The sequence below is a fragment of the Mustela nigripes genome, chromosome 6 (assembly GCF_022355385.1).
Source record: "Mustela nigripes isolate SB6536 chromosome 6, MUSNIG.SB6536, whole genome shotgun sequence".
NCBI classification, from domain to species: Eukaryota; Metazoa; Chordata; class Mammalia; order Carnivora; family Mustelidae; genus Mustela; species Mustela nigripes.
The window spans coordinates 100,594,643-100,662,443 of record NC_081562.1 but is presented as its reverse complement, the minus strand read 5'-3'; the positions used below and the strand labels follow the sequence as shown (position 1 = coordinate 100,662,443).

The following is a 67,801-nucleotide window of genomic DNA, read 5'->3' as shown; positions in this document are numbered from 1 at the left end:
TGGAAACTTGCCCAGCCTGCCTCGCTCACCCATCCCCTGGCCCTGGTTCTGATTGCTGGCAGAGCCCTGTCTGGGTGAGGATTCACCTTGGAACCCTTGCTGTCTTCCAGAAACATCACAAACAGATTTTACCAATAGCATCTACTCCCCACATTCTTGTCAAAAAGAGAGCTCCCCCTTTTGGGGTTTCTCCCAGGTGCCTTTCCAAGGTGATCTCATTGACCTAACAGCAACCCAACAAGTAGATACTGTGATTCCCCATTTCACAGAGGAGAAAACAGAGGTTCAGAGAGTTAAAGTAACTTGCTAAGTCACATTGCCAAGAAGTGACAGAGCTGAAATTAGTACCCGCCCAGGTTGATTCTGAGAGCCTTTGGGTTTCCCGTGTGAGAAACTTCCCTTTTTGGTGCTATCTCTTCTGGAGAGGATATGGCATGGTGAGGCTACCCTGGCCTCCCTCTGTCTCCAAGTTCTCCTGAAAGAATGAAGAAGGCAGGCCCGTGGTGTGAAATTTAACCTCCCCTTTCCCATTTCCTCCACAGGACCCCCAGGTGGCAACCCAGTAGGGATTTCCCTCAAGCTGGTTCAGGGCTAAGAGAGAAGCATCCTGACCCTTTGGGACCCCCGTACCTTGGCCCTGGTTCTCCTGAATTTGTTTTACTTCAAGACCAATGATTGTTACTCTTCTCCGGGCTACTCACTGTGTGGAGGGACCTCCAGAGGAGGGAACTCTTCCTACAGAAGAGGCAGACTTTGAGGAGAACCAGGGGAGGTCTTCTCTTCAACTTAGTTGGTGGACAAGCAGGAGTGCTGCCTTGGAGATGCTGGGTACTTCCCGGCTAAGGGAGGAGAGTCATGGCCAACTGCACCAAGGCTGAGCCATCCCACCTGGGTGAGCCACAACCTAGCTACTCCATTCTAAGGCTTTGATGGGGTGTGTTTCGGGGCTCAACACAACTGGAACCGTGAGTGAGCTGCGAGGTGCTCTGCACAGGAACCTGGGGCCGGTGGAGGGGGAAGGGGCAGGTGTGTTGGAGCGTGAGAGGGTTAGGAGTATGGAGGAAGTAGTGGAGCAGAGAGGGTGAGAGAAGTAGTTGGGAGAGGCAGCCCGGGTGAGGAGGAGACAGGAAGCCAGGGAGGATGGATGGGACAGAGCCAGGATGAGAAGGTGGGAAGCCCCAGAAAGGGGAGAGACGGTGGAAAGTACTGCAAAGAGTAGGAGTTAGGGAGCCAAATAGCTACCGTGCCTCTTCCCGGTTGTGTGACCTTCAGATTGCAGCTTCCCTAGGATGCTTCATTTGTAAAATAGGGATAATAATTGCCCTTAACTCAGAGGCTTATGATAATCAATAACTAAATAATATATAATCAATAGTGATAAGCACCACATGGAGATCCTGGCATAGGGAGTTATTTCCAAAACTTGTTCACGCTCTTCTCCCTCCATCTAGGATGTTCTCATTTTCCTCATTTGGATTTCCCTAAACTATAAATGGGGTCACCGCAGGACACGGGGTGAGGGCTCTGGATCACCCCCACATCTTGCATCTGTCCTACTGTGCACTCGGTGTTGGAGAATGCTATGAAAACGGCAGTGGCTGGCTCCAGATGCTCTTAAGCTTTCCTAGCCTGTGGCTTGTCAGGTTCTTCTGTTCATTTCCACTCTGCCTGTCCCATCTCCTGAATCTATTCCTGCCTCTTTGTTCTTGTGATAGAAACTCTTTGGATGCACTGATTGCGGGGAAACAGTCCACCAGAGCTTAAACCCCAGAGATTTCACACTGGAGGTGACCCATTTCCATCCACCTCCACACACCATGGTCACACCTCTCCTTGACAATTTTAACAGCAGCCTGACCAGTCTTCCTTTCCCCCTTAGACTCCTCTCCCCACTTCCCTACAGTTTACCCCACACCGTCTGTCAGAGTGAGCAAAACCTCCCTCAGGAACCTTTAGGGGCTTCCCACTGCCCACGGAATTGACTGCCAACACCTCACTCTGCATTCTTGCATCTTCTGTCTGGAATGGTAATTGTTAACTTGTTCTGTGGTCCCCCATGAGACAGTACACTACTCCACACCAAAATTCAACAGTTCATCATTCAACAAATATTTATTAAGCACTTCTTTTGTGCCAGGAGCTGTTCTAGATGCTGAAGATACATCAGAGAATCAAGCAAACAAAAATCCCTGCCCCCAGGGACCTTAGGTTCTACCTGGGGGGGGGGGCGGGAAACAGACAGAAAACTATAAAAATTATAAAAATAAATAATTATGTAGTATGTGAGAAGATACTTTCTCTGTGAGTTTTGAAACTCATTCACATATCAGAATATAAAAATACTCAAGCAATTTAAAAAAAAAACTGTCTTCAATTCAGTCTCAGTTCTGAGACTTTGGACTACCACCACATTTTATGCTCTCACGACATGGGTCTTGAACCTTAAGGACGAGGGAAGATGGAGCAGGTGCTAACCATTGGGCCTCTTCAAGAGCTACAGGAGGGCCTAGCCCAGGGCTCCATCTTCCCAAAAGATGGTGAAAGGTTCTACTTGAAAGTGATCAAGGAGGAATCTGGGTCAGTTCTCCGATTTGGCCACCAGGGGTCATTTTACCTCTGTAAATCACCATCAGGAGCAATCCCTTGAAGACACACAAAAGGCTTACTCCAAACTAAAACACGCAGAGACACACACAGGAAAACCCTCACACACACACACAGACACACACACACACACACACACACGCCATTGAGAGACCTAGCGACAGAAATGCATACAGGACACACGCATGGCTGCAACTTCCTCACTTATGCAGTCTCAACTCCGCAACCCCTCCCAGCCCTACTCCAAGTAAAGAGAGAAGAAGGAAACAGTAGGTGGTCCATTCATCAGTCTTCCATTTCCTTGCCCCCAGTTTGCTAAGAACAGACACCTTATTCCTGTCCTCTGTTGCACTCTTATGTCCCTGGAAACTTCTTTCCTGGCTGTGGCAACAGTTCCCTTTTCCCTTCCCCGGGGAAAGAGAAGCCCCACCCCTCCTCCGAGTGTTTGTGAGACTAGTTCACCCCCACCTCAGAGCTGCCCCACCCGCACCAGGAAGCCAAAGTAATGTTGCACTGGGTGTGCAGCTCCAATCTACCCCTGCAAACCCTCAAGCCTTTGGGACTAGAATTAGCAATTGATTTGTGGAGCATTTCTCTGTTCCTGCAGTAATAAAAAACAATGTATACATATGCCCTGGGAAGACGTTACACATGAACTCTAATACTGATTCTTAGATGTCCACAAGGTCAAAGTTATTTTTGGAATATTACTCCCACCAATGTTGTTTGTCCTTTGCAATCTCCTTGTTCACAGGAGTTTTCCAGAGGCTTCGTGAAGTGTGATGACATTATTGCTCTCAAAGCTAATGGAATGTGTGCTTGTGTGTTACATTGTTAGGACTTAACGAGTTTTAATTTCTAATACGGTTAAATATCAAAAGGTAAGGTATAAGCAAAGGCTTTTTGGAGTCCTCGATTGTTAAGAGTTGTAAAAGGGTCTGAGAGCAAAGTTGGGGAGAACTGTTAATTTCGTACAAAAAATTTTCTCCCTTATTCTAGATGAAGGGCCAGAGGCAGAGAGAGAGAATTTAGGACCTAGAATGGAGGAGGTCTGGAAAGTGGGGCGGAGTGGAAGGAGAAAGGACACCTAGAAAGGCCTACAGAGACCAGCATCTGGGGGGAAAACATCCTCTAACTCACAGTTTTGTCCTGCCCCCAACCACCCCATGCTGGGTGTCAGGTCTAAATTGTTACAAGTTACTAACCAAGAATGAAACAGATTCTGTCAGTGTCTCATGGCTTCACGCTGGGCAGTGCAAGGCCAAGTGGAAATGAGAGTGGGTAGCATTGGAGGCACTGAGACTGCTGTGGTTGGTCTAAATCCAGGACACTCATTTTCTGCTCCATCTACCAGCCTTCCATAATGTTTCATGCCCACACACTAAGGGCATGTCATCCAGTCGTCTGCCTATGCAATGAGGGAGCTCACAGCGTCACTCCCTCCTCACTGGGCCAGGGATTCACCCCACGCTCACCATCACCACCAAAGCAAAGAAGGCATTTCCACCAGCACTCTTCTTCCTTCCCTGTGCCCCAGGCTGGCCACAATTTGTTCTCTTGTGCATTTACGGGCAGGAGTTGCTGCCCAGAAGTCCAAGTGCCCGATCCACTTCCCTCATGTACAATACCCTGCGAGCGTGCGCGTGTGAGCGGAGCGGGGGGGCCTGGGAGGTGGGGGTGACTGCGCAATCGTACGCAGTGCATTCACAGGATCGAGTCCTCGCGGCGCTGGGTCAAGGGCGTCCCGAAGCTGGAAGGCTGGAGCAGCTTTTGGTTGGCGGTAGCCGGACCGGTGATGAGGGTGCCCTCGGTGGACCGTTCGGCGTGCCCTCCCTGAGCCCCGTTGGTGGCCAAGGTCCTGGCGCGGAGCGGAGTGCCCAGGCCGCGCAGGGTGTTGCGGAAACCCTCGGCGCTGAAGTAGTACACGAGCGGGTCCAGTACGCAGTTGGAGCCGGCCAACAGCACCATGACCATGAGCGCCTGGCGCACCCGGTCGCGCACCTCGCTGCCGGCCGCCACCACGTTGCCCCGCAGCAGCCCGTAGACCGCCAGCGTGGCGTTGTAGGGCACGAAGCACAGCAGGAAGATGACGAGGTTGGCCAGCAGGAGGCGCACGGTCTTCTGCCCCCGCCGGCTCCGCGTGCTGTCCGGCCGCGCCAGGGTCCAGAAAACCCGTCCCGACGAGTAGAGCATGGCCGCCAGGGGCAGCAGGAAGCCCAGCGCCTCGGCCAGCAGCAGGAGCCACAGTAGCCTGTTCTGCCACATGTCGCCGAAGCTCTCGAAGCACAGGTGCACCTGGCCGCCATTGTAGCTGCAGGGCGAGGGCCGGTGCACCAGGCCGGCGGGCACGGCGAACACGGCGATGAGCGCCCACACGCCCAGGCACAGCAGCCGCGCCACGCGGGGCCGCCGCAGGTGCCGCAGCCGCAGCGGGTGCACGATGGCCACGTAGCGGTCCACGTTGATGAGAGTCAAGAAGATGCAGCTGCCGTACATGTTCGTCTGGAAGATGGCGCCCGCAGTCTGGCACAGGAGGTTAGAGAAGGGCCAGTAGTGCAGGGCGTAGTAGGAGATGCGCAGGGGCAGCGAGAGGGTGAAGAGCAGGTCGCTGGCTGCCAGGTTGCACATGTATACGCTCACCACCGAGTGCATGCGCAGCACGCGCAGGAAGACCCAGAGGGCCAGCGCGTTGAGGGGAAGCCCTGCGGCCAGCACCAGGCTGTAGACCACCATGTGCAGGTAGTGGGTGTTCCGGTAGTCAGGGCACTGGGAAGCAAGGCTGGAGTTGTTGGCGGAGTTGTGCTGCATGGTACCAGTGTGAGAGGAGCTAGGCTGGGGACATCATTGGGCACGCTAGGGTCCTGGCCTCGTGTTCGTCCCCAGAGTGGGGCCTGGAGGCTGCGCAGGGACCGTCCTGGGGCAGGCAGGACCTGGGAATGTGGACTATGGCTGCGAGGCAGATGGCTGTCGGGGGGTTGGACACTTTGGGTCACTGCTTCATCAGCAGTGGAGACCTGGAATAGGAAGGCAAGCCAAAATCAAGATTATGCAAGGACAGCGTAGGAGTCCCAAATGTTTATCTAGCTAACCTGGCTGGCCTCTTGAGTCTTTTCTCAGCCTCGGATCTTTCCCCAACTTTCTGTCAGGCCACAATAGCTTTCCACAGTAAGGCTATATAGCACAGTGTTAAAAGCCCAGGCTCTGGGGTCAGACTGCCTGGGTTTAAATCCTGGTTCGGCCAACTTGCCTATCTAGGCCCTCCGAAAATTGACTTAATCTCTCTGAGCCTCATTTTCCTTACCTGGAGAAAAAGGTGGTGGTGGTGGGCATCTCCCACTTCATGAAGTTATTAGATTAAACGAGATATGTGTTAAGTACACAGGTTCTACTAATAATCTCTCTCCCTTTCTTCTTTTCTCTTGCAGATGTTTACTGAGCTTTAGAAGGTTCCAGGCATGTTCACAGCCCTGAACAAAACAAAGGCCTTGACCCCAGCTCCTTTACTTCCACCGAAGGGGGACAGATAATAAAGTGCAAGTAAAGAGGTCCTATGTCAGATAGTAAGAAATATGATGGAGTACTGCCCCTGGAACTCCCCAGGTCTGCTGGCTCCCCGTTATCTAAAGAATAAAGTTCAAATTCCCCAGGACAGTACAAAATCCAGGCCTCATTCATCACATCCATGATTGCTCTTGTGTGGGCTGGATTTGTGGTCAGAACAACCCGGGTTCGACTGGATTGTTTGACCACTCTCTCAGTTTCTTTGTCTGTAAAGTGGGGACAATAACATAATGGGCTCTTATGGGCTGATCACACACCAGCACACTCTTGGTGTGGAGTGAACTTCAGTGGGCTGAACTTTTCCAGGTGCTTCCCTGGAGGATCTGACTAGGGAGCTTCCTGGCTGGGATTCTCTGATGGAGGGAGAAGGGGTTTTTTAAGTGAGGGCTCAGAGGGGACCCTAAGTCCAGAAAGTGTGGCAATGAGGCAAGGAGTTACCAAGGGCACTGCCAAGGCCACTGTAGAGAGCAGCCCACGGCAGCCACAGTGCTCAGGCAAACCCTGGCGGACAAAAGATATGGCCAGGAGGTAGATGAGCCAGAGGATAGGACACGGTCTCAGAATCCCACCCTCCTTAATGCCCTAATGCCACAGAAGCTACTCTTCCATCTTAATCCCCAAATTCCATCTTTTGTGTGTGGTGGTGGGGGGGAATGGGTAAAATATACACAACTTAAAATTTACGGTTTTAACCATCTTTAAGTATATAATTCAGTCACATTAAGTACACTCCCAATGTTGTGACCATCACTACTATTTCCAGAACTTTTTCATCATCCCAAACAACTCTATACGTGCCAAACACTAACTGCCCATTCCCTCCCTGCACTCCCTCCAGCTCCTGGAAAACTCTATTCTACTTTTTGTCTCCAGGAATTTGCCTATTCTATTTGAATTAGTGTTTTTATTTTCTTTGGGTAAATATCCAGTAGTGCAATTACTGGATCATATGGTAATTTTATTTTTAATTACTTGAGGAAACTCCATACTGTTTCCCATAGTGGCAGCACCAATTTACATTCCCACCAATGGTCCACAAGCCTTCCCTGTTCTCCATGTTCTCACCAGTCTTTGTTATTTGTCTTTTCTTTTAGAGGAGGAGAGGGGCAAAGTGAGAGGGAGAGAGAGAACCTTAAGCAAACTCCACACCCAGCGTAGATCCCAACACGGGGCTCCATACCACAACCCAGAGATCATGACCTGAGCCGAAATCAAGAGTCAGAGACTCAACAGACTGAGGCACCCAGGATCAAAATCATCCTGGTTTTGATTTGTGTTTCCCTGATGATGAGTGACGTTGAGCATCTTTGTCTGCTAGGCTATCTGTATGTCTTCTTTGGAGAAATGTCTATTCAGGTCCTCTGCCCATTTTTAAAATTAGATTACTTGTTTTTTTTTCTTACTTGTTTTTTTTTTTTTTAAGATTTTATTTGACAGAGAGAGAGAGAGATCACAAGCTAGCAAAGAGGCAGGCATAGAGAGAGGGGGAAGTAGGCTCCCCACCAAGCAGAGAGCCTGATGTGGGACTCGATCCCAGGACTCTGAGATCATGACCCGAGCCGAAGGCAGAGACTTAACCCCCTGAGCCACCCAGGCGCCCCAGATTACTTGTATTTTTTTGGTGTTGAGCTGTGCAAGTTGAATTTGCCTATCCCAGACACCTCATCTGAGTGGAACCATATAATATCTGTCCTTTTGTGTCTGGCTTCTTTCACTTAACATAAAATTGTCAAGGTCCATCCATGTTTTAGTATGTATCAGAATTGTAATCATTTTTAATAGCTGAATTATATATATATATATATATATATATATATATATACACACACACACACACATATATATTTTTTAAATATTTTGACAGAAAGATAGACGAGAGAGAATATACAAGCAGAGGGAGTGGGAGAGGGAGAAGCAGGTGAACGGGAAGCCTGACGTGGGGCTCGATCCCAGGACCCAGGTGCCCCTGAATAATGTATGTATGTGTGTGTATATATATATATATATATATATATATAAATATATATTTATATATAAATATATATATATATATTTTATCCAACTGTCAATGGTTACTTGGGTTTTTCCACCTTTTGCCTATTGTGAATAATGCTATAAATGTGACGTCCAAATGCCATCTGAGGGAACAAAGTTGCTCAGAGACCCTGAGCAATTATCCCGATACTGGATTTATTCCTCTTGAAAGGAATTTTTTTTTTAAGACTTTATTTATTTATTTGACAGAGATCAAAGTAGGCAGAGAGAGAGAGAGAGAGAAAGAGAGAGGAGGAAGCAGGCTCCCCGCAGAGCAGAGAGCCCGATGCAGGGCTCGATCCCAGGACCCTGGAATCATGACCTGAGCCGAAGGCAGAGGCTTTAACCCACTGAGCCACCCAGGCGCCCTGAAAGGAATTTTTTAAAAAGATTGTTTTTTAAGATTGCTTTATTTACGTGAGAGAGAGAGCATGCGTGTGTGAGCATGAGTGGGGAGTGGGGCGAGGGAGAGGATCCCCAGCAGACTCCCACTGAGCACAGAGCCAGAAGTGGGGCTCATCGCAGGGCTTGATTCCAGGACCTGCAATATCATGACCTGAGCCAAAATCATGAGCCAGAACCAGATGCTTAACCAACTGAGCCAAAATCATGAGCCAGAACCAGATGCTTAACCAACTGAGCCACCCAGGGACCCCTTAAGATTTTATTTTTAAGTAGTCGCTACACTGAACGTGGAGCTTGAACTCATATAACTCCAAGATCCAGAGTTGCACGCCTCACCGACAGCCCACCAGGTGCCCAGGAACTGCTTAAAATCTTACCAAGCTGTAAACCTGACTCTAAAGTCTTCCTGTGGGTTTTTTTGTTGTTGTTCATTTGTTCTCCCTCAAACCATGACTACCAGCAGTTTAAGCCTTGTAAGAGGTTTAGGAGAACAGTTAGAGAAGATAAACACTTCTTTTGCAAAATACCAATTTTACCAACAAAAATCATTTTAAATGGGGCTGAAACCCACTGAAAAGCGAATAAAACCAGACTCTTTCCCTGACACATGCCCCACCTCCCAAGCTTCTTTGCTCCAGCCACGCCACACTAAAAACAGTTTTGCACAGGTCTTAATGTTTTCAGGACTCTGCTCTTGCATGTGCAGTGCAGGCTTTTTTTTTTCCTTAAGATTTTATTGATTTATTTGACAGAGATACAGAGAGCACAAGTAGGCACAGTGGCATGCAGAGGGAGAGGAGGGAACAGGCTTTCCCACTGAGCAGAGTGTCCTGTGAGGGACTCGATCCCAGGACCCTGGGATCATGACCTGAGCTGAAGGCAGCCGCTTAACTGACTGAGCCACCCAGATGCCCCAGTGTGGGCTCTTCTGCTTAGAATGCCCTGCCTCCCCCTCACCAACAGACAAAGTCAATCATTTCTTAGGACTCTGTGAAGCCTCACCTGCCTCCCTCCTTCCCTCCCGGCAAGGCAGATGTCATTCCCCTTTGTACACTGTTCACCAGGAGTGTCCCACCTGTCTTGTAATTAGCTGTGCTTAGCCTGCCCCTCCCCTTAGACTGTGAGCTCCTCGAGGGAGGGTCTGTGGACCGTGACTGAGTCATCTTGGTCTCCCCAGCCACTATGTCCATAAATGTTGAGGGAAAAATATTAGTGATGATTTACTGGCCACTCATCCTGTCCCAGGCTATTTTTACATGCGTGGTCTTTAACCTTCCAGAAGGCCTTTGAGATAGGTGTTCAGCCTCGTTTTTGCAGGAAACAGCAGCTCTAGAGTTCCATCAGCATTCACACTCTGAATTCACACCCAGCTCCCAGCTGCCCCAGGGCTGTTTGCATCAAGAGTGGATGGTGGGATATGAGGGTGCATGCGGCCCAGAGCACCTGGTCCCTTACAGCTGCCTGTAAGAAATCTCAGCCCACAGATAAAGTTACATCTTTATTTGCCCAGTTGAAATAGACACTTTTTTTTTTTTTTTAAAGATTTATCCATTCATTTGACAGACAGAGATCACAAGTAGGCAGAGAGTCAGGCAGAGAGATAGAGGAGGAAGCAGGCTCCCCGCTGAGCAGAGAGCCCTACGCGGAGCTAGATCCCAGGACCCTGAGACCTCGACCGAAGGCAGAGGCCCTAACCCACCGAGCCACCCAAGCGCCCCAAAATAGACACTTTTTAACAGCCCACCATTTCTCATTGGTAACACAGACTCCTCTTGCTGTCTCACACTCTCTCTCTCACACACACACACACACAGGAGTGCCCCTCCTTACCATGTCTGCTTACCTACTTAAGCACATTATTGGTTCACAGCTTTGAACTTCTCAGATTGTTTCCTGGGTGTTTATTTGCTTCCATCATCCCCCGCTAGATGGTAAGCTCATGGGTTGGGACCCCCCTCATCCATGGCTTTCCTCCCAAGCTCACACTTGGGACTCACACTTCAGTCTCTGTACTTAGCAGGCCCATGTGACATTCACTGACTACCTGGAAGGAAATCTGTCCCCTCCCTGCCATGTTCACACACCCTGTAATCTTGCTATTTAATCTCTCTTGTGTTGGTCCGCCAGCCGCTTCTTATCTCACTCCTATATTGCCCAAGTATATAACTCATCTAGTAGAAGACTCCGCCTCCTAAAAGGCCTGTTTGGAAACAGCCTGCATTATATTTTCAAAAACAATTTACACTGTCACTACAGTCACACTTGATCATTCTTAACCATTACCTGGAGAATCAATGGCTTCTTACACACACTAGACAATGAATGAGTGAATGAATAATTGTTTACCAAGAATCCCAAGTATTTCTGACAACAAAGTTACAATGTTCAAGAGACCGAAAAGTATTAGATGAGCTTCTAGTTAAAGGGAAAGGCCTTTTGTAAAGCAGATGGTGATGCTTTTGTTACTGGACTCCAAAGTGGAGAAGTCCTTTTTGTGGAAAAGTCATTGTTTTCTGATAGATACACAAGGGCCTGAACTGGGCATCAAGGACTGCCAGGGCCCTGCCCTGGTCCCCACCCCATCTGCCTGCTTCCCTGGGGCTCCTGTCAGTGGAGCTGCGTGGGCACGGTGCCAGGCCAGATGGCAAAGATGGGGAAAACTGCCCAAAAGGAGGCAAACAGGAAGTGGAAGGAGGGCTCTAGCTGGGGGGGGCGGGCAGCCCAGGATCTCACCCCAATCCTGCCTTGAGAAAGAGGTCAGGTTGTAGAAGAGATGGAGGAACCAAAGAAACAGCAACTGTCCCAGAAAGGATCAAACACTGGGGCTTTGTGTCCCCAGCGAGGAGGGGGGACCTGGAGGCCCACATCATCTTAATAACCTCCAGGCGCACAGATGTGGTTACGAGCACAGCACCACATGCAGATGTGCGTGCGAAGTCACATAGACATGCACACAAGATCCCCGGTATGTGCACTCACCCGCTAACACACAAGTAGGTGCATGCACAGAGGCACGGACAACTAGGCCAGAGGAGGAAGAGTGGACACAGCCCTTGCCTTAGGGACAGTATTCTTACCCAGAGAGACAGAGCACATCAGGCAGCCTCAGGAGCCATCCCCATAACAGATCCCCGCGCCAAGACACTGAAGGGCTGAGGAAACACCCTGGGGACTGCCCAGGGCACACCACCCACCCTCCACACCACTCACACACCAGAGCCAGGACAGCCACCTTCCTCCTCCCCTGGTCTCTTTCAGGTCTCTTTCAGCTTCCTGGGTGCACATCAGAGGGCCAGGTTCCTGATGACCTCAGGCCTCTTGAACCTGTCCCACTGCCCTCTGAGCTGGGCTGGGCGCTGCTCTTTGCTGAGATAAGCCAGAGGGGCAGAGCTATTTTCTGCCAGGCAGGAAGTGAGAATTGAGTAAAAATGTGCAGGAGGCTAGGTCATGGTCATCCCTCCCTCTCCTCCACACAACCTGCCTGTGCTATCCACCCTTCTGGCGGCTGACCAGCCATGGGGCTGAAGAGAAGGGAATAGGTGATTCCGGACAACGGTGGAGGCAGGGTGGGGAAAGAAATAACTCTTCTCTGTCCAGCTCCCTCCTGTTCACCACACTCTCCATGTGCACCCGCCGCCCCCCGCCCCTCCTGCACACCCGCCAAATGCCTTGCTCTGTCTCCTCTCTTTAGTCATTCATGTCCTCTAGGAGTTTGAAAAGGAACCTCAGATCTCATCCTCCTTGCCCAGGAAGATGCATTCTAGAATAGCCCCAAACCTCATTTTATTTTTTTTTAGTAAAGATTTTTATTTGAGAGAGAGAGATCACAAGTAGGCAATAGGCAGACAGAGAGTGAGGAGGAAGCAGGCTCCCTACTAAGCAGAGAGCCCAATGCAGGACTGGATCCCAGGACCCTGAGATCATGACCTGAGCAGAAGGCAGAGGCTCAACCCACTGAGCCACCCAGATGCCTCCCAAACCTCATTTTAGATTCCAGAGGCCACAGCTGAGAGTCCCTGTGCGCTCTACCCACCCCCCTTTAGCTAAGCCCACCTCCACAGCTGTGAGCTGGCAATACTGGCAGGATGTCCCCTTTACCCACAGACAGGCTTAATTCTAAATTATACTTTTTTTTAAAAAAAGATTTATTTGTGAGAGCAAGAGCGTGAGCACACATGCATGAGCAGGCACAATGGCTGAAGGAGAGGGAGAAGCAGGCTCCCCGTGAGCAGGGAGCCCCATGTGGGGCTTGGTTCCAGGACCCTGAGATCATGACTTGAGCCAAAGGCAGACACTTGACTGAGTCACCCAGGCGCCCCTAATTTATACGTCTGTTATATGTGTATGTTCAGACTCCCCAAACAGATCCCAGCCAGGCTGAAGCCTCCAGCAGAAGCTTACCAAAGTTTGAAGGCTTTGTGAACAGCTCTGTCCTAGAGCTGTTCTGAGGACACAGATGAACCCCGCTCGTTTGAGGGGCCTATGGCGTGGAGATAGTACAATGACACCAAGGTGAGTGGATGGCCTCTTCCTTCCCCCGGGGATGGGGGTGTGTGGCCACAGTCTTCCCAAGGAGAGAAGCCTCTGGCACAGGCTCCCCAGGGCTGTTGTGTTCTCTCTCCATGGCCCCTCTTCCTGTTCCAGGCCTGCTCTGCTGTCTCCAGCCAAAATTCCTGCTCTGGCCTTTCCCCACCTGGCCCCACCTCAGCCTGTCACTTCCTGCACCATCCAGTATCCTCCTCAGCCACGTCTTCTCCCTCTGGATATTCTGACCTCACCTCTCTCATTTTTTTCTGGGCCAAAGCAGAAAGCAAAGGTGGCCTACATCCCATGTCTGTGGATGTCACCGCACCACCCGCACATCTCCCTCCACCCTGCTTTCAAGACCTGGAAAAACAGGAAATAAAGTCACCATCCAGAGAAGTCGCTGGGACCAGATCAGCCCGCTGCCACGGCCCTGTGCCCTGAGTTGTCCCTGTGCATCTTACCCTTGGCTCTGGGGCCTGGTTGGGTCCTGGCCCCCCCAACAGAAAGCCTGAGCCTTTTGACCTCTTTGACCTTGTCCTGAACTTGGGCGGCACTTTTCTGGAGCTTCTGGCTTTGCCCTCCACTTTTCCGCTGCCTCCTTCCCATGGCACACCCCCCCGCCCCGCCCCTGGCCACAAACACACACACAAGGTGTCTATTTTGCTGGGGTGTACTCTGCAGGGAGCAAGCTGGGGAGGGCCAACATCATCAGGCAGAGACATGAGGAGCTGGGCTCTAGAGTCTCTGAGTGGCCAGGAGGGAAGTCTCACAAGTGCAGGCAAGTTCCTATTTTTCCCTCAATCCTTGCCTCCATCTCCCCCTGGGGCTACAACTTTCTCACCCTAAAAGGAGCCGAAGATACAACCTGGTGGGAGTGATCCTTCTTGTCATGGGGGCTCCCCTAAATAGAGGTAACAGGTAAGCAGCTGCCCTCAGTAGTGGGATCCAGTTATTATAAGGCCTTGTTGACCCTCACCTGTGCTCAGTATCTGAAATTCCCCTTCGTGCCACTCATGAGCCATATTCTATCAGAGTCATAGGGACATTAGAGAGCATCTTGTCTAATCTCGTACAGAAGATGGACGCACTGGGTTGAAGTGGTGTTTCTCAAAAATCCCATTAAGATACACCTTGGTTGGGGCGCCTGGGTGGCTCAGTGACCTCTGCCTTCGGCTCAGGTCATGATCCTGGGGTCCTGGGATCAAGCCCTGCATTGGGCTCTCTGCTCAGCAGGGAACCTGCTTCCCTTCCTCTCTCTCTGCCTGCCTCTCTACTTGTGATCTCTGTTTGTCAAATAAATAATCTTTTTAAAAAAAGAGTTTAAGATAAACCTTGGTTAGCTGGGAAGGATAGCTACTAGAACACATCTGTGCCAGTAATACCATTAGTGGAGTTTAATAAGATGAGTTCATTGTCATCTAGCAGAGGGTTTGACCTGGGGGGAGGGGGAAAGGGTCTGGGAGAGTGGGACAGGGCTAGACACCACCCCCAGAGAGCCCTCCTCAGTGGGCTGTGGGAAGCCCAGGGTTCAGCATAACAGTGGGGGCCTTGGGGGGGGAGGGGAAGACATATCTGCCCAAGATTCTCCAGTGTGGGGGCCTCGGGCTTCAGAGGGGCACTCCTCGATGTGCCTAGTGTGGTGGCCGACTCCCCGGGCTCGCTCTGGAAAAGACTGCAGGAGGCAGCCCCATTTACCTTTTCACTCTATTCAGAAAAATTTGCCAGGTCCCATGGTCCTCCTCATCTCTAGCCCCATGCATGAACCCCACTCTGAGGGACTTGTGCCCCCTGCAAAGTTCAGCCCCACCGGTGACACCCCCATACCTGTGTTCCCTGTGGCTTCCGCTGCCTGCTCTGGGCTGGGCTGGCAGGACCTGCTCCTGAGATGGGTGGGGACACATTCTCCCGGCAGATCTCCAGGTTTCCCAGCTCCCTGTACTCAGTCAACCCCACACAGGCAGGGAGAGAGAGAGGAAGCAGTGCCCTCCATGGCCTTTGCAGCCCGTCAGCGAAGAAACCCCGGCAGAGAGTGGCACTTAGTCCAGCCCCAACTCTTGCCTACTAATGGCTCCCCCCACCCATTGCTCACACACTCCCTAGCTTCCGGGAAGCCCAACTGGCACACCCACCCACGGGGATGGATGACTAACCACCCACTCTGAGCTGTACTTACACCAGTTCCCCCTGGTGCCTCTTTCTTTTTTGGGTTCCAGCAGGTGGTTTCGCTCTTGCCATTCATGGTCACCCAGGGCCATTCCTCCCTGCTTCTGTCCGGCTCCCCTAAGGAGTTCCTTCTTCTGGGGAATGGGAGACTTGGATGGCAGCGACTTTTTCTGCGCCCTCTGGCTGAGCCCCTGACCTCCTGTATCAACAAGGCTAGGCATGTTGGCCATGCCCAGTACACAAAAACAACTTAAAAGGTTTTGACTGTATGTGAAAAAGGATATTGTGGTCGAGTCAGTCTGAGAAACTCTAAGCTGAACAGGTTTCTCTATGACAGGGCTTCTCATGGTCTTTACCATGCCATGAGAAGACTGATGAGGTGTTCATAACTGAAGCTGGGTGAAGGGTTCATGGGGTATGTTATTCTATTTTTGTGCATATTTGAACTTTTCCATAAAAAAAGTTTGTTTTTTTAAAGATTTTATTTATTTATTTGACAGAGAGAAATCACAAGTAGATGGAGAGGCAGGAGAGAGAGAGGGAGGGAAGCAGGCTCTCTGCCGAGCAGAGAGCCCGATGCGGGACCCGATCCCAGGACCCTGAGATCATGACCTGAGCCGAAGGCAGCGGCTTAAACCACTGAGCCACCCAGGCGCCCCTGTTTGTTTTTTTTTAATGCTGTTAAACACCATGCACCTGTAGGAGGAGAGACTGTAGAGTTTCCCAAACACGTGCATCCTTGAACACATTTTGGGAGGTCCCAAGTTCTTAAAGGTCAATGCTGGAGTCACACCTCAATGTATTGTCACCTCAATGTTCAGATCATCTGGCCCATCAATGGAGGTCAAATCAAGGGTTTTCTGAGCTCCAGGTCCCAGCTCTCTCCTCCCTCCTGATGAAGGGCAAGTTCCACCTTACTTCCCTGGGCTTATTCCCCACACCTCTGGAACAGGACCTCAGTCAGGCTCCGGCCTTTACCCTCCAGAAGGACCATCTTATATTCCTCTGAGGTCACGGGCTTCACAAATAAAGACATGTGCCCTCATGGCCCACACAATCCCTAAGACCCCAGCCATGGCCTTCTTCAGTCTAACTTCCTGATTCTTTAGGTCTTCTCCTGGCTCCTTCCCTGAGCACCATCCCTGAGGCCCTTTCATCTGCAGAAGGATCCGTAAATCTCAGGGGTTGGTGTTGGTTCCCATGGGGCAGGACCACAGTGCTGAGGATGGGATCGGAACCAAAGTAGGCCACACAGGTTGAAAATAAACACTTTATGTAAAGACATCCTTTAAGGCGGGTGGAGTTCCCATCATGGGTCTCTCTGGGACTGCTGCCCCAACCCAAGGAAAATGTGAGTAAGAGACCCATAAGGGTAAGAGACCTGTAAGGGGCAGCCAGGAAGCAAACTGACAGATGGGGTCTAAAAGCAACGGAATGTGGAAAGGTCAGGCTGGGGTGGAGATAGGACGGACCCCAGCTCATCCGGCTTGGCCTAGAGTCAAGGTGCTAAATTCCTGGCTCCATCGCAGCACAAGGTCCTCACTTTTGGCCTGGCTCAACACACTGTAAGTCTCGTTCTGCAGACATCTCATGCGGGACACCTACCCGGGGATCAGGGACACATAGTCTGTGTCACAGAGCCCAGGAGGCAGAGGCGCCGAGGTGGGGAAGTGGCATTGGTCCCACAAGCACCAGAGACAAGTGGGGATGGGCACAGGGCAGTGGAAGCAGAGAGGAAACAGATGTGGGTTTTTAAGGCTGCAAGAGACACCAAGTAGCCCAGCCTCTCCTTTAAGAAGCGAGGAGGCTAGGAAGGAAGAGGAAGTAACTTATTCCAGACTCTTGGTGAGTAAGAGCCAGAGGCAAGCCCGAGACCTCAATATACAATGCCCAGCCCAGCTAGGGATTCTCGCTGCGCTGCGGTGCCCTCTCCTTTTGTTTGCAGCATCCCTCCTGGACCGCCCCCCCCCTTTACCTGGCTGCCATCTCTGCCTGGAAGGGCTTCACTTACTCCAAGACAGGAGGGAGATGGAGAGGGGGCTTTGGTGGAGGCCTCAGCCCAGGGATGCAAGCAAGGAACTATTCTCCTGCTGCTCAGAGCAGAGTGGGGTGTGTGTGTGTGTGTGTGTGTGTGTGTGTGTGTGTGTGTTCATGCACTTGCATGCTCAGAATAGACCCCCCTGTGGTGGCCGTTGAAGGGGATGAGAGGAGGAGGGGGCGGGGTGAGGGACTCACCTTCCGGTCACGGCTTCTCATGAGGCACTGTTGGCTTTTGAAGGCACAGTAGTTTGGATATTGTACATAGTCTGTGTCACAAATCTAAGCCAGGAGCCAGGAATGGAGAGGTGGGGAGACATCAGAAGCCTGCTAACACACCAGTCCTCCAGACAGAGCCCATAATGGCTGAACCAGGGCCAGGGGCAGAGCCTTTGAGAACCAGACCTTCCACACCTGCGGTGCTCCTCTCTGAGGACTAGGTCTCTGGCCCCTTTGTCTTTCCTGCCCCACCCTCAAGTCACAGTTCGGTGCTGAAAAGAAGCCAGGAGCTGGAGAATTAAGTGGCTGCCCTGCTCGTCAGTTTGCTGGGGAAGCAGCTGAGGACCAGGGCATGGGAACAGGGCTCCACCAGGGGTCCAGTCTCAGGGATCCTTCTAGTGATGGCCAAGTGAGGGAGAGGGGGGAAGAATCTCTCATGAGTGAACTTGGGTGAATCACTTCCCTCTGTGGACCTCGCCTCCCCATCTGTAAATCCAGGGGAGGAGGAGGGATGATCTCTGAGACCCTTTCTAGATCCAGAGGCTCCTCCAGGACCTCTCCTCAGCCCCAGGGATAAGGGCTGTGCAGGGGCCCCTCATCTCAGCTACCAACCCTTTCTTAAGCTGCCCGGCTTTTCCTGGCCTTGATTTTTCCTCCTAAACCATAGGAGAGAGGGACCTGGCTATCAGTCAATAGTCCCCTGGAGCTACAGGGGAGGACACTCTGGGGAGAGGGGGAGCAAAGTTGATTCTACTGAGCAGGGAAAGTGCTGGAACCTAGGTCAAGGAGCCTGTCATACTGGAGCATGGGGTCACAGGTCCTTGACACCTCAGGCATCCCCTCATCTTTGGTTGTAGAGGTGAGTCTCACTTTGGGCCAGTGTGGGAAGTGGCTTGACCCAAGGCCCTCAGCAGGGACCCTGCAGAGCTGGGATCAGAAGCTCTGTCTCCTGCCTCCCCGTCCCATGCTCTCCCACTCCTCTGATTCCTACTCCTTTAACAAACACAAACCTTTTTTTTCCCTTTTCTTTTTGAGAGGAGGAAGGGGGGATGGAAGCCTCCTCCTGGAAAGAGGCAGGAGGCTCAGTGAGGACTGGTTTCCCAGAAGCCAGAGGCCTAGCCTCCCCTTGCACATCTTAGGGCTACTTGGAGCAAATCACTGGAAGGAATGGGGACAGTTGGGTAGGGTTGAGCCTCGGGGAAAGGCGCTGACCTTGGTGGGGAAATCCCCGTCCTGGAAGCTAAGGAACTCAGTCTGGAGCCAGCCGGACACTCGGATATCTTCACAGCCCTTGGTGGCCAGCCGGGCACACCAGAAGTCCATGCGGAGCCCACCATACATATCCAGCCCATAGAAGCGGCCTGATGTTGGGGTCCCTACCTGTAGCACAAGGGACAGGGGAGAGGTGCATGCCCCCAGCTCCCCTGCAGACCTCCCTTCCTGCTGCCCAGTCCTGCCTAGAGCCCGAGGCCTCCCCCACTGCGGGCTGCCCGTCTAGGTACCTGGGTACCGATGGACATGCTCTGGGCTATGAGCAAAGGGCTGATGAAGGGTGTTTTGTGTGAGCTGTCACACAGCTGTCGCTGCAGGACCGCCTCCGAGTGGCACTGTTCCAGCTTCAGGGAGCAGAAGTCACAGAGGGCACAGGTGGCTGTGTGTCGCCGCCCAAGGCTGTCACAGACCTGGGGCAGGAATGTGGTTGACAGACTGAGGCTGAGACACTTGCAGCCCTGCGGAGCTGTCCCCGCAGAATGTCTTTGCATGAAGGCTCTTCAGAAGGCTTCTCTGGCTTTCCTCCCTGCTCCCTCCCCAAAGGCTCCTCTAGGACCTCTCCTCAGCGCTCTAACTCTTCACCCTCTTCCTGGATGATGTGTTTACTCCCAAAGAACCTTCACCTTTCTGCAGGCAACACCCAAATCTTTATCACCTGTTCCCATTTCTTGCCCGAGCTCCAAATCCTCATTGCCAAGTACCCGACAGGTGTCTACCACCAGGTGACCTATAATTACTCCTTTTTCTTTTTTTTTTATTTTTTTTTTAAAGATTTTATTTATTCATTTGACAGAGAGAGATCACAAGTAGGCAGAGAGGCAGGCAGAGAGAGAGAGAGGAGGAAGCAGGCTCCCTGCTGAGCAGAGAGCCCGATGCGGGACTCAATCCCAGGACCCTGAGATCATGACCTGAGCCGAAGGCAGCGGCTTAACCCACTGAGCCACCCAGGCGCCCTCTTTTTTTTTTTTTTTTTTTTAAGATTTTATTTATTTGAGGGGCACCTGGGTGGCTCAGTTGTTATGTGCCTGCCTTCGGCTCCGGTCGTGATCTCAGGGTCCTGGGATCAAGCCCCATGTCAGGCTCCCTGCTCAGCGGGAAGCCTGCTCCTCTCTCTCCCATTCCTGCTGCCTGTGTTCCCTTTCTCACTGTGTCTCTCTCTGTCAAATAAATAAATAAAATCTTTAAAAAATTTATTTGAGAGAGAGAGTGGATGAGTGCGGAAGTGGGGAGGGGCAGAGGCAGAGGGAGAAGCAGACTTCCCGCTGAAAAGGGGGCTCGATCCCAGGACCCTGAGATCATGGCCTGAGCCAAAGACAGACACTTAACCAACTGTGCCACCCAGGTGCCCCCAATTTTTTAAAAAAAGATTTACAATTACTCCTAACTTAGGTTCTGAAAAGGACTCATGACCTTCTCTTTCTCTCCTTCTCTCTGCTAATGATAATGCTAATATCTAAAGTCCACACAGTGCTAGGCACCACGGCCATAAATGCTCTTGCCTCTGTTAGCCTTCACCAGAGCTCTATATTAGCCTGGGTATGAGAAACATCTCCCACTGCCTGATGAGGGAACGGGCTCGGTTGACGCCGAGTACCTGCTCAGAACCACACGTCTAATAGATGGCAGAACTCTGTCCCAGCCAACTCCCAGTTGTCCCTACCCTCTATCCAAGAACATAGGTCCCAAACCTCCCAGTTCTTGGAAGACATTCTTCAGAGCGGAGTTACCCATCTCCTAACTGGGGTCTGCGCCCCTACTGGGCTTCCTCCCCATTCTTGGGCGGGGCTTGCTAACCATCACCTCCCGTCAGTGCTATCCGCCCCTAGTCACGCATGGGTACCCACGTCACAGTGCACAGAATTTCTCATGTCACCTTGCTTACTCATACCAGCACATAAGGGAGCAGCATCAATGTCCCTGATTCAAGATCATTACCAAGTTAGCTTTTCATACCAAGTTCGATACAAATGTCCCAAACTGCTGTTTGAGATTTTTCCCCTTAGGACTCTTCCTAACCTTGGACTCTCATCTCCTGCCACTCTGCTCCAGGTAAAAATGGGCTCCTGACTGGTCCTGTAACGAAACCCTGATATCTAGGGAACTCTCTGTGACTCTTGAACTTCCTACACTCAAAACAAAAAAAACAAAACAAAACAAGTCTCGGGGCCACCTGGGTAGCTCAGTCGTTCAGTGTCTGCCTTCAGCGCAGGTCATGATCCCAGGGTCCCGGGATCAAGCCCCACATCAGGCTCCCTGCTGAGCAGGGAGCCTGCTTCTCCCTCTCCCACTCCTCCTGCTTGTGTTCTCTCTCTCTCAAAATAAAATCTTTAAAAATAAAAAATTAAAACATAATTTTTAAAAAGTCTCTTTCCAACACTACTGCATACTACTTTTATAATGCTACGGAATCCCTCATGATTCTTGGACATCTTAAGGGTGGGAGCAGTATGACGTTCTTGGTGCCCTACTACTCCCTCTGTCAGGAACCTCTACCAAAGCCCCTTCCTTTGCCTATAAAACATCTTTCATTTTCAGGTCTCTGTTTTAAACCTCAGTTCCTCTAAGAATTCTCTACTCCTCCAAACATGGACTGTGGGGACCCCATCTGCTGCCTCTGGACTATGCACTAATCCATGGCTGCCTTTATCCATCACACCATTCTGCCTGTTTCCTCATCTGCCTCTCCCACTAAAGATGACTAGCTCTATTTTACTCATCACCGACACCTCAAGTACCTAGTATGGATTTGGTACGCTGTACTAAAAAATCAATTATCTAACTTGCTCATTGGCCATCCTCTGGGCTTGACACTATGCAATACTGAACAAATGGTTGAAGTTAGCAAAGACAAGTTTGCTAACTTGTTTTATTTGAAAACCTACAGAATTCCTTCCTGGGAATAGGACTTGCTGGGTGCTGAGGGCACACCGAACCTGGGATCCCTCTACCGATCTTGGAATGGGATCTATGACCCCTTTGGAAAGGAGAGCTGCATCCAAAGCGAAGCCAAGTATTGAAGATGGATGACCTAGCTCAGGAGGGAATTCAAGCCTAACAGCTCAGAGAGATGAAGAATGAACTCTGGACAGGTATTGAATTCCAGACTAGGTCTTGGGCCTTCATCTTTGAAGATGAGCTGGAGATGTCCTCCCAAAGAAGGGATTCTCATGCAGAGACTCTCTCCAATGATGCCTTATGCTTTCTGCATCCCTGCCTCTCTCCCACACTCTCAAGGCCCAGCATAGTGCCGGGCTCAGAGGATGGCCAATGAGCATGTATCCATTAAGAAGCATTGCAAACATACCGGCTTCCCAAAACCAAGGATCTCCTCCTCTATGTACTGCCAGGCCCTGGCTGTGGGGGTTATGGTACAGGTGTTCTCCACAATCGAGTAGCACAGTACCAGCAAGGCCTCCACGTGGGGCATCTGCAGGAGGCTGCAAGAAGACGGTGCAGGCTGGTGGGGATGGGCCGGAGGGCTGAGGTTGAAAGCCACATCCATTCTTTGCCCCTCCCCTTGGTGTCTGGTCTCAGTCACACACATTCAGCATGGCCATGAGGCCCTAGAGGCCTTCAGACCAACTGCCTCCTTTTACAAAGGAGGAACTGAGGTCCAGGAAGGGGAAGTAATCTTCCCCAAAGCTGCAATGCTAATCAGGGGCAGAGACAAGACCAGAACCCAGGCCCAGGTCCAGGGTCGGTGGCACTCCATCACGTGGAGAACGGGTGTCTAAGGCAGTGCTAAATGATGGTGACAGAGCAGGTGAGGCAGACAGTTGCTAGGCATGCCTGAAGTCTAAGCATGTCTGAGTGGGTCTTGGAAGCTGGGAAAGGCAGTTTCTCCTCCCCCCCAAAAAAGGCAGCAGTGGGGATAGGGCTGGTGGCTGGGGTCGGCAGGTGGGGTGGGGGGAGGGGTGGTCAGAACTGCCTGTACCTGTCACGGGTTGGTTTTTTCCAGACGGGTTCTTCATCATACAGATCATTCATTTCATCCATTTCCTGGGCTGATCGAATGAGCTCCTGGATGTTCTCCATCATCATGGGAGTGGACTCCACTTCCCGCACCCGGGGAGTGAAGGAGAAAGGGTTGGAAGACACGAATTCAGACTGGAACTTGAGCTCTGGGTCTGTCTGCAGCCCAGCCACTGACTCCAGTCCCTCCTCCGCCCCTTGGCCTTCCTCTTGCTTTCCCTCCTCCTCCAGCTCCTCCTCTTGCTCTTCTTGCTCCTGTCCTTCCTCCTGCTTGTGTTCTTGCCCTTGCTCCTGCTTGCGCTCCTGCCCTTGCTCCTGCTTGCGCTCCTGCCCTTGCTCCTGGCCCCCCAAGGAGAGGGAGGACTGTAGCAGCTCCTCCACGTTGTTGTTAAGCCTCTCCGGCCAGGGCTGGAAGGCCTGTCGTTCTGTGGCTGCAGAAGGGTTTGGGAAGGACCGAGAAAGAAAAATGGAAAGGAACAGTCATGCTTCTGGCCCCCGAGGGTCTTTGTTACAGAGGGACACACACAGAAACACAAAGGCACAAGAAAGCAGCCTAAATGACATTTATTCACACAGTCGAGTCTAAAAGACACGGGGAAGAATACGAATATCAAAATTTAAAAATAATTGCCATGGTGATTATGGCAATCATGGTTCTCCTTTCCATCTCCCTGACAAGGGCTCCTCTTCCCTAACTCCCACCTCAAATCCCACCTTTTGTCCCTCTCACTTAGGAAACTCCAAAGATGCTGAATAGCTAGCAAGGAACGCTTTCTAGGGTGAAGATGGCGGCTTTTGAAAGTCCCAGAGGACGTCCAGATGCAGGAATATTCTGGGGAGCTGAGAAAAGCAAATTTTCCTAGAATTGTAAGCACTGTCAGAAAATACTCTGGGCTGGGGAAAGCCCCACCTCGTACTCATAAAAAAGCAGTCTCCCGCCTTTTGTAACTGGCTGTGTGCTGCCAGTGCCCCCCACCCCCCCAGCCCTGTTCAACATTCTTCCCCATTCCCTCCTGACCCCCAACACCTAAAGTCCTGGGCTCTGGGATTTCTGGAAGGGCTTGGAGGCAGCCTCACCGGTACTGGAAGGGTCTCACCTGTGATGTGAGATGAAAGGGGGGAGGTCATTGTGGTGGGAGGGACATCAGAGGAAGCGTCAATCTCCTTGATAGTGTTGGGAGAGAGGATCGAGACTGGCTGGGAGCAGCGGACCCTCTGTAAGGAGAGAGAGACAGTGGGCATGCCTTTCCCATAGGACAGACTTCTACTCCAGCTTCCGGCTCAGTCCTTTTCCGGCATGTCTCCTCTCTCACAGTTGCTGGGCAGGGATGAAGGGATATGTTCCCTGGTAGAACCCTCTAGACCCGAGAAAGGGTTCCCCTGTGAGATAAGACTCCATGTCTGGGCCACACCTCTGCCTTCACTCTTGTGTTTGACTTGAATGAGATCATTCAAGTGTTAGAAGCAAGGGGGGCTTGTCCCTTTGCCTCTTCCCTTCCCTCTTCCCTACTTCTCTTGCTGGAACGAGATGGTTCCGACCGTCTGAACGCCCAGGGTGAGGCTGTACTCCTATGGAATGTGAGTAAAGGATTGGCAAAGTGGCAGGGAGGAAGGATCTCAGGATGGCTCTGCTGGAGCCCTTCCTCAACGCTTCACCCTTTCCACCTCTCTGTGGTCCTTGACGCCAAAGACAATGTCCGGGGCCTCACCTTAGAGTAGTAGACGTGGTTGGAGCACCGATATTGAGTAAATTGGCAGAAGGACTCAAACCAGGAGGCATAAGGGAGGTCAGAGCAGACAGCGCCTGAGAATGGGCAAGGGTGGAGAAGGTGAACACACAGAAGTGGAGGGGAACTCCCTTCCTGAGGGGGAGGGTCAGTGGGCTCCTTGGGTCTACAGAGTGGAGAATATGGCCTCAGGGTAAGGAGCAGGCCATACCCTTCCTGACTCAAGCGAGCACAGACCCCAGCAAGCACAGGGCTGCCCCACTAGTCTGGCCCTCACCGTCGGGCACCAAGCCATGATTTTCATATTGGTCCAGCTGGACGAGGGTGGGATTCCGGCAGCCGTGCGTTGCGCGGAGACGGCAGGTGGTCTCTGCTTTCCAGGTCGGGGTCAGCAGTGCGAAGAAGCGTTCATATTCGGTGGGAGAGAGAGGGCTGCCTGGAGTGGAGGCCGAAATTGAATCCTGGGCTGGGGCAGGTGGCAGAAGCAGGAGCAGCACTGCGGGGCAGGGAAACAGACCGAACTCCAATACCGGCTTGGGGTTCCTGGACAGACCGACTGGCAAGCGGGCCCCGTGGAAATCAGCAAGCGGGGGGGGGGGGGGTATGTGTGTGTGCGGGGCTGGGGAGGCGTCTCGCCGGAGATCCCAGCGGATCAGGGTGACGAGATTCCTGGGGCAGAGGCTAAGGTCTGACCCCAGAAGCCAAGGAGCAAAGCCAAGACGACCACCCTGAGAAGGCGTTTCGAAACCTTAAAGCATGGGCTCTTGGGAGGTGGAGGACTGAACCCCGGAAGGAAGACACTGCTCGGGCAGACGGGAAGCTCTCACCCTCGAGGAGTAAGAGAAGGAAGCCAGCGGCTAGCTTCCTCATGGCCCCAGTCGATCCGCCCGCGTTTCCCTGACCAAAGCGGCCTCTAACGGGCCAAGCCAGAGAGAGCCGGCGGGCGCGGGCTCGCCGACGGGGGAGTAGAAGGTGCGGCGCTGACGTCACAAAGGGCCGGGGGCGGGGCCGCGGGAACTGCCGCGCGCTCGGGGTTCACTGCGCTGGCATGGGGTGTAAGGGTCCTCACGCGAGTCATATCCCTCCCCCGGGGGGAAGTGACGGCAAAAACTATCACTGACCCAGGACCTTCGACGGAGTAGGCCCCGTGTTGTTCTTTGTATTACCCTGTTTCATTCCCGAGGTAGTCCCAGCAAGTGGGTACGTTATCCCTCTCTTACACAGGACAAAACCTGGGTCTGGAGAACCAATCTGCCCCACGGTTGGTGAGGCCTGGACAGGAATGTAGGCAGGATTCTGGGGCAGGCAGGGATGGAGTGTACGGGAAAGCCAGCGTCCACCTGGGTAGGAACTAGAGGGAGCCTCCACGTAAGAAATGAGCCAAAAGAGGAAACAAGCAGGTTCAGGTGAGGAGGTGCTCAGGATTCCACCTGGTGGTTCAGTCTGAGGAAGTGGTTTCCCAGGGGGACACAAGCAAGACAAGGCATTGGCACAAGGGAAAAATGCTTTTCTGTGTTGTGTTTAAAATAAGAAACCAAGCTAATATAATAGTACATGCATAAAACACAAATACACATTTATTGGAAATTAAGTGAATGATGCTTTATGGAAAAAAGATGCATAATTTTAGAAGTCTGGGAAAGCCCGGGTCTGAGGCAACCCCCCCCAACTCAAACTCTGTCTTTCCCAAGGTGAGATGTGGATTCTTGTGCAGAGGTACCGCTTCTGGTTCCATGTCTTGTTCTACTTCCTCCCACGTCTAATCCAACCCAGACGATGCAAACAAAATGGATAGCACATGTTCTAAAATACAGTCTCTACAATAAACACAGCAGGCCAACATGGATAGCTTTTATTCACCTACTCAAGTTCCTTTACACGTGAGTTACGTGCACTCCGCCTTGCCCCCTCTCTCATTCACAAGGCCAGGATGAATCCTCTTGGCACAGAGGAAGGGGTGCCCCTTCAACTAAGGCCACAGCCCAGATGCTCTGGGGAGCCCCCACCATGTAAAAAGCAGGAAGAGAACAAAGAGAGTTTATCACACCAGAGCCCCCCCTACAGGGGGAGGGAGTCAGGAGGGCTAGGGAGTGCCCCCATGCTACTGCCCCAGTCCTTAAATACAAAGCAAGGGGAGTGAAGAGGACCATCCCTTGGAAATACAGCACCAACCTCAGCACAGAGGCAAAAGGACAGTGGGCAAGACCACTTCCCTCTGAGGGGGGCAGACAATGAGAGCACAGATGTTTAGCGGCTGTGGCACCCCTCCCTACCAGGGTGTGGATGCAGCCTCAGCACCAGGAGTGGGGAGAGGGGAGGAGAAGGGATGACTACACTGTGCCATCCACTCTCCCTGAGCCCCCGAGCCCCAGCACAGGCTTTCCTCTCCCCACTAGCCTGGGTCCAGGGATGTGGAAGAAACCGTGGGAATCCATCGCCCCTATCTATTTCTTCTTGCGTTCCTGGGAGCAGCGTGGGCAGAACCTAGAGAGGAACAATGTGACAGAGAGGCGGAGGGAGAAAGTGAGTGAGAGGGGGTGCCCTCCTCCATGCAGCTCAGGGGCAGCCCAGCGCCTGCCGCAACTCTTTCACTCACCACTTCCCCCGAGGCTTGGTCGTCAGCCCCACACAGGCAAAGTGGAACCACTCGATGGAACACTGAAAAGGAGGAAGATGGAAGAAGCAGAAGTCAGGGGCCCGGGGCAGGGGGCTGAGGAAAGAAAAGAAGTTTCCTCCACAGATTCCTCAGAAGTGTTCCCGTATTCCGTCCCTTTGGAGAAATCTTGGAGGTCCCAAGGCCAACCAACTCCACCTTCCTCTTATTCTGCAGTCCCACTATTCAACCGTTTTTTCCCCTCTTGTACCCGCTCCCTCGTGGCCCCCAGAACCCCATCTGGAGGCAAAACGGTTGGTTCTCACATCAGGGTTGTCACAGCCAATCATCTCTCCATAGGAGACCTGGTGACAAAGGCAATAGGTGGGTTCGTTGGGATCCACAGGCATATCCAACACATCAGAGGGATGGACACTGCCAAAGGTCACTGAGGGCATCCCATACTCAGGACTTCTGCATGCCGAGAGGAAGAGAACGTGTCATCTGCAGAAAGGGAAGCTACAGAGGTGGTAGAAAGACATCCTGGAGGGGCAAGTGACTTGTGGCGTCTCTTCTCTATCCAGCAAATACCACAATGATGAGGAGAAGTTACTGGCACAGAAGATGGAGAGAGTGGCAAGGGGGCAGTGTGGGGTGGGAGTGCAGGACAGGAGAAAAAAACACGCCGCATGGCAAAGTGCCCCCCCTGTACACTCACGTGCGCACAAGTTTCAACTTCTTCTGGGCAGCTTTGGGAGCTTCTTCATCTGAGTTTTTTCCTTTGGAACGAGCACGGGCAGCTTTCTTCTCCTTTTGAGTCCGGCCTTCTAGGAAAGAGGGGGAAAGCCAGAAGGCAGAGAGACAGAAAGATGGGTTAAGTCTTCTTGCTTCCCCCTCCTTCCAAGCTGGTGCCCCTCCCTGGTAGCTCAAGGGTGGCGGCTTCTCCCTCGGAATCCTCACCCCTCCTCAGGCCCCGCCCCCCTCCTCACTCTTTTTGCCTTTGCTAGAAGAGCTGTCATAGTCACTGGACTCAATCTGCTTCTCCTTCAAATCAGCCTCAAAACGGGCCAGGTCTGTGTCCAGTCGCCGAATGTGTTTGTCCACCTAGGTGTGAGGAAGGGAAAGAGAGCTACAAGGCTGGTTCAGGCCAAAGAAAATAAGGCTAAGGCACATTCTATGTATCTCCCGAGACCCAAAACAGATCCCGACACAGCTGAAGGAGGGGTCTAGGACCCCAAGGATTAGATGGGAGGTAGGTAGGGAGCCGTGAACAGGGCCATACCATCTCATAGGTCTGCATGGCAAGCTGCACCTTGTCGTCACCAAATTCCTTGCACTTGCCATAAGCTTCCTGGATCTGTTTGAGGAGGGCCAATTTTTCCTCGGAGCTCAGGCTGCGGGCGCTATTCATATACTCAGTGGCCAACTTGTCAATTTCAGCCTTCAGGTCTACAACAGAGACAGAGGCCTGGTCACAAAGGCCCCTGAGTGGCTAAGTGAAACACACTTCTTCCTCTTGTTTCTTGGGCCTTTTCCATTGACCATCATCATAACCTTTGAACTAAAATGCCCTGAAAGTTCATAGGTACTGCACCGTTTACTCAAGTAATGCAACATAGTGACAGAATTTGTTTTAAAGGTGCCTTCAGGTGCAGAAACATTGCTACCATAGTTGGAACTGAACTTATTAGTGAAAAATGAGGGGGGAGTCTTTGCACACCGTACTAATATGAAGTATATTTTTGTTCCTGTCTGCAGATGCTGCTTTGAAAGGGTTGGTGCTTCTTGAACCATGAATCTTGTCTCACAGGCTTCTGGATTTCTTGTCTCAAAAACATTCCAGCTCTGAGTGCTGCGAAGCCGGCTGGGTCATCTGCTGCGACCGCCTTCCAGGTCTGTACATCTGTGACTCATCGTTTAAAACTAGGCCCTAGTTCATTTATGTAACAGTTCTTCTACCCTACTTTGCTCATCGTCTGCAACCTGCTCGTATTTCTCGTCTCTTTTTCTGTGTTCATCTTAAGACATTGCTCTGAATGTTTTCATACTGGAAGGCTGGCGATGTCCCCAGACACTGAGACTGTAGATGCTTACTGTCGGCTCTCTGGTAGGACTCATAAAAAATGTCGATGAAAAGAGACAAGAGTGACTGTAACGTGGTGCAATGACAGACAACCGGAAGGATCTGTGTACAACTATGTTTGTGCCCCATTTCGTGGGAGGCCTTTGGAGGAAGCTGAAAATGCATGTAGTTTGATAATCTCCCAACTGGTCTTCCTGTGCGTAAACTTAAGAGTAGGGACTATGATACAAAGGAAGCAAGCTGGTTCTCAGGATTTGGCAGGCAGTTCTCAGGGTTGGGGAGAGGGGAGCCTACCTCCAGGATTTTACATGATGTTCACCTTTTCATGAGTAAACTTACCCAGAGTAACTGATATCACAGCTTTAGGTTTTCTAACACCAGCTTGTTACATCCTTGAGCATGGCTACATAAGAATGGAAGGTAAGACTTATATATCCTTCAGCAGGTACGGGGCATGGCTCCAACAGATGACATCTTTGCCCTTGAAGAGACCAATCTGACCACTGCAGTGTAGCCTCAGGCTCCAAGTGAATGCCTCAATACAGCCAGATTTGCTCAACATCCAAGGAAGGCCACAGATAGTATCTAGAGCTTCTGTTAAGGTTGAAGAATACAGTGTAGCGATCCTGTTGTTAATTGCAGCTTTTCCTTTTTTTTTTTTCCCTCTCTCTCTTTTTAAGAACTTCTCTACCACCATGACTAACAATCTAGCAGAGTAGAAACATCCTAGTCTTTCTATAGATTTACTGAATACAGAGAATAGCAACGATTCTCAAGTTGACTTCTTTTTCAATTCTTCTCGCAGATATCAAGAACAGAGCACCTTTGAATTCTTGAGGCCTTGCTGCAGTACTCTATTATGGAAACGCTGATCTAGAAATGCAGAACTTCACTGCTCTCCTTTTAAGAATGGCAAGAGAGTCAGAGAGAAGCCACAGTTTTCCAGATCAGACCAGATGATATGATAACACCAAGCAGAAGAAAGAAAAAATCATACACATTCATTATACACACAAACTCCTTACTCTGTACGTACCCTCTGTTCTTTGATCCAGGTCCCTCATGAGCTGAAAGTTTCTCTGCAGTTCGAAGGGGAGGTTTTCGATACCTAGGGAGAAGAAAAACTGAGAACCACAGCCCTTTATAGGTTTATAGCTGCTTTTAAAGCACAGATCCAAAAGGAGACTCAGGAAAAGAGTCCCTCCTTGGCATGGCTGGATTTATCCAGAACAGTACTCATCATTCCCTTCTCAGTGGAAGCTGTGTCTCTATCTCTCCATGATTCACTGTGTCATCTCTTCACAGCTTTCCCACCATTTGCCCCTTCAGTGACCTTCCTCAATCAATCAGCCCCTCCTTTTCCTTGATTCCCTCCAAACTCCTTGCCCTCAACCCAAATACCCACCTGGTATCCTCCATTCTTCACACACACACTTCCAATCTGCTCTCTGTATCACAGTCAGAAGAGCATCTTAAAAAATGCAAATCTCATTAAGTCATCCTCCTGCTTTATAACCATCTGGTAACTTCCTCTCACACAACTCCTATTCCTACTTTATACTTTTTGGCCCATGTTCGCCTTACTCCAGCCTTGACTCAGGTCATTCCCCGTTTGTGCTCTGTCTGCTCTCATCAGACTGGCCTTCTCTGAGTGCCCCCAACTTGCCAGGGCTTGTCCTGCTGCCCAGCTTTCCACGTGCTGCTTTCTGTCCTGAAGGACTGCTTATTCTTTGTCCCACCTCCACCATACCTCTTGGCCTACTAAACTCCTGTTCATTCCTCAAGTTTCAGTTCAACTCCGAGTTCTCAGAATCCAAGTGCCCTTGATGATGCCATCAAGTTTTTCTGGCTCTACCCTTTTGGGCACTTATCCAACTGCAATTAAATCATGAATTGTGCAACCAGTTATTTGGTATCTATCTCCCTAGCCCTCCAAAAGGACTGGACACATCTGTCTCGCTTATTTTGCTATGACTTGTGTATAGAGGGTGTTCCATAAATACTTGAATGCATGCATATATAACTCAAGTCTCTCCATGAAAGAAAAATCTTTTCCCATGACTCCATTTCAAACTTCTAAAATACCTCCACTGCTTTAACCTATAACATCAGGTCTGCCACCACCAGTTTACTGAGATTACTTTAAGTCACCAGTGACTTACTGATCTTACAAATGATCTGTTATTAGTCCTATCTTATCAAATATGTCTGCAGCAGTTGGCACCATCTTCTTCCCTTCAGCAACTTTCTTCCTCTTAGGATTCCAAATCTCCTTATATACTTTCTGATAATTACAACAGTGATGTTTCTTTAGCCTGTCCCTTTAATGTTAATGTTTTCTTGAGATTATACTTTAATCCTCTCATTTTCCCACCTTCTTTAACATTCTCTGAAAGATCTCCATCTCACTCACTCTCACAATTACCATGCCTATGCTTAAGTTTAAACTGAATTAGGTATATTGTTGTTACTCCTGATTCTCTATCTTGCTGATGGTATCATATCCACCTCACTTCCCTAGCAGGAAATCAAGGGGTCACCTTAGATTCTTCCTTCTCTCTCAACCAGTCAATCAAGCAGTGTTGTCCTTTTAGCTCTTAAAGACTTCTGTCACTCTCTGAGACCTGAACTTATCATACATCAGTTGTTTTCCTTTATTAAAACCTGTTTTTAAAATCTGTTGGTTCTTTATGCTCTCTAAAGTGCAAGCCTCTTAGCTTGACTTAAAAGACCTTGCACAATCTAGCCCCAACCTCTTTCCAGCCTCACTTCCCAATCTCTCACCTTAGAGTCCTATATATCAAGCACTCTGACTTCACTTTTCCTTGACCTGCCACAAACCCACCTTAATACCTTTGCTGGTGCTTTCCCCAATCAGAAATTTCCTTTATTTCTCCACCCTCGCAAATACACACTCAATCTTCAAATCTGTGATAGCCTTACCTACATCCCCAGGGAATTAGCCCCTCTTTCTCCAGTGCTACCAAGTGTCCTTCTGACGTATTTCTATTATTTCACTTGTCAGTTTTATGATTATTTATTAGCAGAATCGGTTTCCTCCTAGACTATGAGCACTTGAGAGCAGGGTCTGTGTCTCACTCATTTTGGTATCCGCAGTACCTGCCATTATGTCTGACACAGAGCAGGGCCTCAATAAATGAATGGATGAATGGATGACTCCCAACACTAAGACAATGTAAGCGCATAAGAGTGACAGGCTTTGTGAAGGGGTGGTTTACACAAATGGCATAAACATAACACCAGATTTCCATATGATAGGAAATGGATCTTTACTCCAAGAAGAGAAGCGTTCCAGTTTACCATCTGCAGTGGTCATTCACAACCCCCGATCCCCATGAGAAACCGCTTCTGAGAAAGAACTGAGCGGAGGAGCTGCGAGCTGGTCTTTGTCGTTGCTCCAAATGGCAGGGGGTGATATACTAAAACGACCGATCCTGAACGATGGGGGGGGGGGGGGGGGGTTGGCGGTGAATAGCCTGAGGCTGGAGACCCTGGAGATGGGCTCGGCAAATATCTTCCCAGCTCTGCCCATTAGCCCTTCAAGAGACATCCCCTCAGCCCTACCGCGCAGCCCCTCCCTCCTCTACACCCAAAAGCCAGGCCTTGACCCTGCTGCCCCGCCCCCTCTTTCTTCACACCCTCCAATATTTTCTCTCACGGAGCCCCTTCGTAATTGTGACTTTCTGACCACCGGGACTTCGGGGCCGTACAGTTCCTCAGCCCCGATCCCCCCCGCCACTCTATGACCCCTGACCCCCTCCTCCAGCCTGCTCTTACTGTCCAGATAATGTTCCAAATACATCCCCGCAGCCATCTTGAAGCAAAACAAAGCAACTTCCGATCCGCCCCGGAAGTGACTGAAACGCAACAGGCACTGAAGCTGTTATCCTTGGGTTGAAGCCTTTCCGCCCTTAAAAGGAGAGCTTCCGCCCTCAGTAAATTATTAGCGGGGACACATCCGCCCGACGTTAAAACTTTCCCTTTTGCGTAGGTAGCCGGGGCGGCCGGTGCCGCGGTGCCTGAGGTGGCTTTAGCCCGCTTCCGCCCTTACTGAAAGCCCGGTACGCGACCGAAGCAGGCATGACGTCACTGCGGGTCGCCATTTTGCATTCCCTATCAAACTTTTTTTTTCCCTCCAAAACCAGGATGTGAGTTATGAGGGGCAAAAAACCCCCCTTGTCTCTTTAGGATAGTATTCCATAAATATACCTTTTTAGCGACTGGCGGCCTTTTCTCCTTTTTGCAGGATATTAATCTAGTAACCACAGCAGGTCCTGGCTGAATCCAGACTTTCTTCAAGGTAGCTACTTTCTTAACGAAGTTGGGGAGGTGTAGCTGGTGTTGCGAGATTTAAACCCTCCGCATTTCTTTTCAGTCGCAAGAACATCAGCTCCCCGGCATTATTTTTTTTTTTAACATGGAAGAAATTCATTATTTATAAACTCTTACAAATACAAAGACTTACACAATAAAGCTGTAATTCTTCACACTTGTCAGGGTTTCTGTCCTTCCACACTCGAATACATTCTCACATATAAAATGACATAGTACTTATGGTCTTGCCCCTTGTTTTGGTACCCACCCCCCCTTTTTGTTTTCCAGTTTTATATGGAGATTCGTATGTTGTTAACTAGCACTATGATTCTGAGAGGACGAGCATGGAGCTCTGTCACAACTGGGCCAGCTGTCATCCTACTCAGCTACAGCACGGTAAGGACTTTTTTCAATCAAGTGCATGACAGGCTGCCCCCACACCAGGGAAACAACGCAAAGCCCATACCTTAATAGTGGTGTTAGTTAAGAGCGTTTTAGAGACTGTTGTCTGCCTGCCCCCCAACTCACACATTTGTGGTATTTATCAATGCCAGAGGGCAGGGTTTTAAAGAAAGATTTTCAGTCACTTACTTTAGACCAAATATGTGAAGAAGGGTAAGATGAAACCTCAGGTTTACTACTAAGTGGTAAGATACTGCAGCTGGATCTAGATAACTTCACTCGAAGTGCCCCTGGATAAGCAATTTAATTTCTGAGTTTATGTCCTTCTCTATCATATGAGACTAGTAGTACCTACCTCATAGAGTTCTTCCTATGATTGAGTGTGAGTGAATCCTTAAAAAGAGTAGATTCTGGTTCTAATACCTGTGGTGAAGATAGTGCGGTCAGGGCATTTTCAGCAATTGGTGGGGGAAAAAGTACTCAGGAAGCTAGCAGACATTGACGGATTTCAACATAGATAACACATTTGTGTCACAGCTCAGACTGAGAGGTCTTGGATGCCCACCCAAGAGACTGGCTGAGCCCAAAACTTAAGTGGGCATTACTTCATGGCCTAGCCACATTCTTCCAGGTCATGAGCATGGTTGTCCAGCAGTACGCAGATAGCCATGTTATTCAATGTTGGAGATTTGTCACATTTTCAGTGCTTAACGGTTTTTAATTCTCAAAAAAGGAATCTCATAGGCGATCTAGTCTCATCCCTTCTAATTAACAGCTGAAGAAGCCTCCCGGTAAACATTGGTTGGCGGTAGAGCCAGAGCTGAAGTCCAGGTTTCCTGACCACGTTCTACTTTTCAAGCACAACTGTCCTGCATTGTTACTTGTTTCTGGTTATGGCACCCGCTGCTGCCAACCCATGGATATGGGTAACAGATAGATGTACGTACACACTCTGCCAAGGAATTAGCCCTGAGCCTGGTGATGCTCAAGCAGGAGTGCAGGCCATTTCAAGAGGCCATGCTCCCATTTCTTTCATGGGGAGCTTACTGGTTTTACGAACACATGACTGAAACCTGGCTCTCATATACTTAGGCATCGCAGGGCCCATGACAGGATTTGTATGTAGAAACCCTCATACACCAGAATCTCACTTTAAGTATTGAAGCTGTGGTCTTCTATGCTTGGGGATACACACACAAGATTCTCATCACACAGCACTCACTCTTCACACATACACATGCTAGTGTAAATTCTTAGTACTGTCCTTGAACTTCTCCCCAGATATCTTCTTCCCATGCTCGCTCATATCAGCAGCTCCACTTGCCTCTGATCCTTTTACACGAATTTATTTCTATACAAGGTTCTAAAAACACCCCTTGGTTTGTACATAAGGTTTTTTTTTTCTTCATTTTAAATTGCTTTATAACAACTGGTTTCCTGATTTTTTTCATTTTCTCTTTTCTCTGAAATCTGCCATGATTTAAAAACAAACAAATAAAAAGGACAAAAGGAAATAAAAATGCCGTTGGCCAGAAGACAGGGTGGGTGGAGAAAAACAAAAAGGACAAAAATAAACATCAAATATGAAAATTCTCAGAGATAATGCATTTATAAACACAGAAATGGTTACAACAAAGATGGCCGTGATGAGTGGGTATATATATATATATTTATATATATATTTATATATAAATCCGTGTCCGGCAACTGACCGTGGCACCTAGGGAGCTAAGTCCAGTCCTTGTGTTTGCCCTGAACTCTCCCTTCTCTGCAACACCCCTTGTTTTGGGCTTTTATAAAGAACACAAAGCTCCCACAGCTCCTCTGGCTTTGGGACTGGGAGACTGAGTATAGGGTCTTGGCTGGCAGAGAAGGGGAGAGGCTCCAAGGAAAACCATAACCCACACTTCTAAGCCACCCTTGACCATTTTGGGGATCTCTGGCCCCTTGGGGACCACATCTCAGCCCTTGCCCCTTTAGAAATAAAGGGGGTCTGACCCCCACCCAGATCTCCCTCTTCCAGCATTAGGTAGGAAGTGAAGTGAGACCACGAGGGGAAGACGGCTCCTGGGGATCGGGGCATGTGAGAAACCTCTGTTCTTTTGCAGGCAAGAATAGAATGGGAGACTGGTTGCCTTTAGGGCTCCCTTCTCTCAGAGATCTGGGAGGACCAGCCTCTAGTCTTCCACCAACCCCAACTTTGAGGATTATGAGGGTAACGAGAGGGTAAGTGCCCACACTGGAAAAGTTTCTATGAGGTCATAGCAAATCCCTCCCTTGAGCACCAACCCCCAATTTTGAAAAGCTATGCTTAGAAGGGGAGGTTGCTGGATTATACTACCAGCGAATTATTCCTTTGCCAATCAGGAGGGCTGATGTTCCTTTTGAAGAGGAGTTGAGAATAAGCATGGTATCCTGTGTAGGAAGGCCGTGCCCGAGGCCCAAGGAGATGGAGCCAAGGCCTGTCAAGGAAGAAGACTTTTCCCACTAAAAGAAGTTGGAGAAAGAAGGGACCAGAACTTCTTTCCCCTCTTCCCAGTGGGTGGCAGCACAGGTCTCTACGAGCTGGCCAGGTGCTCCACCTGGATGGTGCTGGTGGTGACAGTGAGGCAGATGTCCTTATGATGCTCCGCCGTCTTATAAGGGGTCAGGTCAAAGGAACACTGGGGTGGAGGGTTGGGGTTGCTGTCCCCGCCGCCCCCACCCTGGGGGGCTGCCCCAGGGGATTGGAAGTGTGGTGGCTGTGGCTGCTGCTGCTGCTGCTGCTGTGATGCCTGGGAGGCCTGGGCCTGGGCTTGAGCCTGGGCCTGGGCTTGGGCTTGGGCTTGGGCCTGGGCCTGAGCCTGGGCCTGGGCCTGGGCCTGGGCCTGAGCCTGGGCCACTGCTGCTGCCGCCGCCGCCGCCTGCACTTGTTGCTGGAGATCAGGAGGGTTGTGTTTCCGCATATGTTTCATAAGGTACGTTTCCTGAAGGAGATGGTGAAAAAGAGTTGAGGGATGAAAGAGAAGGAGAGAGGTTACTTATAACCAGCATCCTGGGCTCTTATTTTACTTTATAAATAGAGCCATAATTCAACAGAGACATTCTGGAGCTGTGGGCAAGTTCTCCCCAGGAGCCTCTGCCAGTGCTCACTCTTGGGCAGGAAGGAGAGGGGAAACCTTCACTGTCACAGTAGGCATTCAACCTGCCTTGGGAAAAGTGGTCATTTCCCCAAAGATCTTTGAATGGAAGGACTTTGCCACCTTTTCCTGGAGTCTAATGGAAAACATCTAACTGAAATCTTTCTCCCCAAATTGCAAGTTATTTTGCCTTACGTTTAAGTAAAATTAAGAATCATTGCTTAGCAATCTTCCTCTACAGGCTTAAGGAATCAGACACCCCCCAAATTCCTTAGCTACAGATCTATTTAATTTCTCCTCTCTTTATTGATTTTGGTTATCTGGTGCTAGGGAGATTCCGTATAGTCAAGGCAGCACCTCTCCCTCCGGGAAAATGGGGTAGGGCAGACTGGGGTCCTCCTGGCCTGTGGGGAAACGAAGGGCGAGCACGAGCATGAGCACTCACCGACGTGTATGCCCGACTACAGATAGTGCAGGTGTACACCTTGGCGTGTTTCACCGTGTGCGTAGACAGGTGCACCTCGAGGGAGGCTGCGTCCGTGTACGCCCGATGACAATTGTGGCACTTGAAGGGTTTATCTTTGTTGTGCTGCCGTCTGTGGGACTGGGAAAAAGAGGAAAAATCAGGATAAGGGCATCAGACTCATCCTTCCTGCCTCTTTGACCCTTAATGCCAGAGCACTGAGCTGGGTGTCAGCCTGCCAGCTTCTCTCTCCATCTGAAGGTAGTAGGAACTGCTTTCAATAAAACTTGAGGAGTTATAGGCTAAGGAAGAGCTGTAGCTCCTGCGGCATATTCCAGGATCCTGAAAAGTGGGAAGGACACTATGCTGGCCCCACTGGCCCATTGGTTCCCAAGCCAAAGCATGGGGGTGATGCCAGGGAATACCAAGACTTCTCTACAGAGCCTCCAAAGTCAAAACACTTTTCAAAATAATGGTAAGACCACGTTTGCCTTTTCATTCTCCTTCTCTCATGACTGTACAGAGATTTTGTGATGTTTAACGGAGCAAAGACTGAGCATGGCAGGCAGGAGCATCTAGCCAGCTTCTAGTAGGCTAAACATTCAAAACGTGCAGCCAGGGCGCCAGAGTGGTGCAGTCAGTCAAGCATCCGATTCTTAATTTGGGCTCAGGTCATGATCTTAGGGTCGTGAGGCTGACCCCACTTGGGGCTCAACGCTCAATGTGGATTAGGATTCTCTCTCTGCCCCTCCCCGACTCCGCTTATGCACACACACACACTCTCAAAAATATTTTTTGGGGTGTACATGTCTGAAAAGATGTTATATATGTTAACCTGCAATGGGTTTGTTATTTTTATTTTTTTATTTTATTTTATTTTTTTTTTAAAGATTTTATTTATTTATTTGACAGAGAGAGATGACAAGCAGGCAGAGAGGCAGGCAGAGAGAGAGGAGGAAGCAGGCTCCCTGCTGAGCAGAGAGCCCGATGCGGGGCTCAATCCCAGGACTCTGAGATCACGACCTGAGCTGAGGGCAGCGGCTCAACCCACTGAGCCACCCAGGCGCCCCGGGTTTGTTATTTTTAAATGAATTACTAAATATTTTTTCAAGTTTTTCAGTTTCACATTCTCTGTGTAGACATCGACAAAAGCTCTTTGGGTTTCCCAACAATTATTAAGAGCGTAAAGGGGTCCTGAAAACGTTTGAGAACCACTGCACTACTCAAATGGTGCTGTGACCCAAGTCTTAGACGCAAGACCCTGTGTGGAGGGTGGAACATTTACCTGCAGATTGGACAGCTGTGTGAAGGCTTTCTCACAGCCCGGATGTGCACATTTGTATGGTCTGTCACCGGTGTGAATTCTGCATGGGATGAGAAAAGGAGACAGGAAAAGCATGTCAGCAAGGCCACTCAGGGATTGGTTTCTTAACCGACCTCCTCAAGGCCACTCCTGTCCTCCTCTGGGAGTACAGGCTGGGTTTCCAGGAGGTCCCAGCCTCAGCTCCTCTCTCACACTGATCCTGCCACAGTGCCTGATCTCTGCTCACTGCCTCCATCACTCAGCTCAAGCTCCTCTGCTGGGGGAGGAGGGACCAGTGGCTTGGCAGCCAAGAGACAGGCAGTCCATAATTTGGCATATAGGTCAGCTCCTATAGTAGCTGTCCCTGATGAATGTTCAGAAACATAAGGTAAACACACTGGTACGGAAAAAGACATAGAACACTTCTTCCTCGGCCCCCACCATACAACCAAAACCTATTCCCTCAGCCTTGAACACCGCTCCCAGAAAAAGCTTTGGTATCAAAGAAAAGCAGAGAGTTATGCTAATTATGGAGAGTAGCAGTGATATTAATACACATGGCAACTCCTTGGGGCTTTTCCCAGTCTGGCCCCCTAAGGGCAGGAAATGCCTAGTTTAGTACCAATGTGACCTCTTTCCCAAACATTACTGGCCCCTCCACTGAGATGAGCCAAGGACTTGAGGGTCTGTGGACACCTGCTCCTCATCAGGGACTTCAGAGCCAGCTTTGTAACCACGTGCTTTTCTGGACCTCTGAATAAAATCTTGGAAACGTAGCAGGACAGGTTTCTTTGTGAGGAAAGCCCGACTCCTCCTCTTCGCAATGCCAGATGTCCGAGCACTTGGCGGGGGGGGGGGGGGTGTCACTGCATCCGGAAGCAGCCAGATGAGAGGGCTCCTGACCAGGAACTCTGGACTCCATTTCAACTTGAGATCCGCCTAAAGGACATCATCAACTCTCCTGGCTGGCAGGTTCACTTCCTCCAAATTACTCCAGATTCATGGGACAAACAGTGGGCATCCTTATGAAGTAGGAGCTTTTTCATTTTGTTTGCCAGTTCTCTGTGCCTCCGTTTCAGACAGGTTTTGTTTTGTTCTCTATTCCTGGCATCCTTGGAAACTTGCTGGTTGCTGTAGGGCTCACGAGGCTTGTACCCAGCTAAAGTCCGATTATGTCTCCCGTTCATAATTGGTGCCCTAAGGGCTAGTGGTATGGTCTTCTCCAATCACATGCCCTTGCTTTGGCACCAACGAGAAAATCTTGCAAGATGTGCGTATTGGTGTTTGGAGCAAGAGAAATGAAGGCAGAAGCTGTCTCTACCCCGGATGAGTCTCTTTCTCCCATGGGTCAGGGAATGTCACAGTCACTGCATCTTCCCCACGCTGCTTGTGCCCCAGAAAGGTTCTGAGCGTCCGCTTGTGCCTCCAGGGTTGTGGCTTCTTCTTCTCCCAGACGCCGGTCGTATTCTCCTCCAGCCAGGTCTCTCCCCCGCCCCCCGCATGCGGGTTGTTGTGTGTGTCCGGGGCGGGGGGTGGGGAGGGCATGCCAGCGGGGCGGGGGCAGTAGCCCGCCACTCTCCCTTACCGTGTGTGCTGCTGGAGGTGGGAGAGCTGGCGGAAGGCCTTCTGGCAGTAGGAACAGTTGTAGGGCTTGGCCCCCGAGTGGATTCGGAGGTGCTGGGCCAGGTAGGAGGTGTTGGCGAAGGTCTTGGAGCAGTGCGGGCACTTGTGGGGCTTGATGGTCTCCGTGTGCATCTTGGAGTGGATCCTGCCGGAGGAGAGGAGAGGAGGGAAGGGGGGGAGGAGGAAGCAGTTCGACACCATGGGCTCAGCTCTCTGCTGGGTGAAATGATGTTGCTTGACGGATGAGAGCACCCCCTCCTCCCTCCTCCCAAACACACTCCGGCCTGGAGAGGCTAATGACGAGGACACCCAGAGCTAGGTTGCTGCTGATCTTACGTCGGTGGCTAGAATGGCAGTGAGATGATGAAGAGCTGCGACCCCTGGCTCCTGGTCACCTTAACGGTTTCAGGCTTGTCAACCCTCTGCTTCGTTCTAAGGTTATACACTCACCACAGATACCCTGCTTCCAAATAGTAATTTGAATAAAGACCAATAGCGCCTGCTCCCCATGGACCTGAAGTTGAATGCACACCTTGGCTCTGAACTGAAGCATATAGCATAAGCAGGGCCTGCTCTGCAGAAGATTTCCAAACACAGACACAGAGAGAAACCACAAAGACTGTTCCAGACTTGGGGACTGGAGACCACCATTGCCCAGGCCCACACAAACTGCTAAAATACAGAGTTTATTTTTCAGAGACAGTAACGAGAGCAAACAGAGGCTCCCGAAGGGCCATGTTGAAAGGGAAAAGAAACTGTGAGGACAGAAGAGTAGGCTCGACAATGCGGCCTCGGGGGCAGGGGTTCACAGCCAGGCGGCAGGGCAAAACCAAGAGCAGCCTTACCGGGTGTGCTGCTGGAGGTGGGAGAGCTGGCGGAAGGATTTCTCACAGAAGTTACAACTGTAGGGCTTGGCCCCTGAGTGTATACGGATGTGCTGGGCCAGGTAGGAGCTGTTGGCGAAGGTCTTGGAGCAGTGCGGGCACTTGTGGGGCTTGGTCTCGGTGTGTGACTTCGAGTGGATCTGCATCTCCGACTTTGAGTAGAATGTCAGTGAGCACATCCGGCACCTGGGCCAAGCGAGGGCAGTGGTTAGAACTGTCCCACCGGCAGCGCGCTGCACCCTCCCTCCACTTCCACAGAAGCCAGCCTATCTGCTCTTTTACCGCAACTGCGCTCAAAGGCCCCTGAGAGGTGGATCTGCTCTACTTATTTTGGCAGTCTATGCTTTTAATACAGACCCACGCAATACAAATATTCAGTAAATATTCAAATGATCTGACTCCCTAAGTATATAGAGAAACAAAAATTCAACCAGAAAAGACAGGTAAACCTTATTATTGGCTCTAGGCGAATGTGGATTTCATTGGGCCAGGGGTATCGACTAACTTGTTTTCCTTCTGCCTGTAACTTGATTTTGGACTTTGAAAGGGCTCCCTGCCCCAACTTCTTGTGCACAAAGTTCATCCCTTCTCAAGTAGGGGCTGATGAGGACAAACTGACTATACTCCCCAGAAGGACTTCTCTCCTGTCTCTTCACATAATTGCCTTCTCTCAGATTCTCTCCTACTTCCTTTCAGCCAGTGACTCCTAGAAGGATGGGAGTGGAGAGGGATCGGAATTATCTAGAGGGGCTTTTCCAAACCATCTACGTCTAGCCCCCACCTTGGATCCGGTGTTCTACCAGCCACCTCCACCCCTGAGCCCCTGGGCAATCAAGTGAGAACCACTTTTGCAAAGAGCCAAGGAGTGAGCTGTCTCCCCCTCAAATATTTAGGAGGAAAAGATCTGTGAAACACTGAGCTTCCATGCTAACCCTTTCCTCTTCCCTAGCACATGGAGCCGGAGCCAGCACTCTGGGCAGACATGAGCGAATAGCTGATACACTTTCACCCATCACCTGAGTGGGTAATCCTTCCTGTTCTGATGTTGCCCAACCGTATCAAATAAGGAGCCTCTGAGCAAGATAAGCCACACCCGCTCAGACTTTATTGAATAGGAGTTATCTGTGAGCTGGAATGCTCTCATTCCTCAAAACCCTGCAGTGCATAGCATGAGCTGGTAGAGAGGGCAGCACCTGGAAGCCAAGCAAGTGGGGAAAAAGTCCCCTCTGCTCTGGTTCCTCCCCAACTTCTTTCTATCATCTGGCCTCAGGATGGTGTGGGGAGAGGACTTCTGCTTTCTTCTGATCCCAGGAGAATTTTTAGAGAATAAATAAGATCAAGACTAAAAAGAACTCTGTGCTCCTCAAAGGAAAAAATGTGACATTATTTGGGGGTATTATTATTGTTTCTACTAATTATGATTCATGTTTCTACTAAAATTACAATCATTAAGGTCAATTTCTGTTTCTCCAGGCACCTGAAAACTCTGAAGGAAATCGGATTCCCAGTTCGCCAATCCCTGGCTGCTGTCTGGCATGGCCAAATATTATATGGGAGGTGCAGAGGTTCTGTTTATAGCTAGTACAGGCCCAAGGACACAGCCAATGGAAGCCTGGACACTTGGGCTCTAATCAGGGTTCAATTACAGGCTTGCTTATCAATCTAGACCTCAATTTTCTGGTCTGTAAAATGGAGAGATAAACAGCTGCCCCTAGTAGGGCCAGCAAACCCCTGGGCCAGTCAATGGTAAGCCAAGAGTGTTCTTGAATAATAAAACTGCGCTAATGTTAACAGTACCAGTGCTGATGGATGACCTCATACCACTATGCGTTCCACTGAGGTTGGAAACTGGACACCTTGTCACTTGGGGGTGGGGGGAGGTACTAACGTTACAACATAATTTTCCTTGGTTGCTACAATTTCTAGGACAGGTGGAACCACACATTCATTTTTAACTCAAACAAAAGCTCATAGTTTGTGTGTGAGTGTTGAACACACAGCTAAACCCTTAGTATGAAATTAACTACAAGAGAGAAAATAACCCTTTTTATCCAAGTTTTCAACTAGAGAGGAATCTACAAAACTTAAATCCATGGACAATGGACTGGCAACAAAATAAGGAGTCTCAAATGACAATCATAATAATGATAATAATAGTTGCCATTTGTTGTGCCTGATATTACCAGGGCCCTGGTACCAGTTACAGGCACTTGAGACACATTGTTTCCACTCCTCACAACAACCTGGCAAGTATTATCCCTGTTTTACAGAACAGAACGAGAAGGCTCAGGTTAAGTAATTTGCCAAAGGGCAAACAGTTATTCACTACACAAAGCTATGATTCTAACCTATTCTGAGATGCCTCACACTAGAAGTACTCAAGGACAGGCAGACTATATCATCTGTCAGGAATGCTCAGAAGACTAAAACTACAGGGCCGAGGGTGGTGTAGGTGACCATTAACATATTTCTAACTCTGAAATCCTATGAAGCCAGATAAAAGAGCACAAGTCCTTTAATGCAAGGTGTTGGAGGTTGGAAAGCAATCTGATTTAGGAGCTCTGTAGCAGTGGGGAGTCAGCAGGAAACAGCAAAGCCACCACCCCATTTCACTAGGCCAGGGGGCACCAGTCACATCTAACACAAGAATTGGGCCCCTTTGGGGGCACTTAATACAATGACCCTGACAATGACAGTAATAACTTCAAATCACCCCAATTTTCCCCCTAAGATATTTAAAACCAATTTCAGATACTCAAAACATTTCCACATGATAAATGGGGGCCATGACTGCTCTTCCCATTTTACAAGATGGGAACCAAGAGCTAGAAAGAAGGTGACTTGTCCAGACTAACAGAACCAAAGTCCAACAATACCCAGTCAAATGACACTGACCACAGGAATGGATGTGGTTGACCCACACATGCACGGAGACAGGGATTGTGTATGTGTGTGTGCGTGAGATTAAAAAGACTCCTTGGGAACTCCAGAGTTCTGAGTTTCTGAAGAAATTCCATTTACCTAGAATATAATTAGGCGCCCTTGATTTCAGAGTTCTCCTTAGTCACCTGGGTGTGGGGCCAGTCAAGAATTTCAAAAACACTGAGGGTGTAGAAAATGCTACCACGGCTTCCTTCCAATTGTATATTCACATTCTTTCCCATAGTTTGGGAAGTCCAGAGTTAGCTTTAATGAGGGCCCAAAAAATAAACAAGCAAAAGCAAAAACAAAAACAAAAAGAAACCTCTGGCAGAATGAGGGGATCCTAATCCATGTGCAAAGCTCCAAAGGGTCAGAGACCTAGCCCATTATTCTCACAACAACACATTTTCTAGAGGTGTATCTCCATGTCACAATGACCTCACTTTGAGCAAATACATAAAAATCCAGATTTCTACAAAATAAAAGGGACTTCCACTATATGAAATGATATATAAAAGATGCTTTTAAATGAATCAAACTTGTCGGTACCTTTATAAAATGATATGATGTAAACATTTCCAGGAACACTTTTATTATATAAAGTGGGATACACCTGTAATAATAAAGCTACAGTGAACTTTCAGATTAGGAGCTGGAATTCTGCAGTGCTCAGTACTTTCTGCATAGCAACACTCCCCTCACTTTCACTTAAAAGAGGAATTTAAACACTCTGTAGTCATGGCTACTCTCCACGGTAGAAGCGTACAACACAAACACAAATAAATGCTAAATGACAACTATTGCTTCTTTCTTTTGAAGTTCCCAACATTTCAAATCTTAGATGACATATACTCCCAACAAATGGGAGGCATAAACAGAACTCTCCCCATTTTACAGATGAGGAAACTGAGGCCCAGAGAGGGGAAAAGGACTTGCCCAGGGTCACACAGCAAGTTCGTGGTGGAGCCGGGAACTGAATCCATGAGCCCAAGGCTCTGTCCATTTCCTGTGCCGCAGTTCCCTTCGCTCCTAAAATGGGAACAACATTGCCCATCTCGGTACACTAAGGACAGACCCAGTCTCCCAGCCATGCACATCTGCCCCTGTCTGCATCAAAGCTGTGACAGTGGTTATCCCACTCTGTAACCTGGGACCAGACTTCCCAAACCCACTAGGGCCCCTGACAGTTTTCAAGGGGATTAAAAGACATCCAACTTTCAAGGGGCAGGGAGTTTCCTTCTGAAATTCTTTTTGTATATCGCCACATGCAAATATAAGACTATTTGGCAATGGACAACTTAAAGGAAGTAGAGAATCCAAATGACTTTCATGAATTAGAAAGTGAGCAAACAGGCATTTTATAAGCATATAGTCTGGGATGGGGGGTGGCGGGAGAGAAGGGCGATATCCTGTTTCTCCCATCTTTTTATACAGATCCCTCCCATCATCCCAACCATGCAGGGTCAGGTAGTCTCAGAGCTCAGATATGGCCCAAGAACCAGCGGATGGCACGCAGGTTAAGGTTAGGGGCTTATCAGAACAGTTTCTTAGAAAACAGGAATGGAAAGTGTAGAAAGCACAAAGGAGCTGGAGACGGAGTCTGAAACCCAGTCTAAAGCCTGATCATAAGGAAGAAACTCCGTTAGGTCATTCAAAAATTAGTCAATGCTGACAACCCCAAAAAAGAAGGCGTATAGTGGGTCTGCATCCTGGGGAAGAGTCACTAGAGAAGTGCTAGTTGGAAGCTCTACGTTCCTGCCCCACAAGAGAACACCTGACATGCAAGTGGATCTGAGGTGGAAAGCTGTCCGCGTGGAGCCCAATTAAGGGCAAGACACGAAGGGGGTAGGTAAGCTGAGACAGGGATCCTCACCCCTTGCTGCCCTGGCTCTGATCCTTACCTATAGGTCTTGCCGTCTTTCTGATGGTCGTCATCATCCTCGGGGGAGAGGACATAAGGGTCATTCATCTCAGGCAGCCCTGATTCCAGCATCCGCTTCTTCTTCCGGCCCCGAGGGGGCTTAGGAGCCACGCTGCCACCTCCACCACCACCTCCTCCTCCTTCCTCTGTTAGGGTTGATGCTACCTTCTTGGAGAGGTCAGGGACCACCTGCAGGGCTTGTGAGCCAGGGGGAAGAGCTGAGACAATCATGGGAGCCGAAATGGGGAAGGTCTGAGCTGATGAGGCTGTGGTCACAAGGGAGCCTGAGGGGGACGTGATTACCAAACCAGGACCTAGGATTGGGAGAAAAAGGAGATGGTGTCATGTTGTCCAGTCCTGATCCTATTTACTTTCCCCCAGATCATTGTCTAACCAACCCCTCACCACCACCCCCCAGCCCGGAGTATATAGGAAACCCCAAACCCTGTAGAAAAATAATGGTCTCCTAACCCCTGTCCCCACCCCACCCCCGGTAACAGTGAGATTTACCCCTTGATTGACTCCCTTCTCTTCTCCACCTCTGAGAACAGGAGACTCCTTGATTCAGAGAAGGAAAGAATGTCACCTCCTCAAAGGCAGGGACCGCATCTTCTACTTCTTTGTATCCCCCACAATGCCTAGCGCATTGCTAGGCACACAGTAGGCACTTAATAAAAATGTGATTGAGTAATCAAACACATATCCCACTCCCCATGTCCTTGGAGCCCTCCAGCCTGGGGTACTGATCATGAAAGATCAACACCTCAGATTGGAGAAGAGCAGAGTGGCTCACCAGCAGTCATCAGTCCTGTAGACGGCACAGGGACCACGGTGATATTCTGGGTAACAGATGCCTGGCTATGTGGGGTCAGCTGGTCTGACTTGGACTCTGTGTCCATATTGATGCCTGAGGGCAGGGACACTGAGGCAGGCACTGTCAGCAGGGTGGGGTAGTGGGGTGGAGCCAGCCCACAGCCCTTCTCTGGCAGCAGCTGATCCTTCATCTTGTTGATGAACATCGTGTTCTCAATCTAAAACAAAAGGAAAGGGGAGGCGAGCGGGGAGGCAAGCGGCCACCTCTTAAAGGGCCTGATTTGGTCTGCTCCCTAAGCACTTTGCATGATCTGTCCTCCTGGGAGAGCAAGAAGTACAGTATCTTTGTGCTTCCAGAGAGAAGCCAGGACAGAAATGCTGTGATTCTTAGTGGCGAGGGACCTGGTGAAACAGCACGTGATTTATCTTGCTTCAGTCTCCACAATGATAGAACCTATGCTCAGAGTTGAACAAAGAAGGTGAAAGAGAAGGAGCAAGAGGGGCGCCTGGGTGGCTCAGTGGGTTAAAGCCTCTGCCTTCGGCTTGGGTCATGATCCCAGGGTTCTGGGATCGAGCCCTGCATTGGGCTCTGTGCTCGGCAGGGAGCCTGCTTCCTCCTCTCTCTCTGCCTGCCTCTCTGCCTACTTGCGATCTCTCTCTATCTGTCAAATAAATAAATAAAAATCTTAAAAAAAAAAAAAAAAAGGAGAAGGAGCAAGAACCAAACACCACCTACCTGTCCTGAGACTGTGGGGATAGAAGGCCAGAAGTACGGGTTAGAATTGAAGTGAGATTCTTCCATTCTACCTGAAGAGAGAAAGAGAGACCGCGTCACACTCATGACTAACCCAAAGAAATGTAGTAACGGAGAAAGGCAGTTGAGGAATTCCTGGCCTCTTCTTTGGCACCTGACCACAGGGCTGCAAATTTACAGTGAAGATCTCAGGATCTACCATATTCATCCTGGAGAGTCACTCAGCATGAAATCGAACAGAGCCTATCCTACCTCAGATGGCAGTGAAAGAACTTAATACACGTCTCACTTACCCACAGAATGTCACCCATAAGCCAAAGAAATAGACCTGGCTATACTTTCCTTTGGTGACAAAAAGAGAAACTCAAGTCATGAGCAGGGAAAGGAATGTACCCATGGTCACATAAAGTAAATCACTGACCAACTTAGAAACAGCCAGGGTACCTATTCCTGCTCCTCTTTTCCTTTATCCCACAGATCCGTCTTCCTTGAAATAAAACATCTTAAGACTTCCAACTGACATATTTGTAGTTCTGTGCAGCTTGAAAAGGTTCTAGGCCAGAACACAAAATGCCCGAGGGAACTGAAGAGTGAAACTGGCAGGAATCCCAATCAGTACCAGATGATACCTGGGGACCATGCCCCAACAATCCCACCAAGGTCTCTGTAGCCCCGCACTGGGTACCATACATGCTGAATGGAGCAGTGAAAACCTGGAATTACCACTCTAAAAGAGGTGAACCCTCTTTCTGGATGGCACAGAGGTTAAGCCTCTGCCTTCGGCTCAGGTCATGATCCCAGGGTCCTGGGATCGAGCCCCGCATCTGGCTCTCAGCTCAACAGGGAGACTGCTCCTCCCTCTCTCTCTGCCTGCTTCTCTGCCTACTTGTGATCTCTTTCTCTGTCAAATAAATAAATAAAACCTTAAAAAAAAAAAGAAAAAAAAGGTTTGAGCACTAGGAGTAGCAGCAGCACCCCAGATTTCTACTTACAGGATTCAGAAAAAGGACCACAGTGGACCAGAATACATAACACAGTACTAGACGCCTGCCTTGTGATTCTCAAACACGATGCTTCTGAGAGTTCAAGTTCTTCTCTGTAAGTGGATGATAAAGGAGCTTAAAGCTTTGGGAGGAAGGAATAAGCAAAAAGAACAATCCCTCAGAATCATGTTGCAAGTCACAGATGGATACGGAATCTAGGCATCCCACCATTTCCCCATTCCAATCACTTCTCCTAGCAAGGTAGTATGTTAATGGCAATTATTCAAGAGTAACTTCCCCAAATCCTGGACCCAGGAAGTTCCAGTCCAACAGAAGGGAGGTGAAGAGGGAGTATGACACTGCTGGAATGGGGAAATGACCAACAGCTGGAAATAAAACATTAACATCATGCTGCTAGTCTGAACCAGAAGCAACGAAGATTCAGGTCGGGGTCGGGGTCGGGGGTGGGGGGGAGAGGACCTGTGACTTCCAGCCATGAGTGGCTGGAGGATGTGCTGGAGGCAGATACCAGAACCACTAAGTACTAGAGGGTACGTTGGGCATAGAAACCAGGTTTGAGGTAGATTAAGGAAACTAGGAAAATCTGTAACAAAGAAGGAGAAACAGAAGGGACATCACTCTAGATGTAACCCCTCCTTCTCCAGAAATCTTACCACTTTTCCTGCTCTATTAAACAGCATTCTCAATTTTCACAAAACCTATAAAGGGAAGCAGAACTGAATTGCAGCCTACTCTTTCCTAAAAAGTAGCAGAGGAGAAGAGAGGACTGCACCAAATCTGTGAATACAACTTTACACAAATAAGGCTCAGTATTAAGTGATCCCAGAATCAACCACAGGCACGTCCTGCCCCCCAACTTATAAAATATATCCAGGAACAGGGGTTCCTGGATGGCCCAGTGGGTTAAATTCTCTGCCTCTGGCTCAGGTCGTGATCTCAGGGTCCTGGGATCGAGCCCCACATCGGGATCTCTGATCAGCAGGGAGCCTGCTTCCCCTCCCACTGCCTGCCTCTCTGCCTACTTGCGATTGCTCTCTGTCAAATAAATAAATAAAATTAAAAAAAAAAAAGGTTTTAAAAAAAATACATCAGAACAATCTCCAACACAGGTGCCAACCTTTTCCTTCCAGCACTAACTTTACAAAGGGGCCTCGGATCCTTCTTAGGCAACAGAAATCAAGAAATGATCAGATCAGTTTAAAGCGATCCAATCCTGCCAAGCCCTTTGGGAAGCAGGGGTCACATCTTGGATCTTCCCACGATCTCGAACACAGAACTCCTCACCCAGTATGCAAGTCCACATTTAATGGACTGAATGACAGTGGACTCTATACATACAGATTTTGAAAACAATACTAGGGGCTTAAATCATAACTCACAACCCCATCTGTCTAAACTTCTAGCTGAGAGAAACGACACATACAAGAGTAGCGGCATATGATGGCAATGAAGTAGAGAATTAGGCTGGCCAGTAAAGAAAGGAGGGTCTAATTTATAATCTCCCCCGAAGGAAGTAAACACATTAGGGATGTGAAAATTTAGGAGGGAGGAACTGAAAGCCTGAAAATAAGACTATCTTCAAATAGGGTTCTGAGGCATAAGGCCCCTCCCTGACAGTAAAGATTAGATCCATTCATACTGTCCTACTAGTGGCTCAGGTGAAAACACTTTATGAAAGAAACAGCCCCTGTGGGTTCTTTACCAAGGGGGCACACAAAGTGATGTGGCAGGGGGTGGCTGGGTGGCTCAGTGGGTTGGGCCTCTCCCTTCAGCTCAGGTCACGATCTCAGGGTCCTGGGATGGAGCCCCGAATCGGGCTCTCTGCTGAGCAGGGAGCCTGCTTCGCCCTCTCTCTGCCTGCCTCTCTGCCTACTTGTGATCTCTCTCTGTCAAGTAAACAAATAAAATCTTTAAAAAACAAAACAAAACAAAAAAACCAAAGTGATGTGGCAAACAGGACCATGTCACCACTACCATCACAATGAACATCTACTAAGTGCTCATTGTGTTCAGGAACTGTTCTAAGTCCTTCCAAGTACTTCACAACGATTGCATCATTTAATCCCCACAGCAACTCGTTGCAGTAGGCAGTGGGATCCCCACGTTTCAAACGAGGAAAGTGGAGTCACAGAGTCAAACAGTAAATATTAGGGCGGGGATCTGAATGCAGATACCAAAGGGCAAGTTAAGAATGGGGGTTCTAGAAGAGACCAAACCCTACAACTGAAGTACATACTCTCTGACACTGTGACTTGATGCACCAATTAAAATTTACATTTCCAGGAAGGGACTATACATTTTTGAGAGAGTTCTCCATAAATGTTTCCAAATATGAAATTTTGGTAACAGCTAAAAATGCAGTTAAAGAGGATGTTCTCTGTCCACAACCTGGGAGACCTCACTTGGCCACCAAGGTCATTGATTTTAGAATGACAGAATCTGAGTAAAAACACCAGACCATCAGAGGGATGAACCTGAATAAAAGCCCTCTCCACTTCCCTGGATACCTAGGCTATCACTCTGCTTTGGATCTTAACAGAACAAAGTGGGAGACAAGAACCACAGCTGGTCCCCGGACACAATGATAAATGTGACTCATGGGCTGCCGATGAATATGTCTGCCCCAAAGAATGGGGGTACATGGAGGGTTCTGCTCACCCAACTAGGAGCAATGTTTGCTTGCAAAATGACACCTCTATGCTACACTACTGTTCTGAAAAGACTGACTTCTATCCCTATCCCTGAAAGGAGATCAAATGGAGAGGCAAGAAGAAGGCTCTTGGGGAGCCTGGGTGGTTCAGTGGGTTAAAGCCTCTGCCTTTGGCTTGGTCATGATCCCATGGCCCTGGGATCAAGCCCCACATCGGGCTCTCTGCTCAGCGGGAAGCCTGCTTCTCCCTCTCTCTCTGCCTGCCTCTCTGCCTACTTGTGATCTGTCAAATAAATAAAATCTTAAAAAAAGAAGAAGAAGAAGAAGAAGAAGAAGAAGAAGAAGGAAGGCTCTTGCCAGAATATAATGTAAATGGTGCCCCCCTGCAGTTGTGTAACAGGGTGCTCCTGGCGCCAGATCACTCGAGACCTTTTTACTGTCCATTAACCTCTTAACTTTCTATGTTTCATGGAACAATTCTCCTTCCCAAACCATCCCAACATTCAAGCAGGCATATACCAACAGTCTTAAAACCTGGAGAAGTCCAATGATATTATGGGGAAACCCCATCTCCACAGAGTGCCAGTTCTGATGGTTATGCCAATATATCAACGATAATAAAAAGAACTGATTTATCCTAGATTGGGAAGGAAGTAGAAGGCTTTTGTTACAGACCCAAAGAGCAGGAAAGAAAGAAAAACAGTAAGTAGAAAGAATGTTGACAGATTAAAAATCTGGGTTCTAATTTCAACTTTACTACTGCAGCATACCCCAAGCATTCTGTTAATAAAAACGAAGGTTTACTATAGTTAAGTTGAACAGTATTTTTCTTTCAAGAGGGTCAAGGAACTATGCATTTCTTTTCCAATCTCAAAAAAAATCTTCGAAGTACTGAGGAGGTGAAGAAAAAAGACAATTATTAAGTAACACCCACAAAACATTTAGTAAGACCTAAACTCTTACACCAGGGCTTTGTCCGTCAGTCCGTCCTTCCCCAGCATGACCAACCATCCAGGAACAGAGATGCCGCCACCTGCAGCATGTGGTTTTGGTAGACATGGCAAAAGGCCATAGTCTTTTCCCCTGCACTTACTATGTTTTTAAAAAATTGCTGCTTGCTTTTCAAATAAGCCCCTATTTTTCTTCAGGAAAGCAATATTCCCTTAACACAACAAGTCTTGAGAAAATCACAGAAGACTCTGCGGCAACCAAGTGTAGTAGCTGGAAAATGAACCTAGAAATCAAGACTTCTGGAATCTAATTCTAGGTCCCACATCAGTGGTTGACTCTGAATAATTTACTATTCTACTAAGTTTCTATTTGGGTAGAGGATGGAGGAGAATAAACCCCTTAAAACAAATTCATAAGGCATATGGTGATGGGAGGCAGCTCAAAAAAGAAAAAGAAATAAAATGCTTCAAGTGCTCCCAAAAGGAAGAGAGTTAGGGAAATACTTCCATGTGCCAAGGACTACTAGTGACAATTACTGACAATTACATAAAGACCACATAATTACAAAGGCACTACCCAAGAGTATCAGGTCTATAGCCTCCAGCTCAGTAATCATCAACTAGAAGCACTAACAATAGAGATGCAAAGAACAATCAACTCAACTCACCTATAGAAAGAACTTGAACCCAGGGACCTCAGACGATCTATGGAGAAAAACTGCTCCAAAATGCATAATTGCAGAAATGCTGTAATATTAGCTAAAGAACTTGAAATGAAGAAACACAGAGAGCTATTTTTTTCTCAGTAAGGAAACAAAATCTTTTCCCTCAGGTTCTAAGGGCACTCAGCAAGGGCCATCTTGATAGAATTTGGGGCCTTCCTCCATCTGTGAATTCTTCCAAGTACAAAATAACCCAGAACAGGTTTATCCCAATTCTCCTGGGAAAGACCATCACACCATGCCCAAACACACCAAGAAGACCACTATGACCACAAAGTTGGCAATCCGCGCCAGCAACTTCTACCCTGGGTACCGCTGGACCATGGTACTCAGTACTCTGTGGGAAGAAGAGCACAGCCTGTCCTGTCTATTTCACTACAAATGATGATCTGGGAAATATAAGGGGGGAAAAAAAAGTGGGCAGGGAAAAAGGGGTGGGGCAGTTGAAGAGGAAATATGCACTTAATATTTAATTATCAACATGGCCCAGAAACCTATGGGGAATAAATTTTATAAACCAGACTGGAATTAGTCCTCAGAAGAGATCGCTAGGATTATAAGCTCTGAACTCAAATACTTTTGGGTCTCACACTGTCATTTCAGACTAAAACTCTACCACTATCAAACCTTGTATTCTGAATTCTTCCACCAACTTCTGAGGTTCACTCCATACAACTTTACCCACGAATGAGGGTTTTTTTTTTCCCCTGAAAACTTAACCTTGACACACCAAACTCAAATAAACCTGTGTCACAGATTTTAATCACTCAACAAGTCCACTTGAAGCACCCCTCTGTGACATTAATATGAACCCCACTCTAAACTCAGCTCTGCTTGTTCCAAATACAGAAAAGCAATTTCACAAGCTATACCACAAGGACTATACTGGTGACTGGGGCTCATTTGTCCCTGAAGCAGATAAATTTCTCCTTTGGACATAATGCAGCCCTACTTGGTGATTTCACTCAGGCATTTCACAGATCATTTCTGAATACTGGTGGGAACAGAAAGTGATGGGGTAAAGTGCTAACTTTTTACACAAAAATTTCCTGGGCATCTTCAAGAGATAATTTTTCTCTCACATCAAACACAAGTATCACAATTGCTATTACTAGAAGAATTCTGTCACACTGTCCCCAAAAGCCCATTTAATTATGACCCCTTTTCCCCCCAAACCAGAAAAGCCATTAACCCAAAATTGTCTTACCCTCTCTCTCTCTTCCTCCTGTCGTCTTATTCCTTCTCCTTTCCAGGGCTCCTGAACTTTCTGTAAACAAATTGTCTGGGTTACTGGGGCCAGTAAGGGTACAGCTACCAGAGGACCTGCAGAGAACCTCAGGAATACTTTGACACTCAGCAGTCAGTCTGGAAGGAAGACAGACCCCCCAAATCCAAAGATGCAATGGTATAATAAGGAGAGTAGTGCCACCCACTATGCAGATAGGAGAGAAATAAATTCAATTCCCAGGAACTAAGATGAACTCTATCACCAGTGTTTGGGTTCCACTCCTGGGCTCGGACACTGGCTCTTCTTCGTTCCCCAGGGCCACAGGTAAGCAGGGGTCATAAAACAGAGGAGTTAGAGACAGAGATGGGCCCCTGCCCCCAGAGGATTGGCTCAGAAGACAAAACTGAAGACTAGGGGGATGCACAAGCCCTTGTGTCAGGCACAGTGCCAGTTCAGGCCCAGCCACTTCCTCTGGCCTCCCCCCCCACTTCTTCGAGGACTTCGCCCCTGCCTACCCAAGGCCTTGCGCCAAGAAGTACCTCCCTCAGCCTGCACGGGGGTCTATCTATTGGACACCTCAGCTGTCCCCAAAAAACCTTCGCTCCACTGAGACAGCCCCTGGGAGCCTTCTCCTGGTGTCGCCCCCCACCCCTTCCTCAAAGACCCTTCTTTGGGACGTCCCTCCTTCCCCTCCAGGGAGCTGAACTCTGCCACCCACCAGACAGACACCCGCCCCCTAAGCCCCCCCATTCCTCCCCATCGCCCGCTCCTCCACAACCACTTCCGGTTCCGGGACGGACACACATACAGTCACACCGTGGACCCCCCCTTCCACGCCCCCCCAAGGAAAAGGGGAGGGGGGAGGAGCAGAGAGCTTGGCGCGCGCCGGCTGCAGCGTCGCGAGACTCACCCGGCGGCGACGGCTGCGGCGGTGCCAGAGCCTGAGCCAGAGCGCGGGAGGGGCGGCGTTTGCTGGGAAAGGAGGGAGCCGAGTGGGGCGGGAGGACCAGCAGGGGGCGAGGGGAGGGGGGAGAGCGCGAGGCGGAGCGCGCGGGCACGCACTTTCGGCGCGAGACAGACCCACACACACGCACGGAATGCGCGCGAGACACCCGCAGGGCGGGGGCGCGAGGCAGTGGGTGGCCCCCTGTCTCCCTCCCTCCCCTAACACTCACCCGGAAGTGGTGCTGCCGCTCGTGCTCCCGAGAACCCCGATTCCTCCACGCCCCCTCCCTCCCTCCCTCCCTCCCCCCGACAGACTCGGAGTAGAGCTGCGGCGAAGAGAAGGCGGGAGCGCCGGAAACGAAAAGGGGGGGAGGGAGGGAAATGGCAATGCAGGGGGGGCGGTAATGGGGAAAGGGGGGGAATGCAAAGGTCGAGTCACTTCCGGGAGCGGCAGAGCATTTCCGGCGCTGCCAACGCTCCGGAATACTCCGGGCAGAAGTTACGACAAGTAGGGGCGGAAGTGGCTTCCGCCCAGGGACGCGCTAGAGCCCTTTGTGGATGTGACGCCACAACGGAAGCGAAGGCGGGTTCCGCTGAAGGCAGAAGCCGAACCTTCAGAATTACGGTCCCGGGCTTCCGGAGGGGACTTCTGGGGAAGTGGGAGGGTGAAAACCGACAGGTTTATGAATTATACATCAGGTACGGGGCGGGAGTGGGGGGCGGGGGAAGGTAGGGATTTCTAAAAGACTATGGATTCGTTTTCCTTCCTTCAACGCGCAAGACTGATAGAGGAGGTTACCATTATTTTTTGCTATACTCCCAAGACTGTCTCAATGCTTTGAATTGTGGGAAAGGATGAGGATGTGTCAGTCGTTTTCTGAGGTCCCTGCTTAGGCCCCCAAAGTAACTGATAACCTCTCCCGACCACACCTTTGTATTCTTGGCTTAGGGTCTCTGTGTTCTTGTTGCCCTATCCACATCTCTATCTCCTCACCCTGCTCTACTTTTAAATAGAGCACTCATCCCCCCCCCCCCTACTGTATTGTTTGCTGTCCACCTCTTCCTGCTGGAATACCGGCTTCATGAGGGCAAGGGCTTTGATTCGTTCGCTGCCGTATCCTCAGAGCCTGGCATTTAGTGAGTGGTCAGTAAACGTTTGTCGCAGAAATGAACACGGCATGAACTCTTTGAGGAAGCCTTACAGGATTGCTCGAATGCATAACGGTTCTGTTCTCTGAATTTCCACAGCATTTAGTCTGTACCTTTTGTTGCTCTTTTAACTATTTCATATATCTGACTCTTCAGCAACATTGTAAGAAACGGTCTCGTACATGGTATTCTAACCGCTGCTTTTCTGAGTACATAGTAGATGCTGAATATATGCTGTTTGAGTAATGAATGCTGCCTGCACCCCGATCTGGCAAGAATCCCCTTGGACTGAGCTCTAATTTGGCTGAAGCAGAACCGAAGTCCTTCTTACTAACAGTATTAGCCCCTTGCTGAGAAAGCAAAATAATGCAAATAAAAATAACTGTAATTTTCTCTTTAGGGATAATGAAAATAAGATTCTGAAGATTTAAGTAATTTTTTTTTTTCAAAATCACAAGGAAGTAACAAAGGACACCTAAAAATAAACATTTAAGTTAAAGGTTTAAATAGAAGATATGTATCCTAGGTTTGTAATTATAGTTTGTGTCCCTTTGAAAATGTCTACTGTCCTGATCACATTTTTGGGGCTATTCACCCAGTCTGTATTAACTGAGTAGCAACAGTTGGCAGGATAAGATCTTCAGGGCTTGGATGTGACCAGACCTAGTTGCTGCATGGGTTGGAAATTGCTAATTCCAGAAACATTGACTTTGGGGGCTGAGATAGAAAAGTGGGAGCAAATTGTAGTAATCACTCTAATTCCCAGTTCTCCTCTTCCATCCTAGTTCTTTTCCTATTTTCATTAACTGGTACTCCCAGAGCCTCAGTGTCCCCAACTGTCAGCCCTGCTCCTGCCCTTGCTATAAGAAGCCAGTTTAAGTGCTTTGAACTTCTTACAGAAGAGCTTTAGAGATAAATGTGGGGCGTAGGGGGAGGAGGGCTGTTAATTTTAGCCTGGGGTTTTCCAGCTGGCACACTGTTTCCATCTTGAATCACTTCCACACCCTGAGCTCTGCCTGGGAGATCCCTCCTCCTGGGGGCTTCCCCATTTCCTGGTTTGGTCTGAGCCATAATGGTAAGCCTTCCAGAAAAATGCTTAAGAGAAGACTGGCTGAGTCATTTGATGCAGCTTAGGAGGCAAAGAAAGCATAGTGATGAGAGATGCTGGTCCCAGTGGTGCTTGTGATGTGTGGCCTCCAAGAACCAAAAGGGTAGTATGGCCTTTGTTTGTGTTCTTGGTCTGTCACTAACCAGAGACTCTCTGCTCAACCACTTGCAACCTTCAAGGACCTCCTAAGGCCCCATAGTCTGTTTCAGTTTCATGAGAGATAAAGGTTAGGATCTGTTCCCCAGGACCTCCCAACTCTTCATGGTTATCCTGACAATGTGATCTAGTTTGGGACATTTCCTCTAGGAAAATGGGAAGACGAGGATGTCTCCTTTTTCCTCTGTCTCTCCCTGCCATCTGACTTTCCATGGGGAAGAAGGACATTTAGGGAGAAGGAACAGGTGAGGAGTTCGCAGTGTCTTGCTGGTGTATTTTAATTTATTTAAATTTAGAGAAACAGCAGGCTAATCAGGCAATAATTAATTCCCTCTTCATTAGGGGCCTTCATGCGTGCCTTTTGCATATGGATGAGCCTCGGGGTCACACTGTCCCTCAGAAGAACTACAATTGCAGAGAGTGATAGAGCCCTGGCATGCTCTCCAGGCACTTGAGCTCCTTCCCCTTCTAAGCCAGTGCTCCTCCCCTCACAAAGACTACCTTACAAAGACTAGATTCCTGGGGTGGGGGGGGTTGGGAAGAGAAAGGTTAGTGAGGCTTCTTCTCCCATCCACCTTAGATCCCTACCTCACCACCCCCCCCCCAGCTGACCCATGTCCTCAGCACTTCCTGCACCCTCAGGTTCCATCCACCCTTCTCCCTCCTCCAGCTGCTGCTGGGATCACTGAAGGCCCCACTGGGTTGACTCTGAGCCCTCCTCAGCAGATTGTTGGCTCTGCACCTCTGCGTTTAGTTGGCTCATCACTCCTTGCCCCTGCTCTGCCTTTTTACTCTGTAGCACTCTTTTTCTTATGGGGTCTGAGGCCCTAAAGGTACATACTGCTTTGGTCCTGAGAAATAGGCTCCCTTCTCCCCAACTCCCCATTGTGGGCTCTATGGATTCAGCCACTCTTCCTTAAGTGGACAGTAAAGCTCCCCAACATGCCTAACCAACTTATACCCTCCTGATGCTAGCTGCATAGATAAATACATAGAGGCATTCAGAGTCCGGGGCAGCCCAGACTTGCTCACTACAGTCTCCTCTCCTCCCCGGAGCTCCCCATTTCCAGGGAGCAAGTGGGGCACAGATGGGGGTGGGGGAGAAGTGGGACCTGGGTAGTTACCATGGCAACAGAGCCTAGCAACAGCTGAGAGGCTGATGTGTGGGCTTTTGCAGGGCTGTCGCTAGAGCCAAACCCAGAATGGGGGGCTCAGAGGTGACTGATCCCAGCTGGGCAGCCTCTGTTCCCTCCTCCAAACATACCCCTTGATTCCACCCCCGCACCCTAGCAGCACCTCTCTCTCAGAGAGGGCAGAGTGGGGAAAGCTAGTGAGAGTTAACTACAGGGGTTCTAATGCCCAGCTTTTGGGGGGCAGCTGTAGATGGGGACAAGTTAGGGAGCAAGGCTGAAAATAAATCAAGCAGGGCAGACTCTTTCTTGTTTTTCTCTCCTTTTACTCCTCACTCTCCATCTGTCTTAGCAGCTCTCTCCTCCTCTTCTTGCTTGCTTCATTGCCTATCCCTTTTCTCTGTCTCCTTTCTCATGGTCTTTCTGGACCTTCACTGGCAAGTAAGAAGCAAGCCACTCTTTTAGGTTTTCTTGCTCTGGCTGCTCCATTCAGTTTCTCCCTTTATTCTCTCCCAAGTTAAAGCCTGAGGTGCACCTGTGCCTCAGTCAGTTAAGTACCTGACTCTTGATTTTGGCTCAGGTCATGATCTCAGGGTCCTGAGATCAAGCCCCATGTTGGGCTCCCTGCAGGCTGGGAGCCTGCTTAAAATTCTCTTTCTCCCTCTCTCTCTGCTCCTACCACCGCCCCCCCCCCCAAGAAAAAGCCCAGGAACCCTAACTCCAGGTCAGAGCAGGTCAGGTCACACTAAGTCTTAAGGAGTTCCCTCCAACCCCTCATCTTTCTTTTCCTCCTTTCTTGGGTGCCCTTGCCTCCTCACTCTCCTCTCTTCAGGGTTCATAAGCAGAACCAGGGGACTTTGGTATCTTGCAAAGGCTTTATTTGAAAATTTTGAAACTTACATCCCACAAGAATTCAAGATTATCACCACAAGAAGAAAGAGATAATACAAAAATATATATCACAGCATAGGAGCCAGGTAAGAGAGGAAGAAGGGAGGAAGGTGGAAAAATGGTGAGAGATAGGGACAAATATGAGGGGAAGGGTGGTGGGGACAGGCAAAAGGAAGGAGAAATGGAAAAACCAAGGAGGGCAGGGAGGGAGAAGTGTGAGGGAGCCCAGGAAGGGGAGGGATAGATTGGGAGGCAGAGCTCCCCATGGCCTTGAACCAGCTGGCTCCAGTCCCTGGCAGCCCAGGTGGGGTTAGGGAGGCCCTCAGAGAGGCTGGGAAGTGCAGGACTGGCTCAGGGACTCTGAATTCCAGAGAGTGACCCACACACGGACAGACAGGACAAGAGGGACTTAGGAGGAAGGGAAGGGCAAATGGGAGCCCCTTTCTCGTGTAGTGCAGCAGGTGACTCCCCAAAACCCATCTCCCAGACAACAGAATTTAGCAGTTCAGCGGGGAGAAGTTTGGAGCCTCACTACCCCCATTCCCATGGGGGAGCCCTCAGGGTAATGAGCACGTCCTTGGAGTGGGATGGGGGAAACAATGAAACAAATGACATGGAATGAAATGAGGCCATGACAGATGGGAGCATGAGAAGCTCCCAGCTCACCTCCCACCCACCTCTGGGGCAGCATGCAGGGGCCACAGAAACGAGATCAATCGGTGTTCATGAGGGACAGCGTGAGCACAACACACAACACCACAACATGGGGCCAGGAAATGCGAGTGAGAGGTAACTGGAGAGTTGCCCACTGACCACTGAGTGACTGAGCTGAGCCTAGAATGTGGGAGGAAGAGAGAGTGGAGTGTGAAACAAACGGAGAATGGGAGGGGTTGGCAGGGGTGGGGTGAGTGGAGAGAGGGTGCAGAAGACTGGCTGTACAAGAGTGCAAGTATGTGCGATGGCCCGGGAGGGTGGAGGTGAGTGTGCAAGGCTTTCATGTGAGTGTGCAAGGGATGGCTGGGGGACCAGAAGCCACAAATATGTGAGGCCCCCCACCTAAAGGAGGGTGAGCAGGTAGGATCGCCTATGGGGCCAGTGAGGGTTCCGGGGTGGTGTGCAAGGGCCGCAGCCAGGAGCCCCTATGGCCCCCTGCTCCCAAAGCTGCCCCACCCTCAGTGGGATGGGGGCTGTGCCGGCCCCTTGGTCTCCTGCTTGGCGGCACCCCAACATTGGGGGGCATCACAGATTCACCAGGGGAATCCTGAGAGGAAGAGGGAAAGGGCATAGTCAGGAACCACTGGGTAGGCCAGAATCGAAGGGAAGTCCAAGGCAAAGAAAGGGACTCAAGGATAAGACGGCAGAGTTGAGTTAAATGACAGTGTGAGAACAGGACAGAGATCCACAGAGAGCGGGAGAAGGAAGGGTACCCTAGAAAGGACCTGGTACAGTCCTAGGGAGGGCCAGGGGCTGTGCGGGGTGGGGGTGGGGGTAGGTCTACTTCCTCCCCACCCACCCTGGAGGGAACACCCCCAACCAAGGCTCCGGACCAAAGTTGCCTCACCTCCCAACCCTCCCAGCCTTTTGCCCCTGCCCTCACCGGTTCAACTGGAAGGCTGGAGCCCCCTTGGGCTGGGGCATCCCAGGCCGGGGTCCCCCTCGGGGCTCCTCATGGTCAGGGGTGGGGGTAGGCGAGTCCCCGAAGGCCCCCAGCACAGTGACCCCAGCTGGGGACAGGTCTGTCAGTGGCTGCTGGCTCTCTTCCTGCCTCAGGGCACCTTGCTGCCCAGAGGGCCTGCGCCGCTTCTGGCTTCGGTCCCAGCTGGTACACAGGAAGGAAAGAGGTTCTCTCACACATTTAAGAAGCTCCCATCCCGGGCCTGCAGTGCTGGCCACTCCCAGCCTCCCTCAGACACCCCAACATCCTACAGGAGAGAAATTGGCCTCTTAACAGTTCCCTATATCAAATATCTGAGACTGAGAGTCCATAAAGCTACTTTCCCTACCCACCTAGGGGGCTCAGGGATGTAAACCATCCTCTGGACCTGGTCCAGACCTGCGGAATCGGTACCTCCTCCCCACCAACAAGGAGTCCCTTGAGACTGACCCTCCCCCATGCATACCCAGAAGAGCCATTTCTCTCCTCAGCAGGCGCCTGGAAGATTTAGTTCTAGTTCAAAATCAGCTAATGACCTGGACACCTGAGTCTAATGATTCTTGCAGTAAAGTGTGAAGGACTGAGTGACCCACTATTAAATGCATGCAAAGAAAGCTCCAGACTTAATTCCTCCTCCCCAGACTGACCCAAGAAGGGCCTCTGCAGAATGGGTCAGTTTTCTCCATCTTGGAGGAAATGTCCAGGCCCCCAGTGCACATGAATAATTCCCCTGCCTCTTCCATTATCCTTGTATTTCCCTGGGGAAAGGAATTTGTCTGATTTCTCAGTCTCCCCCACCCAAATCCTTACCAACTTTTCCCAAGGGTTTTCTTGCTTAAATCTACCACTTCCTAGCCCACCTCCAGCAAAAATGCTGCCCTTGCTCCTGCCCTCCTGCCCCATCCGCCAGCACCCTCCTCCCCTCAGCTTACCAGAACTTGAAGATGATGCCAGTGGCCACAAGAACAATAATGATGGAGATGGTAATTGTGACATAGAGCTGGGGGTCCACACCTGATTGGGGTGGGGAGAAGGTTTTAGGGAGGCCAGAGGTGGTAGGAGCCAAGAGGGGGTGGGAGTGGGATTAGGCTGCAGGTTCAATAATCTTGCAGAGTGTTGCCATTCGAATCCACAGTGCCCAACTCTTTCTGCTTTCCTGAACTGCTCCCTTCCCCCACCTTCATTCTTAGCATCAGCTTTCCCAGAAGTTTTTAGTCCTTTTCCTCCACATTCCCAAATCTTCTGTATACATGTGGTGAGGAGGAAGCTCCAAGGTCAGAGAGAACAAGCCCCTCCCTCTGCATGGGAACTAGGGGGTGGAAATGTCCATCTCTGCACCAGCCCCACTCCCAAACCACTGTCCCTAGCTTGGCATTCCTTGAGCAGAAATGTCACCCTGAAGGTTCCTTTCATTCCTGGTATTCTGCATGGAATACTCCCACTCCATTTTCAGGGTCCAGCTCCAATGTCAATTCTTAGGTGTCCTGATCCCCAGGCAAAGGTAATTTCTCTCCCTTCTTTCCCTAAAGACATTCTGTGTGTGCTCTATTAGAGCATTTGTTTCATTGACTCGTCCCCAAGTGTTTACACATCTGTCTTCGCTGGTGGACCTGAGTTCCTCCAGGGCTCGGAGCACATTTCATCTCTGCCCCTGTGCCCACACAGTGCCTGACACATTTGTGGGAGGAGCTAACAGACAAGATCTCTGTTACTGCCCTTCGAGCCTCCCATCACCCTCTCTCCCACTTGCACTCACCTTCCCCGTGGGTCCCGAAAAGGAATGGCCGCAGGGTGGCAGGCGCTTCTCCAAGGATGAGCCCATCTCCATCACCCCGCATGGAGTCTGAGTTGGGGTGTGGGGTTGCCAGCCCATGGGGGGCTGCAAAACCATAGTCCAGGGGCAGAAATCCAGGATTGGCCGAGTTGGGGTCCCCCCCATCCTCTCGAGACACTGTAGGGCCCCATACAATGGCCCAGGGGTACTGTGATGAGGGTGGGCCCTCCTCGAAGCCAGAAGGAGTGGCAGGGGGTGCCGTGCCTGGCAGGACCTGCCGACGTGATCTTGGGACCCGAGGGGATCGGCTTGGTGGGGGTGCCCGCTCCCACACGCATACATGGCGTGGGGCAGAGGGGCCTCCCCGGGCACAGGGGGGCCGGGCTGGGGCTGGTGGGGTTCGAGGGGAAGAGGAGGAACCTTGAACAGGAGGTGGGAGGGGCAGCAACAGCAGTGGCCAAAGAGGGAGGAGGTGGGACAGCAGCAGTGCAGGCCTGCAAGAAGGGAGAGAAAGGAGGTGAGACACAAACCCATCTTGGGCTTCTGTATGCGAAGCACCGGCTTATACCAGAGATCCCAGCTGTCTTCCTCCAGCTTTCTCTGGAAAAGCAGGTGGGCCTTGGGAAGACTGGCCCCATTTCCTCCCTTCCTAAGGTCTGGCCCTCAAGAAGGAAGGCCCAGGGCGGACCTAGGAGGGAAGGGGCCCAGACCCCAGGAGAAGTGGCCTCCAGGCTCCCTCTGCTGTACCAAACTTACCACATCTTGGACTTCATGTCCGAGCTCTTCCTCGGCTGTGACCCAGATTTTCAGCCTTTACTAGGGGAGAGAAGGGGTCGTCACATCCCAACCCTGCCCTTAGCACTTCCCCATCTCCTTCAGCCACCAGTTCTACCTGGATCTATCCCTCTAGGCTGCCAGCTGCCACTTAGCATCCTGGGGGGGGGGGCATGGATCTCCCAGAGTGGTTCCTGTCTAGCCCCCAGCCCCTAGCTACTAATCCCCAGAGATCCTTGCAACTTCCCCACCTCGGGGTCTACTCTTACTTCTCTGGCTTCCTTCCTTCTCACTTCCTCTACCCACAGCTCTAAGCTCTTGTTGGAGCTTAATTTAGAGCCAAGAACCTTGTGATTCCTTGAGCACCTACTGCTAGGGAGGGAGTCTGACAGTGGGGGAGGGAAGAGGAAGTCAATCGGAGAGAGTGTGTGAGTGTGTGTGTGTGTGTGTGTGTGTGTGTGTGGGGTGAGCGCATAAGGGGAGCACTCCAGCCTGCCTAGCCTGCTTGGAGTCCCAAGTGTTTCTTTTCCGATGGGCCCCCGGGGAATCTACATCTTCAGGAGGAGGGAAATAATGGAGGGAAGGGTGGAAAGAAAGAAAAGCAGAGAAAGACAGAGGTAGGTGGGAGAGAAACTACAGAATATAATTTTTGCTCAGTGTTAAATCACCCAAATCCATGGTGATCTCTGAAGGGAGGTGGAGCTAGGGAGAGGCCACCCCTCAAATGTAGCTCTCCTGGGCAGAGTCCTGGGAGAAGCTGGATAGTTGGGTTTTGAAAGAGGAAGGACATGTTCTCAGAGCTGGGGGCGGGTGGCTCCAAGGGGGCCAGGTTCCCCAGAGTGAATGAGGATATGACACCTGGGTCCTCTGGATTCTGGGTCTAAACCTGCACACTAAGTGCTCTCAGAGAATAAAAGAATATGATGGGAAAGTCTGGGGAAGTGCAAGCAGAAGTAGGCAGTGAAGGGTGACAGGTAATAAGCTGAGAGAGGGAGGGTTAGTTAGGAGTGAGGAGAGGAGGAAGGTGAAGAAGTGGGCCCAGAGCATGGGAGGAGGGAGAGGAGTCAGCCTGAAAGGATGGACTCGGAAGGACTGGGAAGGGCGTGGGTGCGAAGATTGGAAGCTTGGAGGATGCTGAAGGGAGAATAAGCTAAGAGTGCAAGTGAGAGAGGGAAACAGGGAGGGCGAAGGGTTGGCAGGATCAAGGGAAGAAGGGGAAAGGGCAGGAGGACAGGACGGAAAGGTCTAGGCAGGACGGGAAATGGAGAGAGTGTAAGGGGAAGAGAGAAAAGGGGTGGAAAAGAGGGACGCAGAGAAAGGAAATGGAAAAGGAGAGAACATCACACTGAGGACAAAATGAGAAGAGGTAGGGACGAGGGACTGAAAACGGAGCAGGAAAAATGGAGGAGTTGCTAAGTGTTTCTTCAAATGTAAAAGGATATGGAGCTCTGGAAAGATGCAGGGATGGGAGCCTGGTGGGCTGAAGGGAGAGAGGGACGCGAAGAGAAGGAAGCTGGAGGGAGGGAACGAGGGGGGGAGGCAGGAGGTTAGAGCGAACCAGTGAAGCGGAGAAGGGCTCACGGGGACTTCTGTGGCCAGCTGACTCCAGGACTCACTCGCCCCTCTGCCTTGTGCATCCCCCCCGCCCCAAAACCAATGTCAACTCCAGTCCCGGAGCCCCGCATCCCCTTTAGCCATCCCCTCCAGGAAGCCCGCAGTCCCCAGCCTGGCGCGCCACCCCCACCCTCTCCTCGCTTCTCACCGACCTGTTGTGCGCAGGAGATGAGCTGGGGGTGGGGCGGGAGCTTTAGGGTGGGGGAACCGGCTCCCATCCCCAGCGCTGCCCCGGGCCCACCCCTCCCACGGGCCCGCTCTCCCCGGACAGGCTGGAAAGCGGCGGGAGTAGGGGGGAAAGCGAGGACCAGGAGGGCAGCGAAGGACTGCGAGGGAGGCAGCGCCGAGAGCAGAAAGGGAACCCAACGCAGGAGGATGCACGGAGCCGAGGGCTGAAGCGAAGGCGGGATAGAGGCAGTCGCGAGGACGGTGACCGCTGCGCCAGGAGGGCAGGATGGAGTCGGGACCCGCGGAGGGATGGAGAACACCGCGGGCAAGGCGCGCCTAGGGGCCGACGGCTCGAGCTGGGGCAAGGGACCCCGCCGGCAGGGGCGGGGGGCCGAGGGCAAGGAGTCGGGAAGGGCAGGGCCGGGCTCCCGCGGGCGGGGGCGTGGGGGGTCCCTCTCACTTACCTGCATGCCTGGCGCGGCGGCGCGACAGCTGCGGGCGCTCGCGGCTGCGCGGGGCTGGGGGGTCGCGGGGGCCTGTGGGGCACGGGGCATGGTCGGGGGGTTTGGCCAGCAGCCGGGGCGCTGGAGAGGGTGGGGGGGTGGGCGCCCGGGGCGCGGGGCGGCGGCGGCGGCGGCGGCGGGAGATGCTCGGCTCGGCTCGGCTCGGCTCAGCTCGGGAGGCGCTCGGCTCGGCTGGGCTCGGCGCGGCAGCTCCCAGCGCAAGGTCTCCGCCTCTCCCCCTCCCGCGGTGGGCCGCGCACGGTTTAACCCTCCTGCTGCCGCGCCACAGGAGTTGCGCCCAACTGGGTACCAGGTGGAGTGTTGGAGAGGGCAGCGGAGGGTGACCGGCGGTCTGATTCCCGGAGTTCTGGGAGCGGGCTTCTGCATCCCTTTCACCCAACTCCATGGATACCCATGGTTATGCCAGACCGTTTCTGAGATTCTGAATCACCTAAGGTTCTGCATCCCCAACTCCATTTCGCCAGTGGTGGACGATGCAGAGAGCAGGAGATCTAGGTGGGGCTGGAGGTGGGGGTAAAGATCTCGAACCGTCCTTGGATTGTCCCAAAGGCTTGATCCCCCATGGCAGTCTGGCCCTGTTACAGTGCATTCTCCTACTCAAATGATCTTTAACATGAGTAGATGGAGTCGCATTACTCAGCTTTTCTAGCACTCAGAATATCCAAACTCCTCATTGTGACTTACAAGGCCCTATATGACTGGTCCACTAGGTTGCTTTCTGATTTCCTCTCCTCACACTCTATGGCCCAGTCATACTGGACATGATCCATGTTCCTAGAACTAGAGGATCTTAACCTGCCACTGGGCCTTGGCACTTACTATTCTCTCTGTCTGTTTTCCCCTGGCTTTTCACAATGACACTTTTGTTGTTGTTGTTGTTAAAATTTCACAGAGATCCAATGTCAACTCCTCTGAAAGGCCTTCCCTAACCTCATTATCAAAAGTAGCTTCCCCTATCCCCACTCTCACTCGGCCCTACTCCATCCTTCTCAATCATGTTTTATTTTTATTTTTTAAATATTTTGTTTATTTGTCAGAGCGAGAGAGAGATAGAGAGAGAGCACAATCAAGTGGAGCGGCTGGCAGAGGGAGAAGCAGGCTCCCTAGAGTCTGATGCGGGAACTTGATCCCAAGGCCCTGGGATCATGACCTCAGCTGAAGGCAGACGCTTAACCCATTGAGCCACCCAGGTGTCCCAATCATGTTTTATTCTGATTGCACTTCTAGAACACCACCCTCTCTTAGTTTCCCTTCAACCTCACTGGCTTTCCCTTCTCAGTCTTCGGCTCGACCTCTAAATGTTAGCGCTTGCTAGGGCTCAGTCCTTGGCTCTCTTCTCTTTCCACTTTCTCTGTCCAGTGATGTCATCCAGTCCCAGGACTTAAATACTATGTAAATGTCAGTGAGTCCTAAATTTATATCCAAAGCTCCAGACTCATTTATCCAACAGCCTGCTTGACATCTCCACTTGGATGTCTAATGGCCATGTGAAGCTAATGTGGCTAAAATAAATGGCTTGAATTCTTCCCCCGCCAATCCATTTCTCTCCTTGTGTCCCATCCTGGGACATGACAACTACTTGTTCAGGCTGAAAACCTAGAGAACATCTTTTTCCTTTCCATTT

The 67,801-nt window shown here is 50.4% G+C and overlaps 5 protein-coding genes across 25 annotated transcripts; all 5 read right to left on the bottom strand.

Annotated features, from left to right (window-relative positions):
* Positions 1–2,085: 2,085 nt before the first annotated feature.
* LPAR5 (lysophosphatidic acid receptor 5) lies at positions 2,086–15,489 on the bottom strand. Of its 2 annotated transcripts, none has more exons than XM_059403714.1 (2): positions 15,305–15,489; positions 2,086–5,618 (listed from the first exon to the last, which is right to left on the bottom strand). In XM_059403714.1, the coding sequence occupies exon 2, from the start codon at positions 5,410–5,412 to the stop codon at positions 4,309–4,311; it is 1,104 nt and encodes a 367-aa protein (XP_059259697.1). In that variant the 5' UTR covers positions 5,413–5,618; positions 15,305–15,489; the 3' UTR covers positions 2,086–4,308. The 2 variants fall into 2 exon arrangements, with proteins under 2 accessions (XP_059259697.1, XP_059259696.1); XM_059403713.1 differs by lacking the exon at positions 15,305–15,489 and adding an exon at positions 14,956–15,224.
* Positions 15,490–16,550: 1,061 nt separating this feature from the next.
* ACRBP (acrosin binding protein) lies at positions 16,551–25,856 on the bottom strand. 3 transcript variants are annotated; one of them, XM_059404943.1, is made up of 10 exons: positions 25,349–25,491; positions 24,799–25,017; positions 24,504–24,598; positions 23,892–24,009; positions 22,757–23,225; positions 22,127–22,259; positions 19,053–19,232; positions 18,763–18,930; positions 17,530–17,613; positions 16,551–16,895 (listed from the first exon to the last, which is right to left on the bottom strand). In XM_059404943.1, exons 1-10 carry the CDS (start codon positions 25,389–25,391, stop codon positions 16,773–16,775), a joined length of 1,632 nt encoding a protein of 543 aa, XP_059260926.1. In that variant the 5' UTR covers positions 25,392–25,491; the 3' UTR covers positions 16,551–16,772. The 3 variants fall into 3 exon arrangements, with proteins under 3 accessions (XP_059260926.1, XP_059260925.1, XP_059260924.1); XM_059404942.1 differs by lacking the exons at positions 16,551–16,895; positions 25,349–25,491 and adding exons at positions 16,902–17,101; positions 25,688–25,856; XM_059404941.1 differs by lacking the exon at positions 16,551–16,895 and adding an exon at positions 16,902–17,101.
* Positions 25,857–26,072: 216 nt separating this feature from the next.
* Positions 26,073–33,095, bottom strand: ING4 (inhibitor of growth family member 4). 5 transcript variants are annotated; one of them, XM_059403708.1, is made up of 8 exons: positions 32,996–33,095; positions 30,234–30,305; positions 28,397–28,563; positions 28,104–28,218; positions 27,833–27,941; positions 27,441–27,588; positions 27,118–27,179; positions 26,073–27,005 (listed from the first exon to the last, which is right to left on the bottom strand). In XM_059403708.1, exons 1-8 carry the CDS (start codon positions 33,030–33,032, stop codon positions 26,966–26,968), a joined length of 750 nt encoding a protein of 249 aa, XP_059259691.1. In that variant the 5' UTR covers positions 33,033–33,095; the 3' UTR covers positions 26,073–26,965. The 5 variants fall into 5 exon arrangements, with proteins under 5 accessions (XP_059259691.1, XP_059259693.1, XP_059259694.1 ...); XM_059403710.1 differs by having other exon boundaries at positions 28,113–28,218; XM_059403711.1 differs by having other exon boundaries at positions 27,833–27,938; positions 28,113–28,218.
* A 2,169-nt stretch (positions 33,096–35,264) lies between these two features.
* Positions 35,265–55,668, bottom strand: ZNF384 (zinc finger protein 384). 14 transcript variants are annotated; one of them, XM_059403693.1, is made up of 13 exons: positions 55,466–55,668; positions 55,201–55,262; positions 54,270–54,329; positions 47,719–47,789; positions 46,963–47,200; positions 46,680–46,727; positions 46,150–46,483; positions 45,185–45,277; positions 41,288–41,512; positions 40,405–40,587; positions 38,802–38,880; positions 37,499–37,657; positions 35,265–36,900 (listed from the first exon to the last, which is right to left on the bottom strand). In XM_059403693.1, the coding sequence occupies exons 4-13, from the start codon at positions 47,782–47,784 to the stop codon at positions 36,493–36,495; spliced, it is 1,833 nt and encodes a 610-aa protein (XP_059259676.1). In that variant the 5' UTR covers positions 47,785–47,789; positions 54,270–54,329; positions 55,201–55,262; positions 55,466–55,668; the 3' UTR covers positions 35,265–36,492. The 14 variants fall into 14 exon arrangements, with proteins under 14 accessions (XP_059259676.1, XP_059259682.1, XP_059259681.1 ...); XM_059403699.1 differs by lacking the exon at positions 55,201–55,262 and adding an exon at positions 48,729–48,832; XM_059403698.1 differs by lacking the exon at positions 55,466–55,668 and adding an exon at positions 48,729–48,832 and having other exon boundaries at positions 55,201–55,459.
* A 3,977-nt stretch (positions 55,669–59,645) lies between these two features.
* On the bottom strand, positions 59,646–66,396 carry PIANP (PILR alpha associated neural protein). The gene is made up of 6 exons (XM_059403691.1): positions 66,118–66,396; positions 63,854–63,913; positions 63,080–63,591; positions 62,256–62,337; positions 61,267–61,488; positions 59,646–60,930 (listed from the first exon to the last, which is right to left on the bottom strand). The coding sequence occupies exons 2-6, from the start codon at positions 63,868–63,870 to the stop codon at positions 60,909–60,911; spliced, it is 855 nt and encodes a 284-aa protein (XP_059259674.1). The 5' UTR covers positions 63,871–63,913; positions 66,118–66,396; the 3' UTR covers positions 59,646–60,908.
* Positions 66,397–67,801: the final 1,405 nt, after the last annotated feature.

Excerpts from the sequence above, each read along its gene's own strand:
- LPAR5 (XM_059403714.1), bottom strand. The coding sequence starts at position 5,412 with ATGCAGCACAACTCCGCCAACAACTCCAGCCTTGCTTCCCAGTGCCCT.
- PIANP (XM_059403691.1), bottom strand. Across the intron at positions 62,338-63,079 it reads TTTCGGGACCCACGGGGAAG|GTGTGGACCCCCAGCTCTAT; the intron begins GTGAGTGCAAGT and ends CACCCCAATCAG. Across the intron at positions 61,489-62,255 it reads GGCATCATCTTCAAGTTCTG|CTGGGACCGAAGCCAGAAGC; the intron begins GTAAGCTGAGGG and ends CCTGTGTACCAG.
- ACRBP (XM_059404941.1), bottom strand. The coding sequence starts at position 25,391 with ATGAGGAAGCTAGCCGCTGGCTTCCTTCTCTTACTCCTCGAGG. Across the intron at positions 19,233-22,126 it reads TCCTTGGTTTTGGGAAGCCG|GTCTGTGACAGCCTTGGGCG; the intron begins GTATGTTTGCAA and ends TTCCTGCCCCAG. Across the intron at positions 18,931-19,052 it reads GCATGTCCATCGGTACCCAG|GTAGGGACCCCAACATCAGG; the intron begins GTACCTAGACGG and ends CTTGTGCTACAG.
- ING4 (XM_059403708.1), bottom strand. The coding sequence starts at position 33,032 with ATGGCTGCGGGGATGTATTTGGAACATTATCTGGACA. Across the intron at positions 27,589-27,832 it reads AAGTTGAAACTTGTGCGCAC|AAGTCCTGAGTATGGGATGC; the intron begins GTGAGTGTACAG and ends CTCGGCATGCAG. Across the intron at positions 27,006-27,117 it reads ACCAAGCCTCGGGGGAAGTG|GTTCTGCCCACGCTGCTCCC; the intron begins GTGAGTGAAAGA and ends GTTCCTCTCTAG.
- ZNF384 (XM_059403693.1), bottom strand. The coding sequence starts at position 47,784 with ATGGAAGAATCTCACTTCAATTCTAACCCGTACTTCTGGCCTTCTATC. Across the intron at positions 37,658-38,801 it reads CACAGCTGTCCAATCTGCAG|TCCCACAGACGGCAGCACAA; the intron begins GTAAATGTTCCA and ends TCTTTTTCCCAG. Across the intron at positions 36,901-37,498 it reads GTAGTCGGGCATACACGTCG|GAAACGTACCTTATGAAACA; the intron begins GTGAGTGCTCAT and ends CATCTCCTTCAG.